Source organism: Panicum virgatum, chromosome 5N (genome assembly GCF_016808335.1).
Source record: "Panicum virgatum strain AP13 chromosome 5N, P.virgatum_v5, whole genome shotgun sequence".
Taxonomy (NCBI): domain Eukaryota; kingdom Viridiplantae; phylum Streptophyta; class Magnoliopsida; order Poales; family Poaceae; genus Panicum; species Panicum virgatum.
The window spans coordinates 7,849,342-7,918,319 of NC_053149.1; the positions used below are offsets into that span (position 1 = coordinate 7,849,342).

A 68,978-nucleotide genomic window follows, 5' to 3' on the forward strand; every position below is an offset into this window, starting at 1 on the left:
TATTTATAACTTCGCCGAAGAGGCTCGAGACGATTCGTGCACGCCGGGTGTTTTCCCCCTTCTTCTTCTTTTTTTTTTCTTTTCTTCCACCCCCGACTCCTGCAAATTGCGCGATGGAGGGAGGGAGGCTAATGGCGGCTGGCGGCTTTCGTGGTGGGATGGGATGGCGCGTGCTTATCGTCGCGGCGAAGCAGAGAGAGGAGGGGTGGTTCGCCCGCTGCCCGGTGGGTCCCGGGGATACGCGCGGCTTCTTTTGGTGTGTGGTCACTGCAAGTGGGGCCTACGGTCAAGTAGGCCCCGGCGGCAGCGAGCCGTGATGTGTCCGGCTGCGGCTGGCAGGTGGGGTCCGTCAACTTTAGCCAGAAAATGGTTTGCCCGGCCAGAAAAGCTTCACAAGTTGTGTACAGTACTCAGGTGAGTTCTGGAAATAATTTACTTTCCAGCATTTATCGGACAGTCCTACCTACAGACAAGTTGGGCAACCTAATTGAGTTTCAAATCAAGTTTTACCGTAATTAGTTACTGCATGGTCGTGTCGGTGATTTTCTTCGCCGTGAAGCAAGTTGCAGAGAGAGAGAAAAAGTACAGAACTTTGTGAAAATATCGTTTTTTGGAAAGATCAGTCATCGATGATTTTTTTAAAAGGTCAGTCATCAATGACTCGATGTTGGGAGATCTTGAACGGTTGAATTCAGAATTTCAGGTAAACGTCGACGGGACAGGCTGGAGATGTCGATGGATGGATGTGTCGCCGTCACCAAGCTAGGGACGCGATGAACCTTCGACATGCGGTCGAATCCTCTGAAGAAAATTCCCCTGGCAGCTGACGAAACGACCGGGTGACTCGACTCGTGGAGGCCTCTGCAGACTGCCGGCATGAAAAAGGCAGAAACACGACGGCGCGGTTGGAGTCTGAAGGTCTGAACTGAACCGTCACCACTGTACCAGCAGCTACGGGAGGTCGCGTCGCGTGGCACGAAGGGCGATGACTCGCCCGGCACGGAGAACCTTCTTCAGTTCAGGGCATGGTTGGTGTCTTGGTGATTGGGATTAGCCTCTTTCTGTAAATGACATGTGGATTGTGGATGACCGACCGGTTGATCTTAAACTGGTCCTAGCTTTTCAGTGACGCTAATGGGCAACAGGTCACTGACAATTGTGAGAAGGACATATAGAGGGAGAGAGAGCAGGTCACTCTTGACAATACTTCCACACACGAGTTCAACTAACCAACAAACAAAACCTATTGAATCTTGAAAATGAAATACCAGGAGATTTTGATGGAACTGAAAACATACCAAACATTCTGTTCACGTTCCAACCAAGGACATATAGGCTATTTGTTTAAGCTGCAGAGTTTTTTTGAGAAAAAAATTGTTGCTGTCTTTTTTTTCTGAAAATTCAACATTTGTTTTTAGAAGATGTGTTTAGCTTTCTTATTTCAAAAGGCTACAAAAAACTCATAAAACAAGTTTTTCCAGCTTTGCTGTGCTTCCAGCTTTCTAGAAACTACACTAGAATTTCGTTGTCTATTTGAGCTTCTGGCTTTTCGCGCTGAGAAGCTGCCAGCAATATTTCCCTACATGGACGTTTACACTATTTACATAGCGTGTAAATACTACTCGATGGGTAGCTATGTAGGTCGATTAGCCATGTAAAGCCATGCAAAATCATTTCGATCATTTAAAAGGTTGTTTAAACGGCCGTGTATACTAACTTTTTGCTAAACGATGAATGACCGATCATTCATCATTTAACGTTTAGACTAACACTAACTACCAGAAGCTCAAACAAACATACCTATAAGCTTCGCCGGTCTCGCCAACCTTGACGAAAGCTGCTACTAACTCCTCTACCGGACAGGCAGAAAAAAAGAGTCCAACAAAAACATTGACAAAGAGCGCTGCTGCCTCATCAGCTCGGTCGACTTCTCCTCTTTAAATTTCGTGGTTAGTGTAGGAAGGACGACGAGGTCATATGTTTATGTTTTTAAGACCAATTGCCCTCGGTTTCAAGAAAAAAAAGCATTGACAAGATTACAAGATGACTAGCCTAATCCTGCTGCTACCTACTAGCGAGTGCGGCTGTAACCATCACGTCGAACGCTACCTGTAAAGATGAAGGGGCCAATGGCGAAGAGAGTTGGTGGTCAGTGATGAGATGGGCTCACTGCTAATAATGTTTCTAGAAGAATTTAGGGTGACCCTCCTTTAATTTCTTATCAACCACTTCATCTGTTCATCATAGTGTTAGAAGAGTTAATATGGTTCCCTCAAAAAAAAAATAGAAGAGTTAATATGGTCCTGTGGCGAATCCAAAATTTTAACTTTGGGATGGGATGGAGCTTTGTTTGTTTTCATCTCCCTCCTTCCTATTATTTTCTTCTTCCTCCTCTTTTTCTTCTTCTTCCTCCTCATCCATGGCTAAAAATTGTTAGAGGGCTCAATGGGATGCATAGGGGCAGGCCCCTACCCCAACCCTGGATCTGCCCCTGATGTTGTCCAAATAGCAATTTTTTGGGGGTCAATCAGCCTAGCATATATCCACCAAAGCTGAGCAAGTAAGAACTACGTGCTTTATGATTGGAGTAGCAAATAACCCTTTTTATGGTAATAACTCGAATATATTAGGTGCACACGTCAGATATAGGGAAATTTACGAAGGTGGGCAAAAAACATTAACTGAGGTGACTTTTCCAATCACCTCGGAGCAAAGATCACGGTTAATCTTAATCTTAACAGAGGCGGTTTTCTTGCCCACCTCAAAAAATGGAATAAAAAAAGGAAAGGAACCCGTCTTGGGATCCAGCTGCTTGTCGTCGAAACCCAGCAGCCCACCATTAGATTCGGCGTCCGGCCACCAGATCTGCGAGCAAAGGGGTTTGGGGAGGAGCGCCGCCGGAGTTCATGCTCGTGACGTCGAATCTGGCCTCCACCGCCGCCATTAACGCCGGATCTGCGAGGGAGAGAGGGTGAGAAAAGGATATGAGAGAGGAGAGAGGTGAGGGAATACCAGGGAGGGAGCCTCGCCTGCGCGAGCTCAAGACACCGCCGATCCCGGGCCGCTAGACCCAGTGCGCCGCTGCCTTCGCTGCGCCTTGAGCCCGCCTGCGCTGTCACAGCTCATCAGGACACCTCACGCTCCTGCACGCTCGCGCTCGCCGCCGCCGCGTCCCGTACACTCACGGCCGCCGCCGCCGCCGCAACCCGCCGCCCGCCATGTCCCGCTTCCGCCGCCGCCGAATCCAACGCCGGCGCCTGCACAGCGCAGCCGCCGCCCACTAGAGGAGAGAGAGAGAGAGTTAGGGAGAACTGGAGAAGAGTGCGGCCGGGAGATGGGGAGGTGTGGGTTAGGGTTTTATTCATATAGGCTTTCCTTGGGTTAGATCCAATAACCGAGGCGGGCCTTTATAAGGTGACCGTCTCTGAAAATAGGAGTATTAATCGAGACGGATATTTTAATGGTGACCGTCTTGGTTAATGTATTTTGCGAGGTGGTTTTTTAACCACCTTGGTTAATGACTGTCATTAACCGAGGTGTTGGGAATTCATGTCCGCCTCGAAGGTGTTTTAAAAAGATCGTGGTAAATCATTTTTTTAGTAGTATAAGAGATAACCAAAAAATGCTTCAGGCTATATTGTGAAATATTTTGATTACTCATCCATGTCATATGAGATTACTAAAACAAAGGTAGGCAGGGATGAAGCCACATGTATTATCTTCCCTGGTGCACGTGCATCACAGTTCAAATAGAAAATCTAAAGCTACTTAGTGAAGCATTACTTGATAATTATAGGATTACTATAGACGTGAAGAAGAAGTGCACCAAAGTGTTTTTGGATTTAGCTTCGCCTCTGAAGGTAGGGATGAAAACGGACAGGAATGGGTGGGAAAATTGCTCAACCATTTCCGTTTCCGTTTTTTATTACGGAAAACGGGAGCAGGAGTGGAATAGCTGGGTAGAGGAGCGGAAACGGGGTATAATGGTTATGGAAATGGGCGGAAATAAGAAAATCTACCGAAATGCATTATTATTTAATCATCATTCACTTTGCATGAATATAATACTAGACACTCCTTTACACAAGCTATTCCACTTTTCAAAAATATGATCAATGTTTCTTGTTTCCTACGATTAAACCGTGAAGTACATGTATTGATGTTGAGGAACATGAGAGGATATATGGTGTGCTCATTATTTTTTTCCAATTTTTATAAATATGGAACTAATACGGGATTATCTCGGCTAAAAACGGGATCCCGCAAATACGGGCGGGATACACCTCTTCCCGCTTTCCGTCCCATTTCCGTATTTTTTCATAAATACACAGTCAAAGCAGAATAAATATAGAAATATGGGCAGAACGGGATGAAATTTTTTTCGTCTGTTTTCATCCTTATCTGAAGGTAAGTGGTCATTGCCTTTACTATGTGATCCTTCAATATGATTCAAGGCGCGTCCGATAATAATTAAATAAGATAAGGATATCATTCTCTATGGACGCAGAAGAACAGAAAATGTTAAATATTTTCTAGATGCATAAAATACAAAATTCAAATGGCAAAATAGCCACTTTGATCCTTCAACTTTGCTCCAAGGATCAAGTTGGTCCCTCAACTTTCAAAAAGATCAATTTGGTCCCTCAATTTTGAGAAAATTGACTATTTGACACCAGAAAAGATGAGGTTTGCTCATTTGGCCAAAATTCAGAACTTGCCTATATGTCTCCAATTGAAAATTTTGTTGCCTATTTGACACTCCGCTTGCTTCTATTAGATTCCACCGTTAGACGCGTGTGCCCCACAACGCGAAATGACCAATATGCCCTTTTGCAACACATGAAGACAGAGAGGAGGCCGACACCGTGCCTCCTTAAGGCCTCCGTGGTCGCTAGCCGCCGCCGCCTCCTCGACGCGCCCCCACCCCTACTCCGGCCCTCCTCCAGCGGCGCCACCTCCGGAGCACCTCGCCCTGCTCCACTGCTCCCTCCGCAGCGGCGAGCTCGCAGCGGACGCGAGACGGCCCTGCGCGACGGGACTGCGGCGAGGCGGATGCGCGGCGGCGCGGCAGAGCGAGCTCGCTCGCCTGCTCCCCTGCTCCGCAAGGCCTTGCCGTGCTCGCCCTCCCTATGCCGCTCTGCCGTGGGTGTACCACGGCCGCTGCCGTTGTCACCGCCGGCGTCGGCGCCGTGCGAGGCGATGAACCTGTTGCTTCTGAACTAGCCGAACGAGTTCTTCCTCCACGGCCTGAGGTGGCCATGGCCGTGGGCGAGCTCCTGGACTCCCCTTGTCGCTCCAGGAACGTTCTTGCCATCCTGGTTCCCTACCTTGGCAGAGAATATCGTCTTGAGGAGGTAGGCCTTGGACACCTTGAGCTTGAGGCCGAGGTTGAGCGGCCACATGAACTTGAGCTTCCTGGACCATGGCTACCTCTGAAAGTGATCTAGGCCCCTAAGTGGGTTTTGGTGAATAATAACAAAACACATATATATTTAATTATGTAATTGAGCATATGTGCAGGTGATGAATATGTATAGGTGAATCAAGTGATGACGTATGGCCCCCCAAAAAGGAAATGAAAAGGCGGTGTTTAAGTGTACTCATGATATTAGTTTTTATATTTGAAATTTGAGTATAGGGACGTCGTACTATCAAGAGGGACTTGATTCAAGGGTTTCGATTTAAATCTTGTGCTCAAGAGAACCTAAACAAACACATGTGAGCCACAAAATACACTCAAAAGAGCAAAACATGAGTTTTCATCCTGCCTAACCCGGATACTCCGGACCCCTTTGCCCAGAGTGTCCGGGTGCTGTTCACGGGCTGAAAAATTAGGGTTGCCCAGAGTCTCCGGGCATATACCCGGAGTCTCCGGGTAACTGTTCGCCCAACGGCTATTTTTGGGTCAAGGGGTATAAATACTCACTCCCCTCCTTCAGTTCATCATCTCTTGCCATTCTTTCGAGCTGAACTCCTCCTAAAGCCAAAAGAGAGCTCTCTCACTCCCCTCTCTTCATTCTTAAGTGATTCCTTTGAGGGATTTGAGTGAGAAGCGAGCAAGAGCAAGGATTCGTGCTAGTGAGCCTCATTCCCACCTCTTGAGCACTTGGTTTTGGTCAAGCCCGCGGATTCAAGTTTGTTACTCTTGGAGCCTTGTGCTCCTAGACGGCTAGGCGTGCTTGTGATTGCTCAATCAAGGTTGTGAGCTGCACAAGAAGTTTGTAAGCTCCATTCCTCGCCGAGGAATCCATAGTAAGTGACCTTGGGCTTGAGAGGTGATCTCGCCCTTGGGAGAGGAGCATAGGGGTTCTTGAGCACCGTCTCTCGAATCCTTTCTCAACGGAGACGTAGCACCTTCGGGTGTGAACTTCGGGAAACAAATCCTTGTCTCCTTCGTGTTAATTTTCTTGATTTCATTGCTATTTGATTGTGAGACTTCTTTTCTAGGGTTTGAGCTTGATCTACTCACTCACGAGTTTCTAGTGAGTTTTGTTTGTTGGATATCAATTTTAAGGAACCCCTGGTACTCATACTTTAGCTCGATCTACTTTTCATACATAGATTCCTGCAGTTTCTTTTCAGTTTGTTCATACCCAGAGACTCTAGTTATAGCTCCGGATACTCCGGACCACAAAACCCGGAGTATCCGGGCTGAGTCTGCGTCTGACAGGTTTTTAAGTATTTTTTGAGTTGCAGATTGCCTATTCATCCCCCCTCTAGGCATCTTAAGGTCCTTTCAACCTCTCCCCGGCCGCCGCCGCGGCGTCCGCCAGGCCGGCCGCGTACTCCTGGAAGTACTCCTTGACGTTGAGCTCCCCGCTGACGTAGCACGAGTTGGCAGGGGACGTTTTGCACGACTCGTATGGCGTCACGGGCGCGGTGCTGAAGCCGCCGCTGAGGGCGCCCCCGAAGCGGCGGGCCCCGTAGTCACGGCCGTCGAGGAGCTCCTCCACCATCTGGATGTGCGGCGGGAGGTGCAGCAGCAGTAGCTTCCCCTCGTAGAAGATCTCGTTCGCTTGCAACGCCAGCGGCTCCCCCCACGCCAACAGAGAGAGAACAGAAAGGAAGAGAGACTAACGTGTGGGCTGTCCGGGATTCTAACGGTGATGGCTAACAGAAGATCACGGTGGTGTCAAATTGGAAAAGAAAAGTGAATTTAGGGACATATATGTAAGAAATGAAGATCGGGTGTTAAATAGGCAAGGTTCATTTTTTCTGGTGTCAAATTGGCAATTTTCTACTCAATTTTTGTTTTTAGGCCAAACTTGTCCCTATAATAATGTGATGCTCCATAATACCATGAGATAGATGTGAACAGTCATTTTTACCCTTAGCTCCTTCTTATACTCAATTTCCATTATTGTATAGTTGTAATTAATTAATAATAGGTCACAATAAATCATTCTGTCAGCTGATTTGATGTCTCTCGTATTTGTTGAAATTCTCTTTTATATTTAATTTAGTCTAGATCACATAAGAATATCATGCATATATTTAATTAACTTGTTGCACCACTTCTGAACGTGCAAATTGTGAAGGAGAGGAAATAGCAAAGGGTAACAATGACTTTTTAGCATTAGTTCATGGTATTATGGAACATTACATTAGTATAGGGACAAATTTAACCTAAAAACAATAATTGAGGGACCAAATTAATTTTTTTGAAAGCTGAGGAACCAAATTGACTCTTGGAGCAAAATTGAATGATCAAATGTCTATTTTGCCAATCCAAATGATTACATTGCTACGTGAAAAGGGCAGCAAGGGCAAAGCCGGAAAGCGGAATCGCCGAGTCGGGGGTGCGCGTCGATTCAGCTGCGGCCACGCTGACGCCCGCACTCGCGATCTGTTCCGCCAAGCTGTGCTAGGAGCCCCACAATACCACTACACGGCGGCACCCGTGGCCAAGGGGATCGTCTGCAGCCGCGTCCCTGTGTCCATCCTGGCATCCTAGCTGGGCCACCGCTGGAAACTGGTATATGGATTGCACGCAACAGACCATCATGAACATGGCATTTTATTTTAATCTCTTAAGCTATAGCAATATGATGACAAATTTTATGTTCAATTTTTTATTCCCAATTGCGCAGGAGCTCGAAGAATTTGTCTTAATCATTTGCCTTTTTAAAATTTAAAATTAAAGAGAGAGTGGCGAATCGGGATGCTTCTAGCTATATTTAGTGAGAATGTAGCATAAGCTTTGGAAGCAATCATACGAGCCCCTGATAAACAGAGATTCGAGTAAGCTTCCTTGGTACACATAACTATTTTAGCTTTTTGCCAAAAAGATACAGATTCCATTTTCCGGATGGTGGCAGTGGGGTCCACCTGTCATTGTCAGCCTGGCCGGTCGGCCTCATCACCCTCATGTGATCACATCAGAAGCCACACAAGGCGCCCCGCTTTATTGTCCTGCCCCCCATTTTGTCTTCCTCCCCAAGAAGCGAAATCCGGAAAGCCAATCTAGAAGCTCCCCCCTTCCCTCTCGCAGCCTCCTCCCACCCGATCCCAATCTAAGCTCGCCGAGATGGGCCGCAAGTTCTTCGTCGGTGGCAACTGGAAATGCGTAATTTCTCCTCCCTCCTTTGACTGCCTGTTTTTCTCGGCGTGGATCGGATGGGAAAGTTTGGTTTCCCCCCCTGATCCTTCGGCGCTCTGTTTGCGGTTACGATAGCGGTTGTTGGGATTAGAAGGCGGAAATTGCTGGCGGGTTCTATTGATCTCGGCTTAGATCGCCGTAAGAATGTTCTTCTTTGGGGGGCCTCTTGCTGGGAAGACTGGGATGTGTTGGCTGGCTCCAGGTTCTATCTTTTAAGATCCGGTCAGGAAGACAATTGATTCGGTCATCCTCGTACGGAATCAGATAGCGTGATGTTGATGGACTTTATATGTTTCGACCTAGCTGGAAGTGCCTTGCGTGTTCCTTGCAATCCGCCTTCCTGTGCTCCGGGCGCAGAACAAATCGTAAAACCCTGTTCAGGTACAGAGTTTTGTGTGATGCATGTTGCCGGGAGCGCTCTAAAAGCTCGAGCTGCCAACTTCTGGAGATCCATTCACCTGCAATGCTTACTAGAGTGACTTGAACCTTGATGTTCTTGTGTTGGAGCTCGGTAAATTTTAGATGTTCTTGTGAATTGAGATGGTGGGTTTGAGGCTTAGATTGGAGCTTCTTTTGCACATCGAACATGGTTGGCAGTGAAAGAGCCTCTTGCTTTCCCAATTTCTCATGCAATAGACATGTATATCTACTGAATTGCGTTTAACTGATCATTGACGTGGTTGATCTTGATGTTGATGTGTGCAGAACGGAACCACTGATCAGGTCGAGAAGATTGTCAAAACTCTGAATGAAGGACAGGTTCCCTCTCCAGATGTTGTTGGTATGGACTCGTCCCTTTTAGAAGTGACCTTGAACATCATGGATTTGTGGTACTACTGAGAGATTTACTTGTGTGATGTACACTCTTTGGAATTGTTGCATTGCAGAGGTCGTTGTCAGCCCTCCTTATGTGTTCCTTCCTGTGGTCAAGAGCCAGCTGCGCCCAGAGTTCCAAGTTGCTGCTCAGAACTGCTGGGTGAAAAAGGGAGGTGCTTTCACTGGTGAAGTCAGGTTAGTCTTCATTTCTCTCCTGACTGACCACCCCATATGTTGTGATTGCTTTTGCGAGGATGGGTTAATGTCGAATCTAAAATGCAAAGTCGTGCAGCATTTACACAAGCATAAGCTTATGTTCTTTGATCATTATGCATACTGCTGATGCTATGTCAAGCAGTTTGCATGTGTAACCTTATTCAGCTGTTCGTAGATTGCGCTTCGGTGCATTCCTCTTCTGATTTTTATTTTGGTTGATAACCAAGGCATTATTAATGCAGTGCTGAGATGCTCGTCAACCTTGGCGTTCCCTGGGTCATTCTTGGACACTCTGAAAGGAGGGCTCTGTTGGGAGAATCAAATGAGGTATGCTCCAGGTTGCATCTTATGCAAAATGTATTTCATGTCATTTGCGTTGTCTGGTAGTGCTACATGCATATTACCAATTGGGACTATGATACACTTACGGAGCTGAGACTTGTTCAGTTATTCTTCCTTATTAATCCTTCCTTTGGATGCCACATATTTGCGAACCATAACCACTGTAGTCCTAAGAATGTTCACATCTAATGGTTTACTCTTCTGCTTGGATTCCAGTTTGTTGGAGACAAAGTTGCCTATGCACTCTCTCAGGGACTAAAGGTCATTGCATGTGTTGGTGAGACCCTTGAGCAGAGGGAAGCTGGATCGACTATGGATGTTGTCGCGGCACAAACAAAAGCCATTGCTGGTACTTCACATTTACGTTCAGTCCTATGATTACACATGATCTCTTTTTTATTCTTTTCACTGTTATTGTTTTCTATGGTAATGATGGTTTGTTGATTAATCATATTCAAATACTTCTACTTCTAGCTCCCAGCATAGCAATTTAAGATTATTTAAAGATAGCCACACATCTTATGCAATTAGATCTTGGCGTTCAATTTGATTAGAAAAATCTATGTGTGTCTATTTCAGACATTACTGTTTTTCTCTGGCAGCTGTAAGTTCGGAAACTGGTATCTGTGTGTCCCTGTTGATTGTAAGAACATTTGTTTTTTCGCCTGTATTATTTATTTCATGTGGACTTTATGGCTTGCTTGAATTTGATGAGTTCAAAGTATTGGTATCATATGAAAATTCAGGCTGAAAGGATGAAATGCTGTTTGTTTTACAGAGAAGATCAATGACTGGAGCAACGTGGTTATTGCCTACGAACCAGTCTGGGCCATTGGAACTGGCAAAGTTGCCACCCCTGATCAGGCCCAGGAAGTAAGTCTTTCTTAGTACTCACAACTCTCTACTGGTTCATACTTAGTTTCAACATTGAGCTATACTCTCGCGATTACAAATAAGTTTACCTACTACAGCGCATTATCCTTTTCTTGGCACAAACACTCAGATTTGCATTATCTTTGCAGGTGCACGCGTCCCTGAGAGATTGGCTAAGGATCAATGTCAGCCCTGAGGTCGCCGAATCTACCAGGATCATCTATGGAGGTATACACTTCTTGAGCAGTTGCCCTATAAATATGCTCTGGCTGCTAAGTTATCTTGGCACATGATTGTTCACGGTCTTCCTGCAACAGGCTCTGTGACTGGTGCAAACTGCAAAGAGCTGGCGGCAAAGCACGATGTTGACGGTTTCCTGGTCGGTGGTGCTTCTTTGAAGGTAACGAAAAATCCAGGAAGACAGCTGATGTCCTGTTCCCTTGTAAACCAAAGATGGAACAAAATGACAGTGTTTGGCCTTATCAACAACCCTAGTCGCTGACTGTTTCTTCTCCCCAATCTTTGTCTGCAGCCTGAGTTCATTGACATCATCAACTCGGCCACCGTGAAGACCGCCTAAGATGTCCCATGTTCCCGCCCCGCCTAAGAACAGACTTGTTACCTGTTTATGTACGCTAGTAATTTTGTGCTGGAGCGTATACTGCTTCCTCTCTCCCTCAGCTCTGAGGCTGCAGCTTGAGCTTGCTAATAATGTTTACCGCTGAACATACCAATAATGTTTTTTGGTTAGCCCCTTTTTTTTCTGGTGAGGCACATTGCACCAGGTGTTTGACTTATGCTTGTTTGTTTTTTTCTTCTACATGGAGCTTTAGATTACTTAATCACGAGGCTTTGTTTCGATACACATTGTATCCACTGAGCTTTGCAAACCTTGTGCTCCCTCACGTATCCCTCATGATGAGTGGATGCCAGCACTCTGGCCAAACGATCTGGCAGCAGTGGTACTGGATCTGTTTGGATTATCTGTGTATTTTGTGTTTATCATCTCTGATCAGACGGTCCTGTGAATGCAACGGGTCAGCTAATCTATGCACGGTGGCAGCCAATCAGTGGTGCGCCATTCGTCATCATTCCACAAGCATACGACGCTAGTGGGTTCTTTGCCATGTTTTCGATGATTGTGACACAGCATCAGATTTGTATCAGGATGGAGTGATGCGTTTATTATTCGCCTACGCACCGTCAAACAAATCGTTTTGATGGCACGGCTAAGGGATTGAAAAAATAAAATGGATTAGCGATGATGCGGGTCTGGAGATGCTTTTTTTTTTGGAAGATGAAATGGATTAGCAATGCTGCCCTGGGTAATGCACTTTTGGGGAAAAAGATGAAGCTGCCCTGGCCAATGCACTTTTGAGAAATCAAATAATACTGTCGAGGTGCTATCTTAAACATAGGATTTTTATCTAAATAATACTCATTTAACCTCTCTTCATTAATTCTTACCACATTATCAAAATTACCGACTGATACTCTAGTAATCAGATTAAAACTTCCATTGATAATAGCCTAACGGTTCTGGCTTAAAATTGCTAACAGTCCAAGAACCATCCCGTTAGATTGTGGAATCTTGTTTGTAATCATATATTATTTTCAAAACTACTCACATAAACTTGATGAGAAATTACCCATACTTCCATCACCCCTTAGAATGTGCTGTAGGCATTTGCTATCCACACCCAGTAATCCAACGCACTCAAAATCCAGATTGCCAAACAATCTAAGGCCGTGTTTAGATGTTTTGCAAAAAAATTTTGCAATGGAATCTTACTAATTTGAAGTACTAAATGAAGTCTATTTACAAAAATTTTTCCACAGATGAGTTGTAAATCGCGAGACGAATCTAATGATGTTAATTAATCCATAATTAATCAATAATTAGCGGATGGTTACTGTAGCATCGATGTTGCAAATCATGGATTAAGTAGGCTCATTAGATTCGTCTCGCGATTTATAGCCTATCCATGCAAAAAATTTTGTAAATAAACTTCATTTAATACTCTATATATGTGTCGAAACATTCGATGTGACGTTTTTTTATGTTTACGGATTTACAGGTGGGAACTGTTTAGTCTAAATGGAAAACAAGCGATTGCAGGTTGCAGAAGATCGATAGGCATTCCATCAAGCATTCAAAACTCCTGTCACGGGCATAAATTCAAAACTCTTGTTTCTGATGAAGGAAATACGAAACTCCACATTCAATGTTTTGCCTAAAATAAATAGCGATCCTGCGTAATTCTCCCCAAAAAAAAAACAGAGGGAAGAGAGCCTCATGTCATCAAAGCCTCCTCGGTAACAGACCCCGTCACGGGTATAAATTCTCAGCCCCCTCGGTAAGCAGCTCCAGAGCTCCTCCTCCCTCCCCGGAGCGTTGCGTCAACCGCCGGTGAATTTAAGCCGGTCATGCGTTGCATGGGCCAGCCATTTCCGTTGCGCGCACGGGAAGCGTGACGCGTCCCCCCCCCCCTCTCGCCAGCCACCGCTGCCCTCCCTCCTCCCGCGCCTCCTATCCCTCTCGCTCCCACCCCTGCCTTCCCTGAAAGCGGCGGCAACCCCTCCGCCCGGGGCTCTCCCGGCGCAGCAGCTAGCCGCGTGCCGTCGCCCTCCGTCTCCTCCTTTTTCCCGCCTCGCGCCGGAGAGAGAGGCCGCATAAATGAGCTCGCCGACGCCATTACGCCCCACCGCCGCCGCCTCCTCCTCGCTGCACCACCGGCGGCGGGGGCGGCCGGGCGCGGGCGCGGGTTTAAGAAGGCCGCGGGCGCGCCGGTGCAAGATGAAGCTCATGTACTTCCTCATGGACCGGGACGAGCAGCGCGAGAAGCGCCTCGAGCTCCAGTTCGAGGTCAGGCCGCCGCCGCGCGCAGAACAACACGCCATGCCATGGATAGATAGATGATCGACCGCGTTGGTCGCTGGAGGTTTGCCTGACGGTGTGCGGCCGAGCTGACTGGCGTTGTGCGCGCAGGTGTCGGAGCTGGAGACGGTGCTCGAGAAGGAGCAGCGGCTGGGCAGGGTCCTCCAGTGCTCGCTGCAGGGGCGCCTCGTCTGCCATTGCTGCCTCGCCACGCTCGTTCCAACCAACGTGAGCATGCCCCCCTCAGCTCAAAATTCCGATCATCTCTGTTGCATGCCTGCATGTGGCTGCTAAATGTTCAGTCCCGTCAGTCTGAGTGTCTTACTGAACTGATTTCTGCACAAGTATTACTCGACCAAATCCTGCTTTGCAGTTTCCGACATGTTTTTCTTTCATGCTAGCCTATTACTTGTCCATAACCCAGATTATGCAACGATAGGATACTCTTTTTAGAGTTTTTAGTAGGATACTCTTTGCACATGTTAAACACTGTGTTCACTTAAAAAGCTGAAACTGTTCAAGTCTGAAGTCTGAAACGACGGAGAACAAACATGATTGCCATCGTACCGTCACTGCAGTCTGCAGTCGCGGAGGAATTGCCATCACAAACATTTCACTTCACCGCAGCTCATCTGAAGTTTACACACGTGACGCTGTCACGGTCATTTGGATCCCACCCACCACGGGCTCAAGATCTCAGGGATCCCCGTACGGGTGAGCAACGCCAGGTGCAGACACAGGATGTCCTTTGGATTCCTGCCTCCCTTCACGTCTCATCCGATGTCACCTGGCTCTGACTTCTCAACCAAGGACACAGAAGTACTGTGTCTGATCTGGAGCGTCGCGATCCTCAATTGCCTGCGTGCAATCACTACCTCTAATCTTCCCAGATCTGGTTTCCTTGGATCCTGCATTATTGTACCTGCATTTACCTGACTGACTGATGATCAATGGCCTGCATCATGGCATAACAAGAGCATCAGAGCAACTTCACAACTGTTGATTTGCAATTCTACTAATCCTTTTACCACATTGGCCAGTATAAGCTATAAAGCTCTACCGTCAGTAACTTTATTTGTGCTGCATCTGCATCTCGGTTCATTCCAATGGCTGGGACCTGACCAGAAGGTCTTACTGAACATACTGTTTTTGACCTGAATTTTTACTTGCTTTATTTGCATCGGTGTAGGTTAGGGGCCTGCTCGGGGAGCTAGCAATGGTGGAGGACGAGATATTCTACCTGGAGAAGAAGGTCGAGGACCTGCGGCTGCGCCTGCGCCGGGAGCAGAAGTGGACGGACCAGTGCATCCAGCAGCAGCAGCAGCAGCAGAGCTGGCCGCAGAACCGCCAGCCCAGGCACTCCGTGTCCAGGTGGGAGCTCCAGGGCGCCCAGCTCCTGCCCAAGCTGCCGTGCCCAGGCAGCGATGAAGCTCTCGAATGCGAGAGCAAGGCTTCTGTTGGATCCGCCTCCGCCAAAGGTGCGAAATGTTCAGCAAAACACATGCGAATTCAGAGTTCGTCGGATTCGTAAGGGATTCAGCTACGTTGATGTGCCACATGATCATCGTGATGCTCTGGTCAGGAGATGAAGTGGAGCACGCCAGGAGAAGCAGCCACTGCAAGTCGTCGGAGACCACGCCGGCGCCTCCGGAGAGGAAGGTCTGCCTGCACAGCCCGAACAAGCTCTCGGAGGAGCTGATCAGGCTGATGGTGGCCATTTTCCACAAGCTGAACAAGGCGGCGGACAACGCCGCGGGGGAGCTGGAGCTGAGCGGCGGCGGCCCGTCGAAGCTCAACATCTCCTGCATCGGGCCCAGGAGCCTCGTGCCCAGGGTCGCCGTGCACGGCGCCGCCGCCGCGATGAGCCCGCTCAAGAGCCGGAGGGCGTCGGCGAAAGCCGCCGGCCGCGGCGCGGAGGAGGCCGCCGCCGCCGCCGGGTGCCAGAGGAGGTTCGTCGAGTTCACGCGGGCGTCCGTCGATGTCAGCCGCATCTCGCTGTGCCTTGCCGACATCAAGAACTTGAGGTGAGCTAGCTCCCCATTTCTGCGTGCTGTTCAACGATCAGGGGAAGCGCTAGACCTGATAGCATCTGTGACAGAGGATTGATGCAAAAGCTTGGCACTGCCGATCCGAGCCTTCTGACGAACAAGCAGAAGCTGGCGTTCTGGATCAACATCTACAACTTCTGCGTGATGCATGTACTGTAAGCTGCCCTTCAATTCCATCTCAGGCGTAGCTTGACGAAAGAACAATTCCTCGAAATCAATGCTAACTCAGGACAAGATATTCTCCCGTCATGGTTTCAGGCGTTTCTTCAGCACGGTTTACCCCCATCTCCAGAGAAGCTTCTTGCGCTGCTGAATCAGGTACAGTGTTCTTTGCATCGACAAAACTCGATGCTTCAGAATAGATCGAACCACGTTATCTGCATGTTCATTGCTAACAGAAACTGACATTTTTCAGGCTTCAGTGAACGTCGGAGGAACAGTGCTGAATGTCCTGTCGATCGAGCACCTCATCCTGAGGCACTCTCCCGAAGGCAAGCAGGTATGCAAGATTATCTTTCACCATTGAACCATAAGCTCTTTCAGAATACAAACATTTAACCTGAGCAAGGGTTGCTTGATGATGATGATGATGATAAGGGGACCATGGACGAAGGACAGAGGGATCTGCTGCGCGCGTACAGGCTCGGGTACCCTGAACCCAACGTCGTCTTCGCGCTGTGCCGAGGCAGCCGCTCCTCGCCGGCGGTACGTGACGCGCCACCGCCAGCTCCTGCCGGCGTTTCCTTTTGTTCTCTCCCCAAACTGACCTCCACGTATGCGCCGCGCGGCGCAGCTGCGCGTGTACACGGCGGAGGACGTGTCGAGCGAGCTGGAGCGCGCCAAGGTGGAGTACCTGGAGTCGACGGTGCGCGCCGCCGGGGGGCGGAGGCAGCGCGCCGCCGCCGCCGTGGTGGTGCCCAAGCTGCTGCACTGGCACATGCGGGACTTCGCCGACGACGCCGCGTCGCTGCTGGAGTGGGTGCACAGCCAGCTGCCCCGGGCGTCGGCGGCCCCGCTCAGGCGGGCCATCAGGGAGGTGCTGGGCGCCGGCGGCGGCAGGGGCGCGCCGGCGGCCAAGATGGTGGAGGTCGAGCCGTACGACGCCGAGTTCTGCTACCTGCTGCCCGTCTGGTGAGCCGCGCGACCGTGCGAGGTCTCGGTCCATCGCTCGGAGCACCTGTGCGCTGAAGGTGGCAATGTTGTGAACCGTGGACTACTGTGACATGATGCAAATTGTCGGACTTGTGTTTCGTCCCGTAGAGAGAAAAAAATCAATAAAAGCAGGAACACAATAGTACCTTATTATTGATAAATAAAAAAATCAATAAAAGAAGGAACACAGTAGTAATACCTTATTGATAAAAGTAATGGTACGTTTTATTTCAGTGTGTATATGAAATATCCTCATGTATTTTTTTTTAAGTTTTTCTAGTGCCGGATGCCCGATTGTGGAATCAATGTACTTTCTTGCACTGCTCTGGCAACGAAGGATATACCCTCCATAAAAGGGGAAAACTTCTATTTCGTCATCAATTCATAACCAAATTAATCCATTTCTCAAGAATTTTAATATGGACAGAGAGATGTGATTCAGCAGGCAAGCGACAAAAGCATCGTGAAATGACCTAAAAGCCGCATTAACCGGGCCCACGTAACGCCTCCCGATGGAGTCAAAGTGTCAGAGCACCTGCCACGTGGTCCCGGGCACCGTCGTCAGGTTAAACTGGCCCCACATGTCATCCTCTCACCCCGTACCACTGGCATCTCCTCCCCTCTCCCGTGCCCCCCCCCACCAAAACCACCTCAGGACTGGACTGAATGTTGGTGCTAATCCTTGCCTCTTGCCTTTCTCGCCGATTCCGCCGTGCCTCCATATTATCCTGCGAGGGCGGCGTCGTTGCGTTCAATCCTGGTGCGTGAGAACGCGATTTCGCCGCGGGATTGATATAGGACGGGGGTTTCTCGGCCCGATTCCATCCAGTTTCGCTGCCATTTTGCAGAGATTGTGCTCCGCTTCGGGGGGAAAAGGTGAGTCGTTTGCGCTCCTGTTCTGCATGTTTGGATCGAGGAATGTTTTGGAGAAAAATCGCGTTGTTCCTCTTAAGGATTCGGTGAAGAATCGCTGTGCTTGTGTTCAGGACTTGTCTCTGCTGGATCCCTGAGCTCCGGGAATGGATCTTGACATGGACGATTACATCGACCCCTACGAGGAGGCCGAGGCCGAGGCGGCGGCGGAGGCCGCCGGAATAGCTGGCCCCAACGCCGAGGACTCCGACGGCGACTCTGACGAGGACGACTCGGACGCGGAGAGCGACTACGAGGAGCAGTCGTTCAGCCTCCTCACGTCCGGCAAGCACCGGGTGCGGAACCCGGACGGCACCTTCCGCTGCCCCTTCTGCCCCGGCAAGAAGAAGCAGGGGTACAAGATCAAGGACCTGCTCCAGCACGCCGACGGCATCGGCGTCTCCAGCAAGCACCGCCGCCACGGCCGCGAGCGCGCGTCTCACCGCGCCTTCGCCCGCTTCGTCCGCACCGATCCGTCCTTCGCGGGCGACCTGGTGGGTATCACTGGCATCCTCGGTGCCATTAAACCCGCCCCTGCTAACTCCAATGGCAGTGGAAGTGCCACCGGGGAGGCCAAAGCCAATGCTGCTCCTGCCAGATCCAGTTCTGTGCCGGCAGAGAATGGGGTGCTGCCGCTGGAGGTTGAAAAGTATGCTTGGCCATGGGCTTGTGTTCTTGCTGCCGGTGCAGGCTTCAATGCCAAGGAGTTTTCTGGCAGAATAGCCATGTTTAGTTTTGTTGAGGTTGTGCCTTTGTTTCTTGATGGGATGGACGCCATCGAAACCTTTGCAATTGTGCGGTTTACCAATGATTGGAGTGGATTTAATGATGCGCTTACGCTTGAGAACCATTTCAGCGTGAATAAGCTGGGGAAGAAAGAATTTGAGACAAGGAGTAGTGGTATGGGTGCTGCAGAATGGGAGGGAGGTGAAGGTGAAGGAGAGGTTAAGGTTTATGGGTGGGTGGCCCGAGAGGGGGATTACAATGGAGGAACTGTGGCGGGAAGGTTTTTGAGGAAGCATACCATCCTGAAAACAATAGATGAGGTCTCCAAGACTGAGTCAGATAAGTCAGGGGAGATGGTGGCAAGACTGGCATCTCAGATCGAGGAAAAGAACCGATTCTTGCATGATTTGGAGACAAAGAAGAATGCGACAGAACTCTCTATCTCACGGCTCGAGGAGGATAACAGGAAACTACACGAGGCGTACAATGAAGGTAATATGTGCAATTTTGCTTCCTTTCCTTCGGCTTTACTTGATGGTCTAGATTTGCCTGCATGTGTGACATAATCATGGCTGTGAAACTTATGTGTAACGGAGCAGATCCGTACATGTTAATTCTGTCTTGTAGTTCTGAAATTAGTTTTTTTTTCCATAGTTTTATATTGGACATGGATTATATAGAGATACGATTATGGGTTGGTTAGATGAATGCAGGGCTTTTTTCAGATATTAATACTATTATGCACTAAGTTACTCCATTCCTTTCTTATATGGTTTAACATTATATTTCTCTGTTAAACTACAACTTAGGCCTTGTTTAGTTGCGTAAAGATTTGGGTGTAAAACACTGTAGCACTTTCGTTTGTATTTGATAATTATTGTCCCGTCATGGGTTAACTAGGCTCAAAAGATTCGTCTCGCAAATTACAATCTAACTGTGTAATTAGTTATTTTATTTAGCTACATTTAATACTTCATGCATGCGTTGAAACATTCGATGTGATGGGGAATCTTGTAAAGTTTTGGAATTTTGAAGGGAACTAAACAGGGCCTTACCTGATGAGATGAACATTGCTCACATGTATGAACAAATCTCCCCCAATTGCTAATGTGATTGCTTAGCTTTAGCTTCTTTGCATTACAAAATTAACATAGCAAGTTTTCTCTGTTAGAAATCAATTAATCTAATACATTTTGTATCCTTGTTTTCAGAAATGCGCAATCTTCATCGCAGGGCTCGTGAAAATGCTCTGCGAATTTTCCAAGAAAATGAAAACTTGAGGCAAGAATTAGATAATAAGAGGAGAGAACTGAATTCACGAGCTAAGCAACTTGAAAAGCTGTCAGCTGAGAATGCTAACGACAGGAAGACACTCGATGATGAGAGGCAGAAGGTAAAGTGAACAACTATACAAGTGAAGCACTATATCTATGCACATGTAACCTCTGCTGAAATAACATTCATAGTCTAGACTTACAATTCATAGTAATCTGGACTTACAGGGTGTCAGACATTCTTTTATTTCAGTGATTGTCATTATCATGAAAACATGGATTTTGAAGTTGCTATTTTTATATTTTTTTAGAGTTTTAGGGCCAAGCCCCCCATCTTTCACTAAGACAAATAAGAACGTGCGTTACAGTTTACGGCATTGGCGCCAACCAACAACCAAAGTGAAAGCAGCAGCTTACAGACCAGAAAAGTTTCCCAACACAGAAGTAGGCACTAACGTGAAAAAAAAACACCATCAGCTAAAGCTATCAGAGAGATAACTAGAAAACAAAAGACTTCCTCAAAGAACTGTAGAGCAGCTAAGCTGAGACTTGTATGTTCCATTTGAGACTTGTATAGGTTGTTTAAAATCATATATCATCATTATTTTCACTCTGACAAGGGATATGTTGTTATGGAATATTTTATCATCCAAATTCTATGTCATTTTTCACCGAACACCAGTTTTTATTCTATGTCCTAAGTGCGTGCTCCATAGCTTGTCAGATTCATAAAACTAATGATGACAGTTTGAGCATATCAGTGTGTTAGTTGCATACTGCAATATCTTATATAATTACTTTAAGTTCAACATTGGAATTGTGCAGGCGAAAGATGATAACAGTGAACTTGAGTTAGCTAGTATAGAGCAGCAGAGGGCTGATGAAGATGTTCTGAAGCTATTGGATGACCAGAAGGTTTGACATTTTCTTAGTTTCTATATGTTTTCTAGATGGTTGCTGTAGGTTCTGATCATGAGCATTGATACATTTTAATAATCAGAGGGAAAAGGAAGATGTATTTGCAAGGATGCTCCAACTGGAAAAGGAGCTGCTTGAGAAGCAGCAACTTGAGCTTGAAGTTGCACGGTTGAATGGTACACTCCAAGTAATGAAACATTTGGAAGGAGATGATGATGGGGATATTCATGAGAAGATGGAGAAGCTGAGCGAAAGATTAGAGCATGAGAAGAAGCGTCTGGAAGATTTGAGTGGATATCTTGTGAGGAAAGAGCGTGAAAGTAACGATGAGTTACAACAAGCCCGGAAAGAATTAATTAAGGTACTTCGCATGCTATATGTTCATTAGCAATTACAATGCACTTGAAGTGTTCTCTATCAGTTGGTTCATGTTTGGCATTGATGAAATGATCAGGGTTTGGAGGAAGAGCTAAATGGGCAGACAGCTATTGGGATCAAAAGGATGGGAGAACTTGATGAAAAGCCATTTTATAATGCATGCAAGCGGAAATACGGAAACGATGATTACCAGACCAAAGCAGCAGAGCTGCTCTCAAGTTGGCAGGAGGAATTGAAGAAGCCATCCTGGCATCCTTTTAAGGTTGTCCATGATAATGGAGAAGATAAGGTATTTGCTGTGTTGTTCTATCTGACTATTGGGTTATGTTTAGAGACACTAGTATTTGTTCGGAAATAATGGCCATCTTTGTTCTTCGCAGGAAGTTCTAGATCATGATGATGCGAAACTGAAGTACCTATGGATCGAGTATGGCGATGACGTGTGCAACGCGGTGAAGACTGCGCTGATGGAGATAAATGAGTACAACCCCAGTGGGCGGTATGTGGTGCCCGAGCTCTGGAACTTCAGTAAAGGACGGAAGGCGACGATGAAGGAGGTGCTCAAGTATCTGTTCAGGCAGATGGAGACAACCACCAAGCGCAGGAGGGGCTGAAAATAGGCACCCTGGTCCGCTAGACCGCCCCAAGCCAATAAGTAGTTCGAGCATGCCATAAGCGTGCCGTTGGTGCCATTATGGGAGGCCTGTGCTGCTCGATCCCCCATTAGGAGGTCTATCCTCTGCGCCGTTGGTGCCATAGGAGATTTATCCACTGTGTGTTCCATCGGGTGCGAAATTAAAAGCTTATGTGTTATGTGCATGTGGTGCTGTTGCCGCTTACATCCCAGAAATGGATGTGGTTGGTGAACTGAATAATATCAACCCGTTCGTGCTCTTCTTAGGTGTCTGTACATTTATGTAGTTACTGGTAGTACTGCAAGTGCTGGCCTTGTGCTGTAATAGGTTAATCAATCATGCTGCCTGTTTTCAGCATTTGTACCGTAATTTAACCAATTGGTGTTAGCTTGATGTTACTTGTCCCCATCTGTTTAGAAGGTCTGGCTGAATTAGTGCACTTTTGCCTCGTATGATGCGGTTATGGGCTGATGGCTGTTGCAACTCTGATGAGTTTACCCTGTCGCCTACTGAAGTATGTGAGCTGAGCTGAACATTTAGTTGACTAAACTGGGGCCGGCAAATAACGTAACAGATACCTGCGATTCCCTAGAATGTGTTTTCTACCGTGCTAAAAAAATCTGCTTGTGCTGTGCATAAAATATGCTCTTAATAAAGTATGTGTTTCTTTATTTACGAATTACAAATGGTTACTATAAATATATACTAAGAGCATCTACAAGAGTCTTTTTAAATTTCACTCTCTAAATCATCATTTGAAGAGTCATCTACATAAAAATCGCTTTCTATACATTTTCACTCCAATAGCTTTTCTATATCTTGTTTACGCTCAAGAGAGCTATTTTTGCTATCTATCTTTGGCTAGTAAAAAATCCAGAATAGATGATGTCTATATTTGGATAACCACTTAGAGAAGCTCTTAGAGGGCATTTCTTTCATCAAAATCTCTATTTCTAACAATTGGGAGAGATATAGAGAACCTCTTGGAGTTTGGAGAGTGAGGAAGAATAGCCGTGTTTGGATGGAGGTTGTAAAATTTTCCAGGAAAACTTTTCGACCCTTTGACTACTAATCGAGGTATTAAATGATGTATAATCACAAAACCAACTCCACAGATATGGTACTGTAGCAGTACTGTAGCTACTGAGGCTCTTGACCGCGTGAGCAGGGGATGATTAGGCACAGTTACTGTAGCATCACTGTAGCCAATTATGGTGGAACCTAACTTACTAGATTCGTCTCGAAAAGTTACACGCATCCATGAAAATGTTTCGCAAATAAACTTCATTTAGTACTCCATGCATGCATTCGTTTTTTTATAAAATTTTACAAAACACGGTGAAAAGATGAAGCAGTAAACGAAGATGAAGAGACGCTGGTGGTAAATGGGCCTGTTTGGCAGGGCTCCGGCTCCTCCAAAAACAATTACGGCTCCTCCGGTGGAGCGGCTTCTCTGATGGAGGTGGAGCCGTTTTAGAAAATATTTGATAAAACAACTTCACTTGTTGGATTGAGGTTGTAAAAAGTCTAAATTGCTCTTTTTTTCTTTTTCCACTTTTTCCTTTTCTTTTTTCCCTCTTCTTATTTTTTTTCTTTCCCTTTCTTTTTTCCTCCTCTCCTCTTATCCAGTCGCCAGCCCCTTCGTCACGACTCGTTGCCCAGCCCTGCCGCCTCCTCCTCCGCTTGGCCATCTCCAGTCCTCCTTCAAGCGGCGGCCCCCGCGCCTCCTCCACTTGCCGGCGGTGGCCCGCGCCTCCTCCTCCTCCTCCCAAAGCACCGGAGGCCGGCGCCTCCTCCTCCCCACGGCCGCCGCCGCCTCACCTCGCGCTCCCGCGGCCGGGCGTCCCTGCCGCCGCCTCACCTCGCGCTCCAGTAGCTGGCCATCCTCGCTGCGGGCTCGCACCTCCGCATGCATCTCCGGCCACTCGACTCGGCCCTGCTTCCGCGTGCGCCGCCGGCTGGCCGGCTCCCGGTGGCCTTCACGTGCCAATCTTCCGTCCACCTCCGCGCGCATTGCTGGCTTCCTCCACACACACTGCGAGCTCTCGGTCGAGGACAAGATATGAATACAACGAGAGGAGCCGTGTGGATCCATGTTTTTGTGGCTCCGCCTCCTCTGTGTAAGCCGGAACCAGCTTCATGTGTGGCTCCTGGGATGGAGGTGCTCCATTTGCACCCGTTTGGCACGGCTCCGGGTGGAGCTGGTGTTGGAGCCGCTCCAGGAGCCCGCCAAATAGGGCCCTAAGCTGCAGCTTCGTTCCTCCCACTCTTAGGATGTGTTTAGTTGTTGAAAAAGTTTAGATGTTGGTACTGTAGAATATTTTATTGTTACTTGACAAATAATATCTAATTATAAACTAATTAGGCTTAAAAGATTCAGTTCGTGATAATTAATTAGACATTTCGATGTGACGGGTACTGTGCAAATTTTTTTTGAACTAAACATTCCCTCACTCACCCCCCTCCATTCTCCTAAATCACCGCCCATTCTTCCGCCGCCGTAACCATATCCCTGCCCCCCGCCGGCGGATGCGACGCGACGGGAAAGTCCGGCGGATCGCCCATACGCCATGGCATCGATCGAAGTGTTGCTGCAGCTGTTGGGGGTGGTGAGAACTGAGAAGCCACGATTTCCCTTTTTCTTCTTTTACCTATCCTAGTTCCATTTTGTCTGCGAGGGAGCCTTAAGCTACTCCTGGGATTGGATTTGACATTGTCCAACATCCAATTGGATTTTACTGGATTTGGACCAAGTTGAATATGGACATCCGTTTAGTTTAGATCCAAATATAGTTGGATTTGTTGGATAGAAAAAATAGGATAATCCAATTTATATTGGATTTCTAAGAGCATCTCCAAGAGTTCTCTAAACCAAGTTGGCATCTTAATTTTTTTGGCAAATGAACAAAAAATAGTCTCCAACAATTTGGCAAACAACTTAGCATTTTTGTTAACTTGGCAAAATCCTCTCCTTCCACGCACATATATGCTCGTGCGGAGCAACTTGGCATCGCTTCTTTCCGGCATCGCCGCGATTCACGGGCTCACGGCGCGCTCTCCCACGCACGCCAAGGACGAGGGACCCAACAAGAAAAAGAATTCGATCAACCAGAACGGCGCTGCGCTGTGCTCGATTGATGTATAGGTTCACGTTCAGCTAGCTGTCTCGATCGGAGGAGCAGATGCTGACCGATGGGAGGAGGAGATAGCCGGCCGGATTAGATGATGGTCACCGGCATTGGAGTCCGCGGTGGCTGTTGGCGACGGGATGACGGCGCGGCGCGCGACGGGAGGAAAGGCGACGGGATGTGAAGCGGCAATTATTTTTGTGGGCTTCTTTTTTTATTCAGATATGCTCGTTGTCAATAGGTTGACAATTTGTATATCCATCAATCGACGCTATAAGCCATCCGATCAAGGCTGAACGTCTGTGATGAATCAGCGTGTTATCTGTGTTGTCGGGTCCGCATGAGAGTTTCTTTTTACCCGTTTAGATGTTGTCGGGTCCGTTTGTCTTGTCCACCTGCCCGTTTAGCTTGCCAGGCACATCGCTAATTCGCTATTGCCCCAACCCATCCTCACTCCCCCGGAGCCGCAGCAAACAATGTGTCTAAACCTAGATCTAGACCCCACCTCCGGCGATCTCCCAGCCATGTCGGCTGCCAGGCTGTCTCCTCTCTTCTCCACTCCGCTTCCTGTCTCTAGGAAGCCTCTCTCGCCGCCCCACTCCCGCAGCCGCCGCCACCGCCGCACTGCCCATCCCTGTCCAGGGGTAACTCATGAATCAGGCAGCCACTTTTGTCTCGTCCACCGCAGTTTAGGCGGTGCCTCGCCACCCCCCTGCCGCGAGAGACTGAGAAGATCAGGTAAGCGCCCATTGTATGGATGAGAGTTTGAGACAGTAGCTATTTGCGGTTAGCGTGTCCTCGACACCTACTCCTCCATCAATGTAAGGACGCCTTCCATTTCTCCCTGTTGCTGATCCGTGTTCCATTTTGTGTTGATACAACTTGATCTGATGAAGGGTGGATTAATAGTGTCGGATTGATCTGGGCGCGCATATCGAGTAGCCCATGATTAGGTTTTTAGATCTTCCGTTGTAGTCTGATCATTGATCGGTTATCTAGTGCCTTGTGATTTATTGGTGTATGTGACCTTCTGTATTGTTTATGGTTTGTTTTCCTGTACACAACTACACATTTTCAATATCATTTGCTGTGAATTTGTTTCTTTTTGTATTTTCAATTATAATGTAGAGGATTTAAGTTAGTAGGTGCGTGCTTTCACAAGTTTATATATCTTGCCCCTTATTTCACAGTTTCTTGTTTGAATGAATCCCTTGTTCTGGGCGTTCTAGTTTGTGATGATAATTTGGGGTTATCTGATTTGTGTAGGTTCTAGATGCCCGGCAAAGTCTACACTACTATCAATAATTAATATAATATGGTCACAATCTAGTTTTCATTACTTAGAATTGAAGACTGCAAATATTGTGCCTTGACCATGTGCTGGGACACTTCATTTTGGACAGGTGTAAGTCAAAGCATCGATATTTATTTTCAGAAGTATATTTTTGTCTAGCAGATGGCAATGACCTTTGGGGTATGCAAAAGTTTATTATTTGCCCATGCTATGAGTGTGGATCTAATAGCCTGATAACTTTTACTCAGTAGAGTTTTATTGTTTCTCATATCTAAGTTTTATTATTTCTAAAAAAATATCTAAAATTTGTGTGCATTAACCAGCACCTCTAGCTAACACAAGGCTGCTAGAAAGGGCAGTTACACTGTAACAACCAGCATGTTTTGCATGCTCTATTCAGCTTGTGTTGAGATTACAATTTTGTACAATGTTTAGAGATTTAGTAGCAGCTCTATTCAATGTCAGTGGGGGCGTCCTTCCCTGCTGATCGAGTTTTTTTATTCAACTTGGTTGTACGAGTAATATAATATTCTTTTGAACAAAAAAAATGAAAATCTTGTATATGCTAATTTTGTAACATCTTTTTGACTCAAAACTTCCTCTGGTTCTGTTTTCACAAACCAAACATTATAGTTCCCATCTGAAAACTTACAAGTTTTATATATAAATATTACACTTTTATCGGTTCTGTAATGTCAATATAATTGCATTGTGCCTTTGGTATATTTTATTTTCAGTTTGACCAAGATGGATATGTGCATTGCCAAATCAGACAAGTGATGTTTGTTTGCAGTGGCTTGATAATGAATATTGTAGTGTCATTCCAAAATTTTAGTGCCTCTACTGTGTTGTCTATGGTGGAAAGACCTTAATATTGCAACGCTCACTTCTTAAATTTTAGTATACCAATACTATAATTTTCTTGGTTGTAACAAGTGTAAATAAAAAAGTTGCAACTATTTGTACTAGAATTACACTATGACTAGCTGTATTGTTATTATTTCGTTATAAATTTTTAGACTAGACCGACACAAGAAAATTATAGTATTGGTATACTAGAGACCACTGCTGTGCAGTTTACTCAAAACTTAATTTCCATTTAAAAAATTCAAGCAACATACACAAATATTACACAACTACCACTTATATAATTTCAATAAAATTGTAGCATATTTTTTTTGTTCAAATGTTACCTAGAATAGAACTTCTGGTCGATTTGGTATTCCTCATCGAATTTTTTCTTTGTCTAGTTTATGGTTGACTGATTTCCATTTTTGTTGTATCATGCTAGCTGGTACAAATCATACTTGATGTGAGTTTTTACCTTATGATCAAAGTATCTCTGAACTTTTAAATTTAATCAAACTCTAATGTAGCAATATATTTCTTTTCTTATTTTTTGGTATGTTGAAGCGTCCCCTCATAAGAGAAGACTTAAATGTGATACAAAGCACCAGTCCCAGAAGGCTGATGCCACATTTATTACATCAGATGTTTCAAAACCATACAAATCTTGGAGGACACTCGATACAGATGATAATAATAATTAACCAGGCTACGACATAACACCAGACCGCAAACCACATGGGGTCTATCACGGGCTCGGAGTACTGCGACAGCGGAGGCATCTCAACAGGGTCGGTTCCACAGGCAAGGTTGGGTGTAGAACGAAAACCCTACTCAGCGTCGTCTGGCACGAAGTCTGGGTCTTCTTCTGTAAAAAGTAAGAATTGGGTGAGTACGAACGTACTCAGCAAGTCCAACCACACCCACGGAGGGGGGTTATAACAGAATAATATGCATAGGTAAATCAAGGATAAGGTTACGGTTTAATTTGTAGAAAAATAATATTTTATGCAGGGGTTTATTTAACAGAAAACCTTTTAGAAATCAGTTTTTGTAGTAACACGGAGTTCAAGTTTTAAAACTGCTACCGAACTCCCCGTCCGTCGTAGCACACGGCACAACTGCCGGACACAATTCCAAAACAACTCACACCAGCCCATCCCAATAAAACACTAGTTATGTGACCACACCGTAACTCGCCCAATACCGTGGGCACGGACTATTCGAATAGATTCTTAACTCTGCAGAGGTGTGCAACTTTACCCACAAGTAGGATACCACAACTCGAACACCGTCGTGTCGGTGTAGATCCCAACATAGCCATTACCCACCTTAGCTAAGCCTGACTAGCCATCACGGGATGCACCAAGGGGTCATTGACCGTTCACTTAGGTATAACCGGGCATAAGTCACTCGGGCTTATCCCTTCTCCTTAGTCACCCGTTGCTCTCAGCTCTCCTGATGGCTATCACACCAACTAGTGGGATTTATGCTACGCCGTTGCCCATTCAACGGTCGAGTGGTTTGCACGATAGTAGAGTTAGGTGAGATGACACACCAACTCAGTCCTTAGACACGACAAGATGGATATCTCCCTTCTTTGCCCTGCCACACAGGCACAAGCACACCAATCGGCAAATCACACAGAAATGCCGTCCATCCCGTCTATACTCATCTTTCGAAAATCCACATTTTATCCCTTCCCACACACACACGCATTTTCTTTATAAAAACAAGTTGTAATGAGTATGAGGTCCTAAGCGTTCTAGCAGCGATTAACGTCTAAACAGAATCAGACATTAATCTAGGTGGTCAAGGATTGGTTATAACAAATCAAGGGGTGGCTATCCAACCGTGTTTTCATGCAAGCAAAACATATGCAATTTTATAAAACAGGCCATTGGGTTGTGTTTATAAAAACTAGGACAAAAACATGCATCAAAGGATGGGATTGAACTTGCCGTCTTCGTAGCCTTCGGGGAGGTCCTGTCCTTCGGGCTCGGGGTCTCGGAACTGGTCCTCGTTCTCCTGCTCACAGTTCGGCTCGTTGACGGGTTCTCCTTCGTTCACTCCGTGGTCTACAGCGTACACAACAAGCACACAATCAACACACCGAAAATAAAGGTTTGTCGTCGAGCTCGAAACGGGGACACATAAAATATAGGGTATGGAGTGATATTTTTGGGTGTGCTTCTAATGGCATGGTCAAAACTATATTAAGAGAGTCGTGGTAAAGTTTTAGGTAGATCCGAGGTTGTTAGGCGCATGAAATGATAGGTAAAAAGGGGTGTTCAGGGCCTAAACAGGGGTCCAGGGACCTGTTCGTGAATTGGTTTGGGACGGAAGGGACTTGGTTGTAATTTCTGGGGAGGTTCGGGTTATTCTGGAATGGAGTAGGGTTTTATTTCTAATCAAATTTATATAGTGGAGGCTTTGTTTGTGATTACCATAAAGGACAGGGTTTTATTTGAAAGGAAACAAAGGGTGGGAGGGCCCTTAAATAAATAGAAAGGAATGGAGGGGGTTATGGGCAAAAACGCCCTTTCTTCCTCTTCCTCCCCCGCGCTGGAAACAGGGGAGGGGGCCGGCGGCGCGCCGGCGTTGCCGAATCCGGCGGCCAAAGGCTCGAGGCGGCTCTGGGGCAAGGGAAAAAGGGCCAAGGAAGCTCGCGGGGTTGATTCCCGGCCGCGGCTTGGCCCGAGGTGGCCCGAGGCGGCCCAGCCACGGCGGCCGGCGGCAATGGGCGGCGATGGTGCTTGGCCGGTGGCCCTGGGCTATGGTAGCGGATGGGGGAAGGGGAAGGAGCATCAGGAGGCCATAGGGATGCCATCCCCTACCTTGATTCGGGCCGTGGAGTAGTGGGGAGGGAGCTTCCGCGGTGGCCGGCGGTGGCAATGGCAAGCGGCGGCGCTGCAAGCTAGAATAGGAGGGCTGGGGTGGCGGTGGTGGCCGTGGGGCGAAGGGGCGATGCTGGGCGCCCTTTTATAGGCGAGCTAAGGCGGTGGCGGTGCGGGCGGGGCCGGCGAGCGGCGCTGAGCGGCGATAATGTGTGGGGGGCGGCGAGGCTCTGTGCAGGCGTCAACGGGGCGGGCGCGTACGGCGATGGGACACGGCGCTGCAGCCGCGGCCGGGCGGCGACCAACGCAGGCGACGCTGTGCCGAAGTCGCCGCCGCTGTGCAGCGTCAACGACAGTCGCTTCGTGTCGCGGCGTCGCACCGCGGCGTGCCGTGCGCGCGCACGCGGGAACAAGGGGGGGGGGCAGCAGGCGGCCGGCTGGGCGCGCTCGCGCGCGTTCGCGGGGCAGGCGAGCGTGCGGAGCAGAGCGGCCGGGAGCAGGGAGAGGTGGCGCGGCCCGGTGCGCCGTGCCAGGTGCCGCGTTCGTGCTTGCGTGAGCGTGCACGGGCGGGCCGAGGGTGGTGCGCGCGGCCTGGGCAAGCGAGGTGGCGGCGAGCGGCTTGCGCGGGAGCGGGGCAGGCGTGGTGGCGAGCTGGGCAAGCCGGGCCGGGCGGCGTGCGGGAAGAGAGGGGTCGGCCCTGGGTGCGCGCGGCAGGGGAAGAGAGAAAGAGGGAGGGGAAAAAAGAAAATAGAAAAAGAGAAAGAGAGAGAGAGAAAAGAGATAGGGAGAGAGCGGGATTCGCGCCGTGATCGCGGCGCCCGGTCGGCCACGCGCGGCGCCTGGGCGCGCGCGAGCGCGACGCGCGGGTCGAGGGGGAAAACTGGGTACTGGATACGAGTGTCGGGACAAGTTTTTCGGGAATCGGAAGATCGGAACAGGGAGGTTCCCGGAAAGCTGGGGTTAGGGTTTTAAGGAGGGATCGAGCTCAACGACGAGAAACAAGATTAGTGCACGATTTAAATTTGGTGAGTTTTCGGGACGCTACATATGTTGACCGAATCATTATGGCTGTAGCTAGCTATAGATGTCATCACTATAAAGAATTATTATGGTTTGATTTCATTATGTGAACACCATCTAGATGATGATTTTTATGCAGATTTTCAAGAGTCTAGTGGCTCTGAATGCCTCAGTAGACATTTCCATCTTTAGCTTATAGAATTCTATGGTAGTTATCTCTGTCGGTCCAATCCTACCCTCATTTTGTGTTGTGCTTGTATGCATCTATGATCTATAACCTGTTATATTTCTTATCATTTTTGTGTGATGGCTGTCTTGGTCGGTCAAGCTTTATGGTAAATATGTGTTCTTTTTTGGTTATTTGACCCCTTGGGCCTTGTAAAAATAACTGTCAGAAGTTATGTGCTTAGTTACTATCATAGTCAACTAATTTTTCTAAGATATAATGAACTATGTAAGATAACAGGTAACCATGAAACCGTCCCATCTTTACCCATTTTCTTAGGTGAGGCAACAAGATAGTAATGGATTGCTAGGCCATGTTAGCCTTGTTCTGTTTTGTCGAAAAGCATATGGAAGAAATCGGCGTCTTGTAGGAGAAATCCTGAATTTGTGGTCATTTATCTTGGCGGTACCCTGTGGCATTGTGTTCCATCATTTTTTGTTGAAACTTAGATCTGTATAGTGTTTTAAGAAATAATTACTCATTTATCCCTCTTATGTAGTTTGTAAACTTTTATTTGGCTGTACTGTGGTGAAAATTACAGCCCAACTATATAAAAGCACTCAATCTCAACTGTAGAATTTTAGAAATTATATTTTATAATTATAACTTATTTTTCCATGTCTTTTTTAGGTTGCCTGGTACAACTATTGTTTTAGTCGGTGGGATAGTAATTAGCTTCACATTAATAGCACCTATTTAGTTAATTCTCCCCAAGGTTGCATTTTATTTTACTGAACTTTACTGATTTTATAGCAATAAATTTTACTTTCACACTAGAATTTTTCAGGAAACAGACATTCCCTTTCTGCGTCTAGCGGCTGACCAGCTCCTATGTTACAAAAGAGTGAAAGACTACTGAAGGAGGAGATAATGCCAGAATTAAGTATGCAAGGTTGGCACAACACTTGAAAAATGTTGTTCTGTGATGTCTTTTGACTTTAGTTGAGATTGTTAGGTTTGGATTTTTATTTAATTGTAATAAAAAAGACGGGCTAGGAGAAATTGACTTGTAACTTCGTGGCTAGCCTAAAAAGTTACCGTTAACTTTTTATTTATTGCTTTTTTGCTTTCTGGTTTGTTTTTAGTTGTAAAAAAAGATAAAACAGTACACAATATTACGTGTGAATTTTTTGTTTGTTTTTTTATTTTTTACTACAGGTTTACATATACTTTTTATTTTATTTTTTATTACATGTTTGCTTATAATTTTTTTGTTTTTTACTCTAGTTGGAATCGGAAAGAAAACAAAATAGGTATTTAGTGGGCCGAATACGAACTACTAGTAGACTGGAGCGACAATTCTTTCTTAACAAACGGGCCCATAACAGGGACAAAACATGACTCAAACTGACTGTTCAAAAAAGACTGTCGCGCCCGTTATTGATTGTGTCTGACTAACGGGTTCAAAAAAGACTGTCGTGCCCGTTATTGATTGTGTCCGATGGTGTGCAACAGTACATTGCGGGCCCGTTAACATACAGAAGACAGAAAACACATGTGGGGGACAACTAAGACGTTGGATGATGATCTATCGGCTGTGGCTGGTGATTGACACATAAGCTAGATTTCAGTCGATTGACACAGAGACACTTCTAAAACAAAGGCGATGCCATTCAGAATTACAGAGCAGAGCCCCACCCAACCACTGCATGCGTTGAAGCCTCTGCGACCAAAGACTTCCATGCCGACCGACGACGTACTGATGGCTGATGCGGGAGCCGACGAGCTCCTCGTCTGGCCGTGGACCGGCATCCTCGCCATGGCCGCCGCCGATGAGGACGCTGATGCCGCGACGACCCTCGCCTTCCACGCTCACCAGCGTTTCGCCGGCGTCGCAACCACCGCGCTCCAGGAGGAGCCAACCAACCACCAGCAACACTTCTTGCTGCTCCACTTCGGCAAGAACTGGGCAGGCCTTCGGGACGCCATGTCGCTGGCCGTCCACTTCGCCGGCGCCGGGAGGAGGGAATGGCAGCGGCGCGGTCGTGAGGGTAGTAGCGAGGGCGCCGGCGGCGTGTTCGGCTGGGCGGCCGTGGGAGAGGACCTGCTCGGCGACGGCGCGGTCGGGAGGATCCTGAGGGAGTCCGGCGCCGCGGCGAGGAGCGTGGAGGACGTCGAGAAGGACGAGGCGAGCGTCGCCGTCACGCTTAGCGCCGTGGCCGGCGAGTACGAGAGGAGGGAGAGGCTCTTGGCCGCCAAGAATGAGGAGATGGTCAGGGCGGTCCAGAGGATGGAGGAGGAGAGCAGCTGGCTTCGCAGCGAGCTCAACGGTTAATCCATGGATCCACGGCGCGTTTAGGGTTAATTCCATGGAATTGTGATCCAAGACTTCTGTCAGAACCTGATTGCCGCTATGTTCCTGTGATTGTTGCAGAGCTAAAAGCCGTGGCTGACAATTCCCTGCCAGAGATGAACCATGGCGTCGACGAGGAGAACGAGAAGCTGAGGGCGGAGCTGGATGCGGTCAAGGGAGAGATCGAGTTGCGGGTGGACAGAATCCAGGAACTGAAGGAATGCAGAACAGATCTCCACTTCAGCAAACTGGAGAAGGTATACTCGTTTTATCTGGATTACAGGATTCTGTATGGATCTTTCTTTCAAAAAAAAAAAGGATTCTGCTTGGATCTGCAGTTCACGTCCGCATACATGTGTTTGCAGTCTGCACCGACACCAGAGTCAATGTACGAGTTCATGAAATGTAGCAACGAAACTTCAGCTGGAGAAGCCAGAAAGAATACATTTCACAAATAAAAAAACAGAGTACATTATACAATTCCATATGATAGCACCATCTCTCTCCTAAGAGAATTTTATGGTTCAAATTGCATTGTCATGCTACCAGCTTCGTTCCCTGCTGTAGTTAAATTGACAAGGAGCTGGAAACAAAAATAGCATCAGTTAACATCACCTTTATTTGCCACCATGTGTTAGGCTGTAGCATTAGCATTTCTTTTTTGTGCCAGTTAATTCGCAGAATTTGCTCACTATACCGCAAGTAGTCACACAATCAGTGGCGGAGCCGGGGGGGGGGGGGTGCTGGGGGTGCTCCAGCCCCCCTACTCCCATAGAACCCATGGAGCCCCCCCAAAGCCCCCCTAACATTTTTCAAGCATGAGTGAAGAAGAGGAAGAAGAAAAGAGGAGGAAGAAGAAAAAGGAAGGAGGGAGGAAGAAGAAAGGAAAATGAGCCCCCCCTCCGACTAGCCTTCTCAATGCAACACTTTATGCTCAATTTGAATCCCAGCTCCGCCACTGCACACAATCTGTTCCATTTATCCACCTCCGACTAGCCTTCTCAATGCAACACTTTAGCTTATGCTGTTTCTGATATGTTGATTCAATCAGCTAGCTATCAAGATCAATTCATTGGGCATGGCAGATATAAAGCCCGAGGCCAGTGACAATGCTCAAATGCTTCACGATAAACATAAGGTTTCTTTCTATTTGGATATAGCAATTAACAAGATTGTTTGCATCAGCTGTTTCACAAATGACCAACCAATTCACACAAATGCATTTACATGTATGCTTTTAAGGAAGAGATGGAAGCCATTAACGCAAAAGTAATTCAACTTGAGAAGCAGCTGGAGCAAAAGGAAGCACAAGAGTATGCAATATGTATGCTGAACACGAAACTACAGGCAGTGGAAAACTTGAGCATTGAAGAATATGGACATCTTTATAAATTACTTACAATTTTGAAGGAGTGTCTAGAGCAAAAATCTGAAAGGTTTCAAAATGCATATGTTGAACTAACACAACGAGATCACCTGAACAGAAATGAGCTTCAAGAGACCCGCCAAGAAGTGATCAAGGTAAACAACGTGTTGCCTTTTTACACTTTCAATTCTTCTGTATGAGTAATGCTTTTCCTCCGCCGAATGATCGCAATGCTCAGTGTTTGGAGAGCATGGCGACCGGCGATTGCACAGTTATAGGGATCAAAAGAATGGGACAACTTGATGAAAAGCCCTTCCACCATGCATGCAAGAGGAAGTACAGGGATTACGACCCAGAGGGCAAAGGAACAAGGTTGATCTCACTTTGGCAAAAGGAACTCAAGAACAAATCCTGGAATCCCTTTACAACTATTTTGGTCGATGGAGAAGAAAAGGTATCTGTCCAATTTATATATACCTGTCCAATTTATATATATTGATATCTGCAGTTCCATTTTCTCAATTCTATTTGAAGAGTCATTAATTAAAAAGCATCGCATCTGGATGATTTCAGGACGTTGTGAATGAAGATGATCCAAAATTGAGACAATTATGGACTGAGTATGGTGACATTGTCTGCAATGCAGTGAAGGTTACCCTGAGAGAGCTCAACGAGTACAGTCCTCAGGGACGGCATGCAGTGAATGAGCTCTGGAATTTCAGGGAAGGGAGGAAGGCAACAACTGCAGAGGTGGTGAATTATATTTTCGAGCAGCAGAAGACAAGCAGTTAGTGGCAGTATACAGGTTGAAGCTATGGCATGTATCACATCTAGAGGTCTTGACATAAATGTCCTGTAGGGTATGTCTGTTTTGCTCTTGCACATTAGTGACAGGCACCTATCTGCTATGTATCTGTAAGTCACACCACTGTATGCTGCAACATTATGCTACTTCCCTCTTAACCAGAAAGCTGAAACATTAATGGAACTTTGTATCCTGTTCCCATTTTTTATACCAATATCCATGTGTAATTTGGTCAGTTTACACTCGTTAACTTTTCTGGACCAGTGTTAGTAGTTGCCTCATAAAGGAGATTTCCATATGAAATAATCATTCCAAAAGATGGATCCATGTCAGAACTTATTTCACTACAGACCTAGTGGTTAATCTCTCGACTCCATAAACATATAGTTACAAGAACGCATAAATAATTCTATATAATGATGCAGGAAATCATAGATATGAATTGTCTATATAAAGTGATGAGTGCAGACCATGTCATGCAGTTGAATACTTGGTATCTTTGATGGATTGAGATAATAAAATCAAAGTGCAAAAATACATCCCTGACACCATGGAACAACCATTGGCAAAAGCAGGGGAATCTGGGATATAAAATGAATCCAGATTTAGCATTCAAGTTTCAGTGGGTATTTATTTGTTTTTGCTTTACTAGTATCATTCCATCAAGTTTTGTAACATTTACATCCTTTGACAACCCAAAGTAGCACAAAAAAACCTAAATAATTCTGCTAATAAGATACTAAGATATCTATGTCAAAAGTGGAAGGAAACAATGAAGAGGGATGCTAACCTAGGAAGAGCACAGCATAGGGGTTAGAGAGCATTCATGACTTGACGCTTGGCTTGGGTCTTGTGTAAGCATCTTTCTTCAGTATATGTGAATATGTGATGCAACAATTTTACTTTAACCAGGACAACTCCTAATAGTCTAATCCCTATACAGCAAGAGCCGAGCGCCCCTCCAGTTGCTCCAGCGCTCCTGGCGCGACGCGTGGCGGTGTGGATTAGACACTGCTCGCCGCTGGGCCTGAATTTCGGCCCACCTCGCTCATCGGCCCATCATCGCTACTGGGCGCGGCGAGGCGCGCGGCCCACCTAGTTCCTACTATGTTCACCATGGTTGCCCCTATCTCCCTCTCTGTAGCTAATATTTGGGAAAACAATCCAAGAAATGTACACATATTCCATCTACTGTTCTATTTTGTTGTTCTTTCTGAGAAATGAGGAGATCCACCAAGTCATCATTCTCTCAAATCTCAACATAAGTTTATGTTTGACACTTCTTTATCTTTGTCGCAAAAACTACTGTCCTAAATTCTCCATCTTTTATAATTGCCAACTGACAATCATAATACACAGCATGCAAGAGAAGAATAAAAACCATAGACGCCCATAAAAGCATTACCAGAGAATCTCAATGTCAACATCAACTTCTATTTATCTTTTCCATAATATGCTGGCATCAATTCCAGGTTAGAAAGTACATACATTCACCATTAACTGCAAAGGCCAACACAAAGATTTTTAATTGCTTCCGTGTTGTTTGGATTGCTGAGAACATATGTTGCGGCCTTTCCAGTGCTTTGGCATGTCAGATTTAATTGATTTCCAAGCTGTGAAGACTGCACAAAAAGCTTATATTAGTAAACTTACAGCGAGGCTATAAATAAAAAATGAAACATGAATTTAAGCACTTAATCGCAGCAATGAAAACATGACCATCATATTGAAAGCAAATGATATCCCTATGAAAGTTCTCATTACACTTACAGGAAAGGTAGATCACAATTGCAAACAGCATATTAGTTGAAAACCAATCAATGCAATATTTTTACTATCATAATATGCTGTTACATCTTGTGGTTGAAGTTCTGATAATTTTCATGATTTTATCTAAGAGATTTACATAAAGTTAAAAGAAACTCAAGAGTTGGCATTAGTGCTTATCCTGTGTTAATATATATTAAGGTTTTCTCTTAAACACAAATTGTCCCAACTAACAAGTTAAAAAGTATCAGAACTGGTGATTGCCACATCAGATCCGTAGATACAGAAAAAGGCTTACCATGCAATAGTTACTTGGTGCTTTGCAGCTCCACTTTGAAGTAGGCACACAGCTCAAATAATGGCACCAAGAACAGTGTTCACTAGCATTGAAGCCTTGAAAAAGCAACACCAAGCCAACAGTAAACCTGCCAACAATAAGGCTTAGCAAAAAAATAGTTGAAGTGCAAAGGCTGATTAGATCAGTATCATTCTTCTGATCAGTATGATACTTACCCAGAAATTAATATCACTAGCGCAATAACAAAAAGTATGATTTGGTATATCTTGAACTTCTGTTTAGTTACACCCATGGGATATCCAAGAGGAGAGTTCTTTTGGTTAATATATCCAAACTGCGGTCGCATTAGCAACACAAAACCGAGAAAGAACCCTGATGTAAATCCTCCGAGGTGAGCGAAGTTGTCAACATGTGGAAGGATCCCAACAGCTAAGTTGATGACAATGATCATAACCAGAGTCATGAGTGCTGCGATCTGAATTTTTTAAAACAAGAACATAATTAGAAACACAGAATATGGCATAATTTGTGAAGATATTGCATATATTTATAATCAACCTTGTTCTCATATATCGTCCAATTTGTTATGAGCTCTGATAGCATGGAGCCCAATAGTCCAAATAGTGCACCTGAAGCACCAACAGATATATTTGACACCATAAATAAAGATGACAGCAAGCTGCCACCAACACCAGAGATCACATACAGTGTACCAATCCTCACTGCAACAGACAATCATTCAACAATTTCAAGTTATATGATCATCAGGCCTTGAAGGAACCATCTGACTCCAGATAATCAGTGTACAGGGGTCAAAATGAAACTCCAGATAATAAAAATGTAATGTACAGGCATTAAGAATCTGTTTTCTTCAAAATAGAAAATGACACTTACAGAAGCCAAACTCCTTCTCAAGCCTGATTCCGATCAATACGAGACTCAACATATTAGCAAGTATGTGGATAACTCCAGCATGCAACCAAATGCATGTAATGAGGCGCCAGCCTTCGTGATCTTTGGTAACTTTACTGGTTTCCAGTGCGCCCATTTTCAACAGCCTGGGGAATTGAAACATATGTTAGTCGAACCTCCAAGCTACCAAGACTAAATTAATAAGCAGGAGAAAAATCAACAAGACTGCCACCAGAGGGCTTAATAAAAATATCTCAATAGCGAAAAGTGACCCTAAATACATTGTCAAACAATAGTGTTTAACAACATTATAGACAGAGCATAATGTTACTTTATCACTGCGACTGCTTCCTCATTGGTCTATGATTTGGATATAAGAAAATATTTTATTTTAGGGAGACAATTATTCAATCCATGATACATAAAAGGTATTGTCAGGATCTCTACCATATACCATGCTTCCAATAGCTTCAAACATAACCAGATAAAAGTGAAACAAAGAAAATTTCTTTCATTAATAAGAACAAGATAGAAACAAATAGCTGACTAATGAAATCGCCCACTTAGACCAGCTTTAGTAATTTAACCCTTCGAAAATATTATCTTCACTCTCTCTTGTTTAGAACATTGCATCAGGAATCGTTTAGACCAACAAATGTGTCAGAAGCATCACATTCAAAACCTCCAACCTCATTTAATTCAAAATTTAATGATTAGGATAAAATCCAATACAAATAAACTGTGAGGATTATATTTATTATAAAACGAACAAAGAAGGATTCTCTCTGGAAGATAAAAGGAAAAGTGACAGAAATTCCTGCCTGAAAAGACTACGATATAAGCAATTTCATAAAATACATGCGCACTTCGAAACGGAAGGTCATAAAGGAAGTAGCCTTTCATAAAATCGTCATAATCTGTCACACTGCATGCATCTAAAGCAATAGCCTAAACAGAGTAAACAGCAGAAAGATGCAAAATTTGGAGAGATTAGAATAGGGCATTACGTGGCGGAGGAGGGGCCGACGAGGGGGTTCTCCTTGAATGACTGGAACGCTAACCTGCCGAGCTCCGGCGCGAGCCAGCAGCCCTGCGCGGTGGCGCTCTCGCCGACGGATCCCCCTATCGCGGCACCGGCGGCCCGGGCGTGCGCGGGGCAATCGTTGACGTACATGGTGAGGACGAAGAGGGCGACATTGGCGACGATGAAGAGCGGCACAAGGAACGGGAACCACCGCCGGAACGGGCGGAACACGGGCGGCGGCGGCGGCGGCGGGCGGCTCCGGTGCTGGTGGTGCGGGCCGTGGCGGCCGTGGTGTCCCGGGCCGTGGCTCCGGTGGCGCTCGCTCTTGGGCCGCTCCTGGCCTCCTCGTTCGCCGCTGGCCGCGTCAATGGGGACCACCGCCGTCTCGCCCCGCCGCGGCATGGCGCGGCCGGCGGCGGGGGGCGCGGGCGCGTGGCCTTCTAGATCCTGGGTGGCGGCGCGCCGAATGCGAGCGCGCAGGGCGGGATTCTGCGGCTCGGGAGGATCGTTGGCGCGTGTTGCCTCCTGGTGGAGGTGGTGCGGAGGGGGGAGGAGGACGGAGACGCGGTGGCGACCTGGGAAGGAAAGGACGCAGAAGGAGAATGACCTCTATTTTTAGTATTTTCTCCGCGGGCGGAAATGGCAGAGCTGATCGTGTTGCATTGGGTTTTATTCGAAAAAATAACAATTTTGCATTAGTAGTTTCGATTCAAATTCTACTCCTTGGAAAATTCGTACTCCTAGTCCAAGATCCCAGCGTTCTGACGGCGACCATTTCATTGTTGCGTGAGTGGAGTGCAACTGAAAAGAATGAGACCATAAAGTTTGGGTAATATGATTTGAAATTTCAATTGAAAGATGTACTCAAAATTCGCCGTCACTTTATTCGTATACTTACTGCTACGGAACACAAATGAAGATGGCCAAACAACCACCATGTCGCTGTCAGCTAACGACTTGGTCCGTGAGCTACGTTTCCTTGACGTACGTCACAGAGAATATCCTGATCAGATAGATCTGCATGTCCGCATCACAATGTGCTTAGAACAGCCTGAAAAGGACTGCCAATCATCGATCTTCATTTCGACAATTGGCAGCCATAAGGGCAAAAAAATAAAAGAATTTTAATCGTCAAGGCTTCAATATTCTTATGCTGCTAGGATCACCACAAATAATGCAAAATGTTTAGTAATCCACATTGCCACAATAAATCAAACACCATTCCCTAGATAAAAGCTACTCAGGTGCCTCAGCACACTACCTTCCATACAGCAAGATGACAACTCATGAAAGCATTATCACTTATCAAAATCAAGTTACAGAACCGTATGCAGTAACCATCAAGCACAATTAACCAGTTATCGCACAATGTTTTGATTTCATTAAGACATAACGTTTCCTCTCAAGTACAAATAAATAAAAAATTCAAGCCAACTCAACAAGTCAACATAGAGCTGATCGGATCCAGTTAACTTATAAGCTTGACAAAACATTTATACAGTATAAAGGCACCATTTTCCTTGAAAAATGCTATATTCATGCACAGCATAGTATAAGCCCTCCACAATGAATAGTGCCCAGATCATCGAATTTCTGAGGCCCATCTGCTGCCCCCTACCAGGCAAGAAAAATACTTGGATAAAAGATCCAAGCAATTATTGAGTGCCAAGCTATTGGCCCCTGGCTGGTGGTGGCGTGCTACATACTAGCTCAGTGATCCCCTGCAGGCACAATGTCATGTGTAGGGGCGTTGCTGGCTGCGGATGCCATAGTGGATGGCCTACAGGTATTTGATCATCCCACGGCCTTCCACACTGAGCTTTGACGCCTGAAGGTTTTTCTTCTTGGGCGCTTTCAGCTGCTGCAATTTCTTGTTCATCTGCATGTTCAACAAGAACAATTAACTGTCACTTGGTCGGTCCTATTTCAACACTTAACAAGGATTGACGGACGCAAAAGCAGCTTATAAAAACTGAGGTGTTTCAAGGATGGAAGGAAAACCTTCAGCCTGCGCTGGTCTTGGACAGCCTGCTTAGCACGAGCCCTTATATGCTCAGGATCAATTTTGGACTGTGGACGAATGACAAAGTCCAAAGGTGAGGCTTCTGGCCTTGAAGCATGCTGCCTTGAACTACTTTGCCCAGACTTGCGTCTAAATACAAAGCATAAAATACAAATAGATTAATCCAACAATTAAAAGGAGAGAAAACCAGCATCCAAGGTAAAAAAATGTTGAATTATCACTTATCAGACTTACTGCGAGAAGTCAGCATCAAGATCATCGTCTCTAGATTCCATTCCAGAGCTACTTGACGAAGGCCTTCATAACAGAAAAGGATAACCAATAAAAATACAACATACATCCATAATATACAGGATAAGACTACAGTTTTCAGATTGCCAATAACTGCATGCACTTACTTCTTCATTTGTGGCCGCCTGTAAGGCGCTCTTTCATCATCATATCTCCTCATATCCTCAAATCTCGTGCTCTTGTTGAATATTGGTCGACTCTGAATTTTGTTTACAACAATAAGTACCAACTAAAGAACCCTTCACAGTAAACAAGCACACATATATGTGCAGCGTGAACACAGACTTACCCATTTGTCAACCAACTCCTTAGCCAGTTTCCTATTTGCAGTAGTCTCTTCATCAGATTTGGACAAAAACATAATGACCTAAACATGCATCATTGGATAGATTTAGCACATAAAAGACATAACACACAATCTGAAAAAATACATCAGAGCAACCATGCAAGCCAAAATAAGTGTACCTTTCCCAGCCCACTTTTCTTAAGCTGCTCTCTTCTGTCATATTGCTCCAAATCAATTGGAAACTACAAGAGGCATAAAACTTTCATTAGCAATCAAATTTTTAGGAGCCAACATCCAAACATAAACAACAGACAACTAGGTTCTTGTGCAAGAACAATGTTCAACAATGCCAAAACGGTAGAAAGAAATAAAGATGCCTACATCAGTTAATAATTTAAGTACAGCAGATCGAATATTCATGTTTGGCATGCTTCCATCTGGCAATGGCTCGAGCCAATTTTTTAGAAGAGTGAGAACTCCATGATCAAGAAATTCCTGCTGAAGATTCTTCCTGCGAAATGGAGATGAACAAGAATATTATTGTTAGCTACAAACAAATGGCAAATTGCACTGACAATACAGGTAAGGCTCCAGATATCTTACTTGGAAAGAACATCTAGGAGGAGTGGAAGCTTCATAAGTTTGTTAATGGCTGGTTTTGACTGCCTATTCAAGTTCGCATCTTCTTCAGCTGCTACCTCAAACTCAGCAATGAATTGTTCCACTATAAGACCAATATCTGCACGTGGGCGATCATTCTTCTTCTTCTTTTTATTACCCTTGAAGAGTCGCTCAATTTCGTCATCCTCCTCACCCTCCTCTGCCTGTAAAGAATCAATCCATATTATCAGTGATTAGGGGAAATAACAGAAAAAGATAACCATCTGTATTCTGTAGAGCACATGTATTGATTTGGACAACTCATGAGCTGGTGCGGTGGCATGGTCCAGAAATCAGCAGACCTAGTCGACCCAACAAGGGCCAACATGATCATGGTTTTAGCTTCATCATAGGACTAATCCCTAAAGCTTCTACGAAATCCAGAAAGACTATGAAGTGGATCTCTAACAACATATTTCAGTTAATAGTCACTTGCAGCCAATTTATATAGTTAATATACTCACTAGAGCAATTGGCATGCAACACAACAGAAGTTATGATGCGATGTGCCAATGGACATTTGATTCAGCAAACAACAAACAACAACAACAACAACAACAACAACATAGCCTTTTTTCCCAAGCAAGTTGGGGTAGGCTAGAGATGAAACCCGAAAGAAATAAGTTCAAGGTTCAGGCACATTGATAGCTAGTCTGGACATTTGATTCAGCATGCATGATAATTTGTCTTCAAGAAGAGTGCAAAAGAAAAGGCTCTAGGGCACCTGAGCAATCAAGAACAAATACCTGTGCATAACGTCCAGGAGAATGCCGCTCATTATCACTGCCATAACGATCAGCTGGATCAACCCCAGTGTCATCGATGAAATTGTCATCATCTACAGTTCTAACGCCTTCTTGGTCATCCTGCTCCACCAGATTAAAATGGCAGCTGTGAGTATTAGTCTGTCCATGACAATGGAAGTATAGTAGACTAAAAGGAATTAAAAATTGGTATGTTCAGCTAACAAGGTACATCTATTCTGACTTAATATCCATATGCACCCAACATTTTTAACTCAATATGAGTAAGAAATTTTCTATGCAGCAAATAGAAATGCAAAAATGGAGATTAAAAAAACAAGCAAACTAATAATGATGACCCACTAGATGCTTTATCTCCTTATTCCATATCTTGAGGTATTAGCAGACAAGCCATCAATTGCCACGTCATCTAAAAATGAAGTTAAGATATCTTCCATAAAGAGAAATCATTCCAGTTATACTATCTTCCTTGGAAATAAAATATCAAAAACAGATTATAAAACAGCTCTATACAGTTCTCTGATAAGCAAAATCCTAACTTGCAAAATTAATCGAAAGGCATCTAAATAGGCCATTATACCGCATTTTGACATCTCAATAACCCACAAAGTTCAGTTTAAAACTACTACAAGCATGGGATGCTATCTAAAAAACATCCTGATAACAAAGACAACAACAGAGATATTCCAATCCTTAAGGTCTCTCTTAACCGACTCATCCCAAGTCAGTTTAGGTCTACCTCTACCCCTCTTTACATTAACGACCCGCTCAAGAACCCCACTACGCACCTGATAACAAAGGGTTGGCTATAAACATTACTAATACTTGAAGAACAATCTGAATTCCCTAAGAAACCAATAGCATCTGGATGAAACAACAGCATAAGAAACCAATAACATCTGGATGAATCAACATGCAACAGCACTGCTATATAAATAAAATCAATGGTTACCTCACCATCAAGAAAAGCTCAACAATCACAACAAGCAGCAATTCGGAAGTCAATTGATAGATCAAAAATAGCCAGTACATTCCATGGACCATAGTAAAGCATTATGATCTCAACAAAAGACAGGAGTGATCTCTCCGATGGTCAACAGAATTTCAATGTTCCAATAACCTCTCACAATAAGCTCAGCGTACTCCTAACGAGCTAGCAGAGATATAAGTGCACGGAAAGGGCATCGAAACAGTAAAGTTCAAAAAAACTAGAAGTGATAAATAGCTGGATGAAATTAAGGCATTGCTCCCAACCACAAGTACCTCTGAGTCACCACCGGCAATGGTATCCCAGAGCTCCTGGATCTCCCTTTCTCCATCATCCTGGTCCTCCCCACCGCCAGAGCCCCTCCCTCCTCCTGACCCCCGCTTCTCCCTGGCCATCCCACTGTCCCTCCCCCTCCCGTCGTCCTCCCTCCTCCTCTTCTTCTCCTTCTTCTCCTTGCCCGCCCCGCCCCTCGCGAGGTCCCTCAGCGCCGACGAGCCCTTCCTCTTCTTCGCCTCCGCCGCGGGGTCCGCGTCCGCGTCCTCCAACCCAAAGTCCTCCAGCCCGTCGTCGCCGGGCATGCCGCCACCGCCACCGCCGCCCTTCTTGAGGAGCCGCTTGCGGGGCTTGGAGGACCCCGTCCCGCCGTCGTCGCCGTGGGCGGGGGTCGGGGAACGCTCCCGGGTCCAGTCGTCGCTCAGGTCGTCGTCGAGGTCTTCGTAGGGCTGCGGCTCGGGGGACGGGTCCCGCGCGTCGGGGTCCATGAGCGCCTCGCCGTCCTCGTCGAAGAAGCTGCGGGCGCGGATCGGGGAGGGGAATCAGGGTGAGGCGCGAAACCCTAGGGGGAGAAGGATTAGTGCGACGGAGCTGACGGGATACTTACTTGTCGTCCATTGCGACGGCGGCGAGCTGGGAGTCCAAACCCTAGGTGAGGTGGGACGAGCTGGAGGGGGGGGGGGGGGGGGAGGCGAGGAAGAAGAGTCGTCGGGGGAGGAAGGAGAGAGAGATCGAGTCGGCGATGGGGAGGAAAAGGAAGGGATTAGGAAGGCGACCGGAAGCCGGCCGGACAAGAAAGATGGGCTGTCCATCCTCTGAAAAAGGAAGAAAATGGGCTGAATTCTTGGGTGTTTCTGACCCGTCGGCCATCAATGGAGGCCCGGCCCGTATGTTGACAGGCTGCCCCGGCCATCAGTTACGGAAAAGCTTTTAAAGTTCTTGTTGGATCTAAACTAAAAAAAACACTTGGGCCTATTTTTGTCCAGTGCCAAAAAAAAAGGTCCATTGCAAAAAAAAAAGAGTATTCATCAGATTTTCTTTTGCTCTGTTATTGTTTTAGTTTTTCTAGATGTAGATTTTGCTATGCACCTAGACACAATACATATCAAGATGGATAACAAATACTCCCTCCATCTCGAATTATTAGTCGTTTTAGTTTTTTTAAGATTCATAAATTTTACTACACATCTACATATGTATTATATCTAAATTCATAGGAAAGTCTATAAATTTAGAAAAAACAAAACAACTAATAATTTGAAACCGAAAAAATATTATACAGCTAGAACAGCTAAAATGACAATGTTGACTGAGGGAGTATAGAGATAAATATGCATAACGTATAGTCAAACCAACGAAAGTAGTAGTATATATATACAGTGGCAAATTGCACTGGCAGAGTGGCAATAGCATATATACGCAGCGTAGACCGCTGGTATTAGTTAGCTAGACCTTGACGAGGACGGAGAAGCCGCCGAGGTCAATGACGAGCACGAGGGGCACGACGGAGGCGTAGAGGACGGCCCTGGCGAACGCGACGCGGCGGCCGGCGTCGGCTGGGGCGGAGCGGGACAGCGAGAAGGCCGCCCACAGCTCCGCGAGCCCGGCGGCGAAGATTCCCGCGAGCGTGAGGTAGTAAGCGAGCACGTGGCGTCCGAAGACCACTCCCCCGGGCGGCTTGTGGAGGGCGACGGCCGTGTCCATGAGCAGCGTCAGGAACCCCACCGAGACCAGCGACCGCGCGAGCCGAGTGCTCCAGGCGCCGGAGCCGGAGACGGAGCTGGACTCGCCGCCCGGCGCGTCGTGGGAGCTGCAGGGTGGTCATGGGATGGATTGGAAGTAATGAAGGCAGGATCGATCTAGGAGGATGCAAAGCTAGTCAGCAACTGAGAGTGAGCTTTTTTTTGTCTTTTTGGGAAGAAGCTAGCGACTGAAGTGAGCTTGACTCCGCTGCTCCAGGGATGAGGATGGAATTGATGAAAGAGTAGTCTTTTGCTGAGATGGAGCTGGGGTGGGGAAGGTTTTTGTACTGACAAGGGTTCATATAGGGCAACAAAAAGAGGCGTCGATCAGGTTTTGGCCTTGGAACCGTATCTTCTTCCGTTCCAAATTATAATTCGTTTAACTTTTTATCCTAAATTTGAATACTCATCTTATTAAGAAAATTATGCAAACATAGTTAAATTTAAATTATTTTTGAAAAACTTTTATTAATAAAACAAGCCACAATAAAAAGTAATATTTTGCACAAATTTTTGAATAAGACGAGTAGTTAAATAAAGATTATTTGAAACAGAGATGTGCGACGGACTTTGCCCATTGTACCAAGAACGAACTTATTTGGTTCTAGGATATCAAACTTCTAAGAGGATAGAAGATCAGCAGGCACCTGAGAAAACTGAAAAGTGTTTGAACATGTATGATGCATGGGTGCAATTCCATTTCGAAAATTCTCTCATCAATTAACCCCGCCGGATGCAAAAGATTTTGTACTGGTAAATAAAAGGCCTAATGATTGGCGCAGATCTAGGCGGCACTAATTTTCTGTTGGACAGTATGCATGGCCGATTCATCAAACCTTCTTGTTGTTGATTTGTTTCCATGGCTGCTAGCTTCATTATCTCGATCCTATGTTGTTTGTGGTGCATAGGTAACGGGGGAAACGGAAAACATGGTGGGCAGCTTCAAAAGAAAGACTCTTATATTTTTCATGTGGGTCCCGCTAGTGATACCTGACGTAATTTGTAGGTCTGCAAGAGAGTGAGCTTGTGTTTAGTTCCCCGTTTTGGAATTTTGAAAGAAAATCTTTTCACATTTGAAGAATTAAACATAGACTAATCATAAAATTAATTACAAAATTTGTTTGTAAATTACGAGACGAATCTAATGAGCCTAATTAATTCATCATTAATATATATTTACTGTAGTTTTATTGTAGCAATTTAGTGTCTAATCACGATTTAATTAGATTTATCTCGCGATTTACAGTCTATTTGTGTAATGCGATTTTTTTAATTATATTTAATATACCATGCAGACGATTTACAAAACATTTGGAATTTTAAAGTTTGGATCTAAACAAAGTCTGATGCTGCTGCTGGTTTTGGGCGTGCCTGCCAATATTTTTTTAGAAATGACAAGTGGTACGTTCACACATGTCGGATCGATCCCCTGTCCGATCCGCAGCAACCAGGAACGCTGCCTCTGGGGGTCATAGGCTGTGTTTATTCGTAAAATGGTGGTAAAAAAAATTACATCGGACACTGTAGTACACTATAGCACTTTTCGTTTGTTTGTGGTAATTGTTGTCCTATCGTGACCTAACTAGGCTCAAAAGATTTGTCTCGTCGTGTACATCAAAACTATGCAATTAGTTTTTTTATTTATCTATATTTAATGCTCCATGCATGAGACAAAAAATTTGATGTGATAGATGAATAGTAAAGTTTGGAGAGAGAAATTTTGAATCTAAACACAGCCATAGTTTTTTTTCCTCAAAAAGGTTGGTCGTCATGCGTCAGATGGAACGGCTTCTTGTCCTCGCTAAAAGGCCAACCGTACTTGGCATTCCTGAAAGGTCGCTACTGTTGTCTGATGTAGCCAAAAGAAACACTACTTACTCAAGTACGACGTTCTACACTGGAGTGACAGGGAGGTTGGTGGTCGTTTTAGGAATAAGGTACTCTTTCGTCCCGTTTTATAAGCATTCCTAGCATTCAAACCCAAGAAACATCAGTGGGAGGAAATTACGCATGTGCCCCCACTGACACCCCTCCTTCCTCGCTCCCTCCATCTGCCCCTCTCTCTATGCCTCTCTCCCGGCCGGCACTTGCCTCCTCTCTCCCCTCCCTCTCCCCAATCCAACCAGCCGACCGCTCCTACTCCGCCTCCCGGCGCCAGGCATGCTCCTCCCCACCCCTCGAGCCGGGCCCGAGCTCGACCTCGCGGAGGAGATCCAGTGGTAGGCCGGCGCTCCCTCTCCACCTTTGGTGCCGGCATGGCCTCTGTGGTGGGTGAGATGGGGATGCCGCCGCACCTCCCGCCGTCGATGCCGCCGTACCTCCCGGGGACACCGGCGTCGCCGCACCGCGGGCCGCTGCTGCCACACCTCCCAGGGAGGCCTCCCAGCGCGGCGGCCGGAGCGGGAAGGGAAGGAGGGCAGCTCGGCAGGCCCACGCGCACGGCCAGAGCGGGAAGGGAGGACGGCGGGGCGCGGACCCGCGCGGCAGCCGTAGCGGGAGGAGAAGAGGGCGGCTGCTCGACACGAAGGGGGCTTCGGCTCTGGAGCCCCGCGGCCGGCGCGGGCCACCTCCGCCTCGCCGCGCTCGCCGGGCACCTCCGCGATGCCGCCGCTGCCGCACTGCCCGCGTCCCCTGCTCGCGCCAGCGCTGGTCGCTGCGGCCCCGCGCCGCTGGTCCTGGGTGCCCGCCGTGCGCCACTGCTCGCGGGTGCCCGCGCGCGCCGGTCGCCGCGGCACCGCTACAGCTCGGCCCGCGTGGAGGGAGGGAGAGCGCCAGAGGCCGCCGGCGGCGGAGAACGGAGCGCGCACAAAGGAGGGCCGGCGTCCGTGGGGTGGAGGGTGCTCGCCGGCGGTGGGAGTATGGTAGGGGCCATGGAGGTGGAGGAGCAAGGCGCGGCTCAGCTTTGGTCCGCCGCGCCAAAGGAATGCTCCGCCGCCGTCGCTCAAAAATTTGCCGCTGGTGCCGCTCAGCTCGCTGGCGCCTGCGCTGTTCAACACTCGTCTCTTCCATGGGGAGGGAGGGGAGGTGAGTGGAGGGGAGGTGAGAGGCCAATAATAGAGCGGCGGAGGGTGGGGAGCTGCCTGGGTGAGCTGTGGAAGGAGATAAGGTGAGATTTTTCTCAGCCGCACATGGCCTCTCGAGGGTGGGCAGGTTGGCAGGGAATCCAATGCGTGTGGGGCCCACAACGCTATAAAAATGCTTACATTGTGACACAAAATTTGAATGCTTCAGATGCTAAGATATTGGGACAGAGGGAGTACTCAAGTAGTGGTTTTCCAAAAGAGTGAGGGCAAGGAATCAATCAGTAAAGAGAACCTGATGCGGAAGTCCATGCTTCATTTCATACTGGACTTGTAGTATAGATGCAATGCAAATCAAGCAAGCCTCATTGGTTAGTTGGTACGCGACCGTATCAGAGATGGCCGACACGCATCCCCCGCGAACACCTACGCGCATGATTGCCGAAAGAGTTGCTTGTCCATGGGAAAACCTAGCTAGCTAGTAGATCACAAAAGATACGGTGTCGCTGTCGGATTCCTAGGAAGGAGGGCATCGACACCTGGGGGTTGATGACTTGACAACATGAATGAGCAAATCGTTGAGTTGGCAAATACTACCTCTGTCCTACATTATAAAAGTTGCAGTATTTTTTTCCAGAGTTATAATATTTGTTTAGGTTGCTCATTTGATTAGCAATACATTTTTATTCCAGAATAATAATATTTGTTTAGGCTGTTCGTTTGGTTAGGGCGTACATTTTTAGGGCTTCCAGTATTCACTTGGACTTAAACTATACTCCATCGGGAGTTTAATTTCGCCCTTTTCGTTTTATTCTCCAAAAGAGATGCAACACAAGTTCTTAGTTTTTTTTGAACATCTGGGCATCTATGCATTGTGGTCGATCCGATGTACTATTGTACTTAATTGTGATGCTCGATTACCTTTTTTTAAGGGTCAGTTGGATCCATGCCACTCCAATTTCTTGAAATTGGATCTCATGTTGAAAATCATGCCATTGAGTGGCATGATTTTCAACATGACACCCAATTTCACGGAGTTGTGGTGGCATGAATCGAATTTTCCCTTTTTTTAACGCAACTAGTGTAGGTAAACGGGTAGGCTACGCTAGCATCACTACCGCATATACCCAAGATACTTGCGAGTAGAAGATCATAGATCGTTACCACTAGACGCGCAGCGCAGCGGAAGAAGTCGCGCGTCGATGTAGAGGAAGTAGTCGATCACGTCCCACGAACCGAGCTCCTCGTACTTGATCCCAGCAGCCGATCAGCGCAGCAGTCGTAGCGGCGCCTCCACGGAGTCCACACGTACGGGGATGAAACGCCGGGCGTCGGTGTGCTAGCACTGCACGCACGGCATGGGCGGCGGCCGAGAGAGAGAGGGAGGGGCGGCGGCTAGGAGGTGGCGCGGCTCACAGGTTGTCGCCCCCCTAGCCCCTCCCTCGTATATATAGGGCGTACTAATGAGCTTCTATCTCATAGGCCCATTAGTAATCCTAATCCCTCTTGGATCAATATCCTCTTGGGCCTTTAAATCGTATTGTGATGATGGGCTCTTGGGCATATCACCAACAATCTCCCACTTGCACTAGAGACAATCATACAGGCAAGCTTTCCAACATTCCAAACCCCTTAAGTGTGTGACCCGTTAGGTTCATGTGTAGGTGGTCGTGATCGGAAATCATTTCCGAATCACAAGTCAATAGCGGCACCTAGCAGGGCATAATGACTCACAAATACACATAAAGATCATATCGGCCGAACCATAGATATACTCATACACCGATCCCTTTGCCACACGATACCAGTCAAGCTCAAAGCGAGATGCGTGCTACCTTTGTGATAGCTCGACCATTCTCTCGATCTAATAGTGGATTCTATTCATAACTAACCTTTAGTCATCATGATTAACTCTTTAATCACTTTGGCATGGCCATGCACTTTCAAATCCAACTATCTCGAGGGGCCCAGAGATATCTCTCCCGTTATCTAGGAGGGGCAAATTCCATCTTGATCCGCTCACATCCCATTCCATGTTTCATGACACACCTGTAAGCTACTTTTGTAACTACCCAGTCACGGAGTAGCGTTTAGCAGCTCCAAGATGCACCACTACACACAGTGAGAAACAATGGCGATCTCAGGTCTAAGGATCCAGTAGGTATAACACTCAAGAACAACTGATGGCATATACAAAATAACAATCCCAACATTGTCTTGGAGTGGGTCAATCCAACACCATGTTCACCAATATGTGTCCACATCATTAATCCGATATCTCCATATCCATGATCCGTGAAACATGATCATCAATTAATGCATGTGCTAGTCTCAACGTCGTTGTTGTCCCACACAACGACATAAACTAGGGATAATTTAGAATCATATCATTGTCAACAAAGAGTTTCACGAACAAGTCACATACTTGATAATCAATGTAAAAATAATCATTCATGGAACAAATAACAATTATTTATCATTACATAAACATACTCATGACACAAAAATCTCCCACGCACACTAGAATCACTGATGTAAGTATCTAATACGCATAGATCTCATATGCGCCTCATGCTTTGGTTGTGGGAGAGGCTTCGTCAACGGATCAGCAACGTTTGAATCCGTGTGCACCTTGCAAACCTTCACATCACCTCTCTCAACAAAGTTACGGATGAGGTGATACTTCCGCAGTATATGTCTGGACTTCTTAGTTGTTCTAGGCTCCTTTGCTAGTGCAACGGCACCACTATTATCACAATAGAGGTCCACTGGACTGGACGCACTAGGAACAACACCCAAGTCAGAAACAAACTTTCTGATCCAAATAGCTTCTTTTGCAGCTTCGGAAGCTGCAATATACTCGGCCTCTATCGTCGAATCAGCCACCGTATCTTGCTTGGAACTCTTCCAGCTCACTGCCCCACCATTGAGGCAGAAAACAAAACCGGATTGCGATTTGGAGTCATCTTTGTCTGTTTGAAAACTAGCATCGGTGTAACCCTTTACAAGGAGCTCATCTTCGCCTCCAAATATTAGGAACATATCTTTAGTTCTTCTCAAGTACTTAAGGATACTCTTTACAATTGTCCAGTGAGCTTCACCGAAATCTGACGGACGCCTGCTCGTAACACTTAGAGCAAAGGAAACATCTGGGCGCGTGCAAAGCATAGCATACATGATCGACCCTATGGCTGAAGCATAAGGAATCGTGCTCATCCTCTTTTGCTCATCAGGTGTCGTAGCACACTGACTCTTGCTTAGAGCAATGCCATGTGACATTGGCAAGAAACCTTTCTTGGAATCTTGCATATTGAACCGATTCAATATCTTGTCAATGTATGTGTCTTGGCTTAATCCAATTAGCCTTTTTGATCTATCTCTATAGATCCTAATACCCAGAATGTAAGCCGCCTCTCCTAAATCCTTCATCGAAAAACTCCTTTTCAATGAGGTTTTAACGGCTTCAAGCATTGGAATATCATTTCTGATCAATAATATGACATCCACATATAGGACCAGAAACACAAGTGCGCTCCCACTAGCCTTTTTGTAAACACAAGGCTCATCTTCATTCTTGATGAAACCAAACCCTTTGACAACTTCATCAAAACGAATATTCCAACTCCGAGATGCTTGCTTCAATCCATAGATGGACCTCTGAAGCTTACATATTTTCCTAGCATTTTTAGGATCGACAAAACCTTCAGGCTGTGTCATATACACATCCTCACTTAGATGTCCATTAAGAAAAGCGGTTTTGACATCCATTTGCCATATCTCATAGTCATAATATGCGGCAATTGCTAGGAGAATCCGAACAGACTTTAGCATTGCGACGGGCGAAAAGGTTTCCTCATAGTCAACACCTTGAATTTGTCGGAAACCTTTCGCCACCAATCGTGCCTTATAGATGTGAACATTTCCATCCATGTCTAATTTTTTCTTAAAAATCCACTTACAGTCGACAGGTCTTACACTGTCAATCTGATCGACCAAGTTCCAAACTTGATTATCATGCATGGATTTTAACTCGGATTCCATGGCTTCAAGCCATTTGTCGGAGTCGGGTCCCATCATTGCTTCTTTGTAGGTCAAGGGCTCATCATTTTCCATCAATAATACGTGGCGCTCCTCCGTAATAAGGAGGTTGAGCTTGTCAGTAGCGTGACGTGCCCTTATAGACCTTCGTGGGGCTGGTGCCTCAACTACGGGTTGTGCAACATCTTGCACATCCCGTGGATCTTCAGTGGGTGCTGAAACAGTTTCGGGTGTTTCCTGAATTTCTTCAAGTTGCACCTTGCTCCCACTAAATCCTTTTGAGAGAAACTCCTTTTCTAAGAAAACACCATTGCGAGCGACAAACACTTTGCCTTCCGCCTTATTGTAAAAATAATATCCTTTGGTTTCCCTAGGATACCCCACAAAGAAGCATTTGTCTGACTTTGGAGTGAGCTTATCTAACATCAAACGTTTGACATAAGCCTCACACCCCCAAACTTTGAAAAAAGATAATCCGGGACGCTTCCCAGTCCATATCTCATATGGTGTTTTCTCAACAGACTTACTTGGAACCCTATTCAGTGTGAACGCAGCAGTTTCAAGAGCATAACCCCAAAATGACAATGGAAGATCAGCTTGGCTCATCATGGACCTAACCATGTCCAACAAGGTTCGGTTCCTCCGTTCGGATACCCCATTGCATTGAGGCGTTCCGGGCGGAGTTAGCTGCGGAATAATTCCACATTGCTTCAAATGATCACCAAATTCAAGGCTCAAATATTCTCCTCCACGATCAGATCGCAGAAATTTAATTGTCTTGCCTAATTGATTTTGTACTTCATTCTGAAATTCTTTGAACTTTTCAAATGATTCAGACTTGTGCCTCATTAAGTAGATATAGCTATATCTACTAAAGTCATCAGTGAAAGTAATGAAGTACTGAAAACCACCTCTGGCTATTGAGCTCATTGGTCCACATACATCGGTATGTACAAGTCCCAACAAGTCACTCGCCCTCTCACTCTGACCAGTGAAAGGCGTTTTGGTCATCTTTCCAAGCAAACAAGACTCACATGTGTCAAATGATTCAAAATCAAATGAGCTTAACAATCCATCTTTATGGAGTTGTTCAATGCGCTTCTCATTTATATGACCTAAGCGACAATGTCAAATAAAAGTGGGATTCAAATCATTTGGTCTAAGCCTCTTAGTATTAATGTTACAGACAGATTTATCCTCAAGATCAAGAACATATAATCCATTCACCAATGGACAATGAGCATAAAAATACCATTGCAAAAGATAGAACAACGTTTCTTCTCTATTACAATCTTAAAATCACCAACTTCTTCCAAACATGAAGAAGAAATAATGTTCTTACTCAAAGCAGGAATGCAATAACAATTATTTAATTCCAAAACTAATCCGGAGGGTAGAGACAAGTGGTAGGTGCCGACCGCCAACACCGCAACTTTTGCGCCATTGCCGACACGAACGTCCAACTCGCCTCTTGCAAATCTTCTAGTCTCACTTAGACCCTGCAACGATTTGCAAGTGTGAATCATCGATCCAGTATCAAATACCCATGATTCACTGGAAGATAATGCAATATTAATTTCTATAACATTTATACCTGAAGTGGAAGTCTCACTTCCCTTCTTCTTCTTATTTTCTTCCAAGTACTTCTTGCAGTTCCTAGACCAATGTCCCTTTTCATGACAGTGGAAGCATTCATCCTCAGAAGTAGGGCCAGATTTGGCCTTAGGTGCTGGCTTTAGCTTAGAGCCCGAGGACTCACCACTGGAACTCTTTTCCTTGCCTTTACCTTTGGGATTAGGAGGCGTCCAACGCTTCCTCTTTTTGTTCCCCTTCTGAATCATCATCACATGATTGGGATTCTTCTTAATGCTCTCCTCTGCTGTCTTTAGCATCCCATGCAACTCACTCAATGTTTTATCCAAACCATTCATCTGAAAGTTCATGATAAAAGGCTCATAGCTCGCCGGGAGCGACTGGAGAATAACATCAGTAGCCAAGTCTTGGTGAAGTTCAGAACCAAGTCTGTCCAAAGTCTCAATGTAACCAATCATTTTGATCACATGAGGACTGACCGGGCTACCTTCTGCCAGCTTGCACGCAAACAAGGACTTTGAGATATTGAACCTCTCAGTCCTGGCTTGGTTCTGAAACATCCCACGCAGCCCCTCGATCATGGTATGAGCATCCGCATGCTCATACTGCTTCTGCAGATCAGGGGACATGGTGGCGAGCATCAGACAGCTGACATCAAGTGAGTCATTGCAGTGCTTCTCATAAGCTCTGCGATCAGCAGCAGTTGCATTGTCAGGGAGATCATCAGGATATGGCTGCTCAAGAACATATTCCTTTTTCTCTTGCCTGAGAACAATTCTCAGGTTGCGGTACCAATCAATAAAGTTTGTTCCATTCAACTTTTCTTTCTCAAGAACAGAACGCAAATTGAAAGCGGAATTGTTACTGGCAGACATGATCTACAACATTAAAGTAAAGCAAGATTTCAGCACTAAGTTTATGTAAAGACTTTCATTAACTGATTTAATAAAAGACAACCTACTATATCAAAGTCATCTTCCCTCTAATGACATATAGTGGTTCAAGATCCATAATCACTAAAATTCTAGTGAGCTTTAGCATCACGGCTAGAAAAGTAGTGATACAGGTAAGTAACAAATTACTAATCACATCTCTATGCGACTCTTGTTTGTTGGGTGGCATCCAATGCCCCGGCCCCAACCCTATGCCTTAAAGTCCAAAACTGTTTTGATAGCTTTGCTGAGTAAACCAATACTATGCTTGTGAATGTCCGACATCCACCCTATACAAAAGTGATAGCTGAGGGTACTCTACTTTGGTAATCCTACCACACAACGATCAAAATTTATAGGTGCGGCTATTGGTAAAAGGCATAAAAAACTCAACCTTTTCTGAGGGAAGCTATTCTATCATGATTAAAGCATCCACCATATGTAAAAGCATGAAAGAATAGTATGACAGGAAAATAAACATCACAGGCATATAATCATATTATATTGTGAATAGTATGGCCTCTTGCATCACAATGGGCTCCATCGCCATGGCTCCAAGGTGACCTCCATTGCCATCCATCCTGTCTTGTGGTGATCATCATCGCCATCATGATTGAAGCCTCCATGAAAAGATACTAAGCTACTACATCTAATAGCTAGTGAAATAATTACATGAGGATTCAAACATCACAAGTCGACACGCAGGTCGTTATACAATAATGGTGCAACCTCAACCCGGTTGTGTTAACTTGCGACACGCAGGCCGCACAAATCATCACATACATCATCACATGACATTGAGGCCATACCATTCACATCACACCCTGCAAAAACAAGTTAGGCGTACGACGTGTTCTACCAAAGTAGCGCTTAGAAAGCCGCTACAGTGAGAAAGCAACGGCGGTCATCAGAGTGATCGCATCACCTCAAATCCGAGCCATTCATAATGCCTCAATTTTCACTTGGTCAATCACATTGACCGTGCAAACTTTGCACTTGAGAAGACTGCATCTACACATGACCTCGATCTGTTGGTCCAATCTGCTGACTTATGCACACAGTTAGTCCCGATGGTGATTCCAGCCGGTAGGGACATGTCGTATGCGTAATAGAGAAAGAACACAAACTAATCTTTTGTTACATGCTGCGCAATCAACTCGCTCCAGTTTTAACCCCTTATGACCAATTGATCTAATCAAACCGTGCAAAAGTAATAGATCCAATCTACTACAACAACATATCACCTATATGCAAATGATCCAGACCAAAAAACTACGCAAGATGGCTCTGATACCACTGTATGTAAACGGGTAGGCTACGCTAGCATCACTACCGCATATACCCAAGATACTTGCGAATAGAAGATCATAGATTGTTACCACTAGACGCGCAGCGCAGCGGAAGAAGTCGCGCGTCGATGTAGAGGAAGTAGTCGATCACGTCCCACGAACCGAGCTCCTCGTACTTGATCCCAGCAGCCGATCAGCGCAGCAGTCGTAGCAGCGCCTCCACGGAGTCCACACGTACGGGGATGAAACGCCGGGCGTCGGTGTGCTAGCACTGCACGCACGGCATGGGCGGCGGCCGAGAGAGAGAGGGAGGGGCGGCGGCTAGGAGGTGGCGCGGCTCACAGGTTGTCGCCCCCCTAGCCCCTCCCTCGTATATATAGGGCGTACTAATGGGCTTCTATCTCATAGGCCCATTAGTAACCCTAATCCCTCTTGGATCAATATCCTTTTGGGCCTTTAAACCGTATTGTGATGATGGGCTCTTGGGCATATCACCAACAACTAGGGGGGAGGGGGGAGATCGATATCCCCACCTGGAAATTTCATTCAAAAAGGCACGAAAGGTTCCGAAGCAAAGGTTTAGGTAGAATTACAAAGACGTAGGAAAGAGCTGCTATGAGCATAACCATGGCCTTTATAAAAGGTATGGGCATGTGTAAATCCATAACCACGGCCTTTTCTTATTAGCTAGGTGTTTCTCGTCGCTTAACGTCAGCTGAGAAAAGAGTTAGCCTCCTCCGACCTCAACAACTTTAGGACCAAGAGAGGATATGAGCATATCTTTCAGTTTGTGGTGTGTGAAGAGAAAGAAATATTGTTAATGTGGTGAAACATTTCAGTGGGCCGAGGCTGCGGAAGGAACTCGTTTCTAGCGGTTTTTTCTTTTTTATATTTTTTAAAAATAAAAAATTTCAAAAATATATGTCCGTTTTGAAATATTTCAAAAATACCCCCCGGCCGCCCCCCATAGGGCGACAGGCTTTAAGTGTAATTTTTTTTCTTCAAATTCGCAATGAGGTCCCTGGGAAAAAAAAAGGCCCTGTCGCCCCCCCCCCCAACGGGCGACAGGGGCCTGTCGCCCACCCCTGGGGCGACAGGGGCCTGTCGCCCGTTGGGGGGGCGACAGGCCCTTTTTATAAACCCTGGCCGCCATTCCCTTTGTCATTTGAGCCCAAAAATTCAGAAAAAAAGCTGGAGTGCTTGCCGTGTTGTTACATCTTTTTGAAATGGTGGAAGAGCACTACTATTGGGTCACGTATGTCTGGACAAAGAATGCGACATTTGGGAAACCCGTGATCGCCGTGCTGAGTAGTGACAACCTGTGATCTCGTACTCGCAGCTAGATACACTATGGTTCCTATTTTGAGCTATTCAAGCGTGTAGTCGTCATCATCGTCGGCAGGATCTGGGCCGCTAACTCCTACCGCACATAACTTGTCCTTCATTAAATCATGGAAAAAAATCGCAAGAACTTCCCTTATTTCACGAGCATTATGGAACCCAGAAACATAATAAGTTCACATCAATAGTATGTATAGAAACAAATGACAAGTAAACTAGCACAATCATAAACATCGGATACAAATAAGCGGGTCCACAGCTATCTCATTACAAATAAACATCAGAGATACAAACATCAGATATATCTAACCACCCCTAGGGCGTCGGACCCTATTAGCCCTCTGCTGGGCACGGACATGGCCCTCGGAGTAGGTGAGAACATCCGGAGACCTCACCTGTCGCTCAAGACGCGCAAGGGGCTGCGGTGTCTGCTGCTGAGAGATCCCAAGTGGTGCTCCTCCTAGCTGTGAATACCCCAAGACATCGGGGTCACCTTGCGCGGCAGGTTCTTCTGGACTCAAGCTGTCGAAGTCGTCTAAGGTGAAGGTCTCGTTATCTGGTCCAAAGGAGGAAGAAGTAGGTCCGGCGCCCGCATGGGGGTAGAATCCTACGCAAAAAATGTGGATGTTAGCGTACGCTCGTATATTTTGTCATGACATGTAGAAACCGAAATACAAAACATAAACTAACCTGTGTAGGCCGGTATCTGTGGCCCCGGTACCATCCCTGGATACGGTCCGCCAACTGGTGTTGTCCCTCTAAACATTCCAGTATGGCCGAACGCAGTAGCTGGATCGTATCCTGTATGTGATATTAGTAAATATGTAGAAACACTTGATCTAATTTTAAAGAGATATGTACGTTACCTGCACTTGGGAAGAACTGCGACGTCGGCCCGTGCACGGTCGACGGACACGGGAACGACGACGAGGCCTGAGACTACCCGTGGCTGTCTTCGTACTGCACACGGCTTCCAACAGGGCAGGCTGCATAAACAATTAAGATTAATGGTTTCAACTGTCAATGGAACATATGAATGGTAACAATTAAATTTATATATGGAATGAATACGTACTGTAAACTGTAGCAACCAGGTCTTCGAAGGACCTGCTGCTCGTGGGTGCGGGTTGATCGGACCTGCTTCTTCCACACGGTCAACCAGGGCAAAACGGGCCTCCAGCTCATCCTTCCACGAGGCCGCCACCACACGCGGACCTACAGCCTCCCCGACGATAGGGAGGCCGAGGAGGTAGGCCACGTCCTGCAACGTAGGAGTCATCTCCCCACACGGGAGGTGGAACGTGTGTGTCTCCGGCCTCTATCTGTCAACGAGCGCCGTCAGGAGGGATCGGTCGAGCTGAATAGGCCCAACCTCGACAAGACGGCTCAGAGTCAGTAGACCGGCCTCACGTAACCTGAAAATAAACAAAATTTTCGAAACAAAGGAATACCGACGAATACATAAGTGATAAACAATAATATTTCATTACATACCGGTCACACCAATCGTGGTGTATAGAGATCGCCTCCCCGGGTGGACGAGGACGTAGCACCTCTAGGGCTCGGTGTTCAACAACTGCAAAGTAAGACCTGTGACTCGAGTCGATCACTGGGTCTAGCAAGGAGTCCATCTCCATACCTGCATTCAAAAATTTATGAGAACACATAGGTAAATATATATTTCATACAAACTGGACACATAGGTACAATAATAGTTCATTACATACCTGCAATATTTCATTACTACATATTACAAATAATGAAATACAATTGTGGATCATGACACCGAATGCCTTCCACGAGCAATTATCGCCGGTGCTCGTCTGAACGTAGGAGGTGCTCCATCTCTGGGATTTCCGGAAGGACCAACGTCAGCAGCATCGTGAAGTGCATTCTGAGGACACTTCTTGTAGTTGTGACTCAATGATCCACATTGGCTGCAACGCTTTTGTGCCTTGCTTGCTTCCGACTCGTCCATACCATTCCGAATACGACGTGTCTGACGGCGGCCTTTGCCTTTCTTAGTGGCTGGATCAGGAATAAACATCTTATTCTCATTATCCTGAGTGAAAGGCCCCACAATTCCAATTCCGTATACCTCATGTCCCCAGGTGGATACAGCTGCTTCCTTGCTGAAGTATGGTGAAACAAATACTCCTGGCTGCAACACAGACTCTGCACATGCCGCAATGAGATGGGAGCATGGCAAATGCAATAACTTAGGCTTCATGCAGGAGCAGAAGGCTGTGCCATCAACTGTAATCAAGCTCTCCTGTACCACCCTATCTCTACGGATACCACGACCACTTCTATCCTTGCATAGAACCTCAAATCTATGCTCCATTGTACCTGTCGATATGACGCGGTGCAGTTTGGCCTTTTCAATCTTCTCTTGCATATATTGTGTCACTCTTTTGCAAAACTGAATTTGGGGGTTGCTGATGTTTATGCTTGCAGCCGTGTAACGCTCTCTGAAATACTTCATGCACCCATACATGATGAACTCAACAATTCCCACAAGAGGATAGGCACGACAAGAACGCATAACCATATTGAAACACTCTGCATGGTTCGTTGTCTGAATACCATACCGTATTCCGTTGGTATCATAAAGGAATGACCATTTCTCCTTAGGTGCACCTCGAATCCAATGTGAAAATGGCTTCTCAATTGAATCCCTAGCTCTGCAGTCTGACTCGTGCCTGCTCCTGATGCCCTTACCTTCACTAGCTCTGCAGTCAACGAATCAAGCATCTGCCATAATGCATTGATTTTTCTCTGTTGATTTTGGGTGCACAACCTCTTAAACAGGTTCTTAAGATCCTTGTTCTTAAAGTGCTCATAGAAGTTTGCACCCATATGCCTAATGCACCACCTATTTTGGACATCGGGCCACAATGGAGGCGTTGTCGCAGTTCCACGTTGCAATTTCAGTATTGATTGCAGGATACCTGCATGCCTATCACTAATAAGGCACACATCTGGGCGTGCAGCAACAACATGAATCTTCACTCGTTCAAGGAACCAATACCAACTGTCTATATTCTCATTCTCAACAAATGCAAATGCGAGCGGAACTATTTGGTTGTTGCAATCTACACCGATTGCGGTGAGTATCTGACATTTATACCTTCCAGTCAGAAAAGTGCCATCAATGCAGATCACCGGAAGACAAAACTGAAATGCTCGAACACAAGCACCTATGCAAAAGAAGGCTCGTTGCATAATTCTTTGTCCCCCAGTCACGGCTGGTACGTGATATGTATCATAAAAACTTCCAGGATTTCTAGCAGCAACCTGGGATAACATACGAGGTAAGTTATCATATGATGCCTCGTATGTGCCAAACCGCATCTCGAACACCCTTTGTTTAGCCCTCCATGCCTTCAAATAACTGATGGTGTACTGGTAAGTCTGCTCAATGTGTCGAACAATCATTTTTGGCTCATAATTAAGGTTGTCCATAATAAACCCATACATTTGCTTTGCAACAAAGTCGCATGATATATTGCGATGCGAGGGAAGAACTTCTGACAGCAAACAAGTGTGCTCTGTGACAATAGAACATTTCCAGTTGGACTTCCATTTTCCCTTGAATGCATGTACTCGCCATGGACATTCATCATTCACACACTTCACCTCATATTCTTTACTGCCAGACTTTACGACTCTGAATTCTCGTTTCAATGATATTGCCCATAGTCTCACAGCATTTTTTACGGCTTCAATGTTTGGATATGTTGCACCTTGCACTACCTCATTCCCTCTGTACTCCCATTCCTGATTTCGTACATCTTCTGCGACATGACTGCCAAAACCATGCTCCTTCCACTCTTTTGGCAATGAGTACTGCTCGTCATCAGATGAGCCCTCATATTCTTCCATCTCTATTGCGGTTTGGTCTTCTGCCTCCATCTCGTCCACAATGCTATGTATCCTCTCTCCCTCATCAGCAAGGCCCTGTGGTCCCATGTTTTGGTTCTCTGTCTCTTCTGACTCATCTTGCTCAACATAATTGGTCTCTCTTCGAATATTTGGAGTTCCTTGATCTGCACAATGTTGGATTTCATTTTGTGTCTTCTCCCGGATTTGAACAAGAATGGCCAGAGGCCACCCACGCTCTAGAGCTGCTTGCATGTACTTCTGCCAGTCATCAGTGCTGTGTATCATCATCAATTCCCATAATTCACTTTCTACCTCCCAATTAAGAAGAGACTGGACAGTGATCACATGTGTCAACGGATCAACATGGAACCCACGCTGCAGCCACTTACATATGGAACCAAAACTCCTTTCCAGAGGTTTATCTATGCCGCTAGATGTGCGCTTAAAGACAGAAAGGTCTACTCCATTTGGCCCATACATAACATTGTATTCACCATAAAATACTTGAAACTGCATCTTGCTCGACATATCTGTATATCACATAATACTTATCGAGTTATACTCTTTACTTCACTACCTTATTCAATAATCCGTAAAAACTAAGTATGAAATTCAACTACAACGTATAAGTATTCATAACTACGTGATGACACTCAAATTCTATACTGCATATGCCAAATTCTATTCTAAATCATAATTAATTTATAAACACGTCTCTAATAGTACTGCAATTGTAATAATAAATGCGTAGAACTAATTTTCTAAACTAATTTATTACTACGTAACTACAAACTAAAGTATCATTAAACTCCTACTTAAATGGTTATACTATAGCACTAATTAAATTAAATTACCCACCCCTACTTAAATTACTAATACTTAAATACGTAGTACTTAAATATAACAATATATAAACTAAATGTACTAACCTGCAGATCACAAGTGCTGAATCCGGCAGGGCTTCGCCGCTTTCCTTCTCCTCACTTCTCTCTTTTTTTCTGGATTTTTGGTGGAATTTTCGGGCTCAAATGAGGAGGGAAGGGGAGGGGTGGAGCTTATATAGGGGGTCATGACCCGGTCGCCCGGGGGGGGGGGGCGACAGGCCCCCCTGCCGCGCCCGTGGGCTGGGCCCAGCGGTCGCCCGAGGGGGGGGGGCGACAGACCCCCCCTGTCGCCAGAGGGGGGGCGACAGGGCCTTTTTTTTTTTTTCTCAGAGACCTCATTGCGAATTTGAAGAAAAAAAAATTACACTTAAGGCCTGTCGCCCTATGGGGGGGCGACCGGGGGTATTTTTGAAATATTTCAAAACGGATATATATTTTTGAAATTTTTATTTTTAAAAAAATATAAAAAAGAAAAAGCCGCTCGTTTCTACTGGCCACGCCACGCTTCGTAAGCTGGCTGCTGCTGCGTTGTTGTTTTTTCTCGGCCCAAACAGACAGGTAGTGGACTAGTTCGTGGCCCAAGAGCATAGTTACTTTTCTTACATTTTATTTTTCCTCCTTTTTCTTCTGATCCATATAGCTAGTACTAACTTCTTTTTGTTAGGTTTTTTCCAAGAAGAATTTTTTTTGGCGATGGATCGCGCCAACACAAGCTCGCGCGACCGTACGGCAGCCTAGTGACGGCATGCTATACATGTGGTCCACGTCTCCATATCAACTCGTCTCTCCCTTCCTTCCCTTTTTTTGCATGTCTTTCTTTTTGAATCAAACTTATCCATGAAAATATTTTATCTTTCTCGTATGAGTTCCATTTTGAATACTGATTGTATCGTTGTGTTTTACGTAACGAGATGAACAAAACTAGATCCCACTTGTATATGTTTTGAAGATATTTTGTATGGGTAGCAACTTATGTGTGAATTTGAGCTTCGATACTATTGAAGAAGTTGCTACCCGTATAATAGATTATTTTTTATGATAATTTCTATTTTACATAGTATGCATGTAAGTTGATAATTCGAAAACTTACATGCATACTGTGTGAATTTCTGACGGAGCTAGGAACTCGGACTGTCGCAGCATGATCTATTGCTTCCTTGTCGCACTCGAAGGATTTGAGGAGGTCTCCTCGCAGGGAGAGTACTCCTGTATTGCCTGGCATCTTGAGGAGCAGGTACACATAGTGTGGTACTGCTATGAACTTAGCCAGCGCAGGTCTTCCCAGTATGGCGTGATAGGAAGATTCGAAGTCGGCTACTTCGAACTTGATGTACTCTGTCCGAAAATTTTGTTCTGCACCGAATGTGACTGGGAGGGCGACCGAACCAATCGGTGTAGAAGAATTCCCGGGAACAATGCCGTAGAACGGGGCCTTGCTTGGAGTCAGTAGGCTCATGTAGTTGAGGCCCATTTAGGCCAATGTACTCGCGAAGATCAGGTTGAGCCCGCTGCCGCCATCGATAAGTACTTGAGTGAGCTTGGATTCTTGGACGACTGGATCGAATACTAGCAGGAACTTTCCAGGTCCAGAGAAGCTGGTCCATTGATCCTCCCTGGAGAAGGTGATGGGGACCTCGCTGTATTTTAGTGGCCTCTGAATTGCTGGCTCAATCGAGAGGATTTCTCTGAGTAGAAGCTTCTGGGCTCGCTTGGAAAAGCTAGGGTCTCTGCCGAATATGACGTTGACGACATTTCGAGGCTGTTGGATTTCTCTGAGTAGAAGCTTCTGGCGCTTCCCATTGTTGTCGTTGTTATGGCGTGGGAAGCGGCTTCGTTCTTGCTCCTCTTTGTCTGTCCAATGCTGCATCATATCGCGTAACTCCACTACCGTTTTGGGGCGGTTGCGCCCAAAATCGCGGTATAGAGATTGGACAGTAATGCCGCTCTGGAAGTAGTCGATGACGTCGGCGGCGGCGACGTTGGGGATGGTGGCTCTTGTGTCGAATAAGCGCTTGACGTAGGATCTGATCGATTTGCCTTGCTCCTGCTTGCACATCGACAAGGCGTGTCGGGTAGCTACTCGATGTAGCGACCCTTGGAAGTTGTCGATGAAGGCCTTCTTGAGGTCATCCCATGAGTGTATGGACTGGCGTGCCAAGCTCTCGAGCCACGTGAGGGGTGCGGGCTCCAGGGCCATCGGTAAGTAGAGGACCTTGGTGTTGGTGTCTCCTGCAACACTAACAGCGGTCGAGTATAAACGTAACCATTGGGCAGGATTTTGCTTACTGTCGTACTTCTGAATGTTCGTGGGTTTGAAGTCCTTCGGGTACTCGACGTTGTTGAAGACTCTGCTGAGGGCTTGGAAGCGATCGGAGTTGTCTGCAAGCTGCGATCTGCGTCTTGCATTGATGATGTCCCGTGTATCCACTATTGAATCTGCTACTTCTTCCCTGTTGTGCCCGCGGTTGTTGTTATTATTTGGTTGAGTCCCAGGAGCTTGGTTTGCCGGTGGCTGGCCACCCCTGGGGCGATGGAAGCTTGCGACTTCCTGGTCCTCCTGGTTCCTTTGATTTTGCTGTTCTTGCTGTTGTTGTCGATGATGGCCTCCAGGAGTACGGCTTGCTTGAGGTATGACTGTTGCGGTGGCCGTCGAACGAGTGCCATGAAGCGAGGACAACGGGTTTTGTCTATCAAGTTGTTCGACAGCGTTCTTGGCAAGGTGTATGACACGTTCCATCTCCGGGTTTTGAGGCATCTGCATGAGCCGCAGGGTTGCTTCTGTCATCGCGGCGATTGGGGTTCTGAAGACTGGATCCGCGACGTTGTTGAACTCGTTGTTGAGGTTGCGCGGGGGAAGGCGAGCTCGCTCAGCAGCTCGAACCCTGCGCTCTCCTTTATGTTGATTTCTTGTCCTGCGAGCTGTGCGAGTAGCTTCATCCTCATCTTGTGGAGCGTCTTGGGTCAAATTGTCTTCTGAAATCTGATCCAAGACTTTGTTGGGATCATGATGACTTGGAGCACCTCCGGCTTGTTGGATGATCATCGGAACCAGACGTTCGGGGGAGAAGCTTTCTAAATCTGATTCGTAATCAGCTAGGACAGTTTCCCCAGAACCCGTCTCCCTCTCGGTTGCAAGGGGAGTGCCGTATTGGAACGGAAGATCATCAATGCTAGCAACTTCTCGAAGGTTATCGAGTAGTTCTGCGAGAGTATGACTTTGGCAAGACTTGAGTTGGATTTTTGCCAGCTTACTGGTAATGAAGTCCAGGCTATCTTGGGACGACTCGACTGGATTTGGATATACGTCGAAAACGGGTGCCTCCCGGCTAGCGGTGACTGAGTGGTTTTCGACGTAGAGGACACGATCCAAGCTATTTTCATAGATGGATCTGATCATCTGTTTGTAAGTAGATGATGCATTGCGAAACCCAAGGACGGGTTGAGCGAGAGGAATCTCAATCCGAGAAGAATTCGGTTTGACACTACAACATATATGGGCTTCTACAACATTTCATTTATGTCACTGAAAGTAGTATTTTCATCATCTTTCATAATCTGTGACATTTGCGTGACGAAAATTAGTTCGTCGCCTATACCATGTAATAAAAAGTCTTCTGCGACGAAAATATATTTTTTCGTCATAAATCTTACGACGATTGTTCTAGCGTCACGAAATGATTATGCTTGTTTTTCGTCATTATTGATACCAAGAATGTCGCAAAATCATATGGCTGGACAACTGTACATATGCCATGTAGGATAAAAAACGTCATAAATTTTTTGCCCCATGACGTGGCGATGACTAGGGTATGATGTGGCATCTCCATTACAACAATTTGATTCGTCACAAAATATTTGGTGGCCCAACAAGATTCATGTAGCACAAATAATCACATATAGCACAAATACCAGCCCATGAAGCCCGTATCATTTTAAAATACCAGATCAAAATATTCACAAGATGTCACTGATAATATTCACATATAGCACAAATACAATATCCTAGTTTGCTAGACATAGAAACATGGGCACATAAATATAGGAATTCACGTAAATGTAGGAAGCCAGGCGGCCAAAATCTTGCTTTTTACTTCATTGGGAATCCTCCGCGGTCTACCTTGTTTTGAAAGTAGCAATCTGCAGCCATAAACAACATGAAGAATCAATTAATTCAAAACATCAACATAGACTTTGCAGATTAGTGAATCACACAGATAAATTTTTTCCTTATTCTCTGAAATATTACTTGAGATGCACCCGCACCCATATTCCATTTGCAAAATTTCACATTAAGCTTACTAAATTGTAGCATTAAATAATATATGAAGTATTTATGCTATTCTGAGCATGCAAAAGCTACTACAGATACAATGTTACAGAAAGTAATAGAAGATCTAATTCTGATAGGATTGAACTAATCATATGCTAGAAGCCTAGAAGCCTAGCACAACCTAAGGATCAAACACAGAATTAATTTTGACAGGTCCAGGAATGACAGCCTAAGGATCACACAGTAGTTCCTAACTCAAATTTGAATGTATACTAGCAGGATTGCTGGACTTGTAATGATTTAAATCTGAGATAAGAACATATGCTAAGCTCACCTAGAATTATGCAGAGCTTTCATCCAAAGTAAGACTACCTGAAAATAGCAAAAATGAGAACTACAAAAACATCAAGTTGTTAAATTATTGAACGCCATCATCATTGACAAAATTTAAGATACAATCATCAACTAAAGAAAAAAACTACTGTGGAAGGGCACAACTCTCTTACAAAACATGTTGACAGCCTCAAACATCTTTCTTGTAATGAGAAGATGATCTTTCATAATTTAGAATCGAAGAGTGCTCTGTTCTTAAGGCGTCGCCCAGGCGTCGCCTAGGCGACAAGGTGCGATTGGCAACCTGAGCGTCTGCTTCGCCTTGGTCGACTGCGTATGGCGTCCGCCTTGCGCCGAAGGCGTCGTCTAGGCGTCCATAGGCGTCTCCTGGGCGTCCAATTGGATGAGGCGGGCGCCATACGTGAGGCCCCAGGCGGGAAAGAGGGGAGGCGCGCGGGAGACCGAGTGGCGGAAGGAAATCGAGCCAGCGGCGGGAAATCGAGCGGGAACCGAGGGCGGCGCGGGAAATAGAGGCCGGCCGCTTGCAATCGACGCAATTTGGGAGGGAAACGGAGAGAGCTGACCTGTGGATAGGGAGGGAAGAGAAGAGGGCGGCGCCTGGAGCTGACCGTCCGAGGCGGACCTCGCGCAGCTCTCCACCGCCATCGCGGCTGGGGAGGACCTGGGCCCCTTCGTGCGCCGGGCCGCTGCTCGCCTCGCTCCGTGCCGCGGCAAGGTTCTAAAAAACGCTAGACGCTAGGCGAACGCTTGCCTATGGTTTAG

At 46.0% G+C, this 68,978-nt stretch overlaps 6 protein-coding genes and 1 long non-coding RNA gene across 10 annotated transcripts in view; 4 read left to right on the plus strand and 3 right to left on the minus strand.

Moving 5' to 3' along the window:
• The first annotated feature begins 8,380 nt into the window (after window positions 1-8,380).
• On the plus strand, window positions 8,381-11,829 carry LOC120673407 (triosephosphate isomerase, cytosolic-like). The gene is made up of 9 exons (XM_039954226.1): window positions 8,381-8,566; window positions 9,305-9,380; window positions 9,487-9,610; window positions 9,874-9,958; window positions 10,190-10,322; window positions 10,752-10,846; window positions 10,996-11,074; window positions 11,164-11,246; window positions 11,379-11,829. The coding sequence occupies exons 1-9, from the start codon at window positions 8,528-8,530 to the stop codon at window positions 11,424-11,426; spliced, it is 762 nt and encodes a 253-aa protein (XP_039810160.1). The 5' UTR covers window positions 8,381-8,527; the 3' UTR covers window positions 11,427-11,829.
• Window positions 11,830-13,231: 1,402 nt separating this feature from the next.
• On the plus strand, window positions 13,232-17,279 carry LOC120672307. Of its 2 annotated transcripts, XM_039952631.1 has the most exons (9): window positions 13,232-13,712; window positions 13,836-13,952; window positions 14,914-15,202; window positions 15,307-15,748; window positions 15,823-15,922; window positions 16,031-16,090; window positions 16,188-16,271; window positions 16,370-16,477; window positions 16,566-17,279. In XM_039952631.1, exons 1-9 carry the CDS (start codon window positions 13,524-13,526, stop codon window positions 16,905-16,907), a joined length of 1,731 nt encoding a protein of 576 aa, XP_039808565.1. In that variant the 5' UTR covers window positions 13,232-13,523; the 3' UTR covers window positions 16,908-17,279. The 2 variants fall into 2 exon arrangements, with proteins under 2 accessions (XP_039808565.1, XP_039808566.1); XM_039952632.1 differs by lacking the exons at window positions 13,232-13,712; window positions 13,836-13,952 and adding an exon at window positions 14,297-14,785.
• Window positions 17,280-17,559: 280 nt separating this feature from the next.
• On the plus strand, window positions 17,560-22,172 carry LOC120672305 (factor of DNA methylation 1-like). Of its 2 annotated transcripts, none has more exons than XM_039952629.1 (7): window positions 17,560-17,800; window positions 17,911-19,054; window positions 19,774-19,955; window positions 20,662-20,751; window positions 20,837-21,115; window positions 21,209-21,421; window positions 21,513-22,172. In XM_039952629.1, the coding sequence occupies exons 2-7, from the start codon at window positions 17,944-17,946 to the stop codon at window positions 21,744-21,746; spliced, it is 2,109 nt and encodes a 702-aa protein (XP_039808563.1). In that variant the 5' UTR covers window positions 17,560-17,800; window positions 17,911-17,943; the 3' UTR covers window positions 21,747-22,172. The 2 variants fall into 2 exon arrangements, with proteins under 2 accessions (XP_039808563.1, XP_039808564.1); XM_039952630.1 differs by having other exon boundaries at window positions 17,567-17,800; window positions 17,890-19,054.
• Window positions 22,173-32,737: 10,565 nt separating this feature from the next.
• Window positions 32,738-35,790, plus strand: LOC120676128 (factor of DNA methylation 5-like). 2 transcript variants are annotated; one of them, XM_039957351.1, is made up of 6 exons: window positions 32,742-33,388; window positions 33,493-33,668; window positions 34,463-34,549; window positions 34,654-34,932; window positions 35,016-35,231; window positions 35,351-35,790. In XM_039957351.1, the coding sequence occupies exons 1-6, from the start codon at window positions 32,800-32,802 to the stop codon at window positions 35,567-35,569; spliced, it is 1,566 nt and encodes a 521-aa protein (XP_039813285.1). In that variant the 5' UTR covers window positions 32,742-32,799; the 3' UTR covers window positions 35,570-35,790. The 2 variants fall into 2 exon arrangements, with proteins under 2 accessions (XP_039813286.1, XP_039813285.1); XM_039957352.1 differs by lacking the exon at window positions 35,351-35,790 and having other exon boundaries at window positions 32,738-33,388; window positions 35,050-35,194.
• A 1,166-nt stretch (window positions 35,791-36,956) lies between these two features.
• On the minus strand, window positions 36,957-40,180 carry LOC120676130 (RHOMBOID-like protein 1). Its single transcript, XM_039957353.1, has 6 exons — window positions 39,567-40,180; window positions 38,542-38,705; window positions 38,206-38,369; window positions 37,863-38,122; window positions 37,648-37,774; window positions 36,957-37,204 (listed from the first exon to the last, which is right to left on the minus strand). The coding sequence occupies exons 1-6, from the start codon at window positions 39,983-39,985 to the stop codon at window positions 37,079-37,081; spliced, it is 1,260 nt and encodes a 419-aa protein (XP_039813287.1). The 5' UTR covers window positions 39,986-40,180; the 3' UTR covers window positions 36,957-37,078.
• A 687-nt stretch (window positions 40,181-40,867) lies between these two features.
• Window positions 40,868-45,657, minus strand: LOC120673683 (protein IWS1 homolog 1-like). The gene is made up of 11 exons (XM_039954645.1): window positions 45,476-45,657; window positions 44,871-45,384; window positions 43,590-43,709; window positions 42,787-43,007; window positions 42,565-42,694; window positions 42,363-42,425; window positions 42,187-42,264; window positions 42,005-42,096; window positions 41,841-41,903; window positions 41,585-41,735; window positions 40,868-41,462 (listed from the first exon to the last, which is right to left on the minus strand). The coding sequence occupies exons 1-11, from the start codon at window positions 45,484-45,486 to the stop codon at window positions 41,364-41,366; spliced, it is 1,542 nt and encodes a 513-aa protein (XP_039810579.1). The 5' UTR covers window positions 45,487-45,657; the 3' UTR covers window positions 40,868-41,363.
• A 21,815-nt stretch (window positions 45,658-67,472) lies between these two features.
• The window catches only part of LOC120674344, a 5,182-nt gene continuing 3,676 nt past the window's right edge, over window positions 67,473-68,978 (minus strand). Inside the window, exons 3-4 of the long non-coding RNA XR_005675057.1 lie at window positions 68,197-68,234; window positions 67,473-67,729 (exon numbers count right to left, since the gene is read on the minus strand). This is a non-coding gene — a long non-coding RNA (uncharacterized LOC120674344). The remainder of the gene's footprint in view (window positions 67,730-68,196; window positions 68,235-68,978) is intronic.

Bases quoted from the DNA above. Each gene is read 5' to 3' on its own strand.
- LOC120673407 (XM_039954226.1), top strand. From the start codon at position 8,528: ATGGGCCGCAAGTTCTTCGTCGGTGGCAACTGGAAATGC. The intron at 10,323-10,751 runs GTACTTCACATT...TTTGTTTTACAG, and splicing joins ACAAACAAAAGCCATTGCTG to AGAAGATCAATGACTGGAGC. The intron at 11,247-11,378 runs GTAACGAAAAAT...CTTTGTCTGCAG, and splicing joins TCGGTGGTGCTTCTTTGAAG to CCTGAGTTCATTGACATCAT.
- LOC120672307 (XM_039952631.1), top strand. From the start codon at position 13,524: ATGAGCTCGCCGACGCCATTACGCCCCACCGCCGCCGCCTCCTCCTCG. The intron at 15,749-15,822 runs GTGAGCTAGCTC...CATCTGTGACAG, and splicing joins GCCGACATCAAGAACTTGAG to AGGATTGATGCAAAAGCTTG. The intron at 16,091-16,187 runs GTACAGTGTTCT...GACATTTTTCAG, and splicing joins TTCTTGCGCTGCTGAATCAG to GCTTCAGTGAACGTCGGAGG.
- LOC120672305 (XM_039952629.1), top strand. From the start codon at position 17,944: ATGGATCTTGACATGGACGATTACATCGACCCCTACGAGGAGGCCGAG. The intron at 20,752-20,836 runs GTTTGACATTTT...TTTAATAATCAG, and splicing joins AGCTATTGGATGACCAGAAG to AGGGAAAAGGAAGATGTATT. The intron at 21,422-21,512 runs GTATTTGCTGTG...TGTTCTTCGCAG, and splicing joins ATGATAATGGAGAAGATAAG to GAAGTTCTAGATCATGATGA.
- LOC120676128 (XM_039957351.1), top strand. From the start codon at position 32,800: ATGCCGACCGACGACGTACTGATGGCTGATGCGGGAGCCGACGAGCTC. The intron at 33,389-33,492 runs GTTAATCCATGG...TGATTGTTGCAG, and splicing joins GCTTCGCAGCGAGCTCAACG to AGCTAAAAGCCGTGGCTGAC. The intron at 33,669-34,462 runs GTATACTCGTTT...TGATTCAATCAG, and splicing joins ACTTCAGCAAACTGGAGAAG to CTAGCTATCAAGATCAATTC.
- LOC120676130 (XM_039957353.1), bottom strand. From the start codon at position 39,985: ATGCCGCGGCGGGGCGAGACGGCGGTGGTCCCCATTGACGCGGCCAGC. The intron at 38,706-39,566 runs GTAATGCCCTAT...TCAATTCCCCAG, and splicing joins GTCGGCCCCTCCTCCGCCAC to GCTGTTGAAAATGGGCGCAC. The intron at 37,775-37,862 runs GTAAGTATCATA...TATTGTTGGCAG, and splicing joins CTAGTGATATTAATTTCTGG to GTTTACTGTTGGCTTGGTGT.
- LOC120673683 (XM_039954645.1), bottom strand. The intron at 42,097-42,186 runs GTAAGTCTGTGT...AACAAAATTCAG, and splicing joins AGGAGTTGGTTGACAAATGG to AGTCGACCAATATTCAACAA. The intron at 41,463-41,584 runs GTTTTCCTTCCA...TTGAACATGCAG, and splicing joins AAGACCAGCGCAGGCTGAAG to ATGAACAAGAAATTGCAGCA.